The sequence below is a fragment of the Chiroxiphia lanceolata genome, chromosome Z (genome assembly GCF_009829145.1).
Source record: "Chiroxiphia lanceolata isolate bChiLan1 chromosome Z, bChiLan1.pri, whole genome shotgun sequence".
Lineage (NCBI taxonomy): Eukaryota > Metazoa > Chordata > Aves > Passeriformes > Pipridae > Chiroxiphia > Chiroxiphia lanceolata.
The window spans coordinates 48375040-48439179 of record NC_045671.1 but is presented as its reverse complement, the minus strand read 5'-3'; the positions used below and the strand labels follow the sequence as shown (position 1 = coordinate 48439179).

Here is a 64140-nt window from a genome sequence, read left to right as displayed (position 1 = left end):
AGTCAATGTGTTAGAATTTGCTTCTGCTTATTTTTTACAAATATTTTGTATTCTATTCAAAATTATCTTGAAAAACATAATTCATGTTCTTTGAAACACGAAGTATTTGAACTGCTAATACATCATTGGCGTGGTCTTGAAAATCAGTAGATTTATGTTGGGAAAAAATCAACTTATTGCAAGTGTTATTAGTCATAAGCATCTTTAGATGTTTATCAGAACATAAACCACATCATTGTGGAAAGAGCATGAATGAATTTTTTAGGCTACAAACCTACCTAGTATAATGAGGATGTCTAAATTTTGTCATGAGTATTAGGATAAAGCATTTTAAATAATTATGTTGACATTATAAGACTCATGTTACATGTCACTGTATGCAGTGATACATAGCTAGCCAAACAGCTGGGAAGTAATACTTTCAAGACACAGTCATTGACTTCTACTTCTGAAAAATTTTAATGTTTTGTGAGGCCAAATGACTGAATATGCCAGTGTTCTTATTCCTTCTCCTCTGTCTTTTTGGAAGACACTATAGGAAGACTGAGGCAGTCTTGTACTTATCTCACAGCAGACACTTCGGAATGTTTACATTGTCAGTTTTCAGGATGAAGCTATACCTCTATTTTTTCCAGGAGTCTTCAGTCAAAGCTTGGCAGACAGCCAAACCTGCCAGTTGAGCTCTGTTCTCACCGGGAAGAATGAGCTTAAAGTCAAATACAAGGCTTTAAAGGACACAGAGGCAAGAGCTGGGACTGATACTTATCTGTAGTTTTGGATATGAGGCAGTGCCTATCAGTTCCAGAAAAAAAATCAATATTTTCTTAAAGAGTTACATATGCAAGTATTCCAGGAGTATCAACCTTATATTTAGAGGTGCCATATGTAAGATCTGCAGATTGATGACATTAGGAACAACAGCCTAACACAGAACCGTAATGTGATTGTGATAGTTGAGGTTTCAGTTATAACTCATTAAGTTGCAACTGGGAAAATATTTTTACTTCTAGGAATTCTCTCAGTGTAACTTAAGGAACATGCTACACAACTCAATTCCTTCCCCTCCCCTTTCTCATTTCCCTTTTTGACCTTCATGGTTGTGTTTCCAAACTACTATAATTTGTTATACTACTTTTTGTCGTTCCCCAGGAATTCCATTTGCATGTTTTCCCCCCCCTATTCTAAGGTCATGAAATGGTTAATCTCAATATAGGAAACGTGATTTGTAATTGTTACTGTTAAAAATTGCTTGCAGATCAGCAACAGCTGCCTGTTTTACTTTAGTCTCTCTTTACATTTGATGGTTAATTGTACAGCTGTATGCACCACAGATTATTCTTTAAACAAATTCTGAATTTTACTGAATGTTGTATGCAACACAAGGCCAGGGATATATTTAGTACATGAAGTATTTAAGGCCTAATTTTTAGGGAAGAATAATAGGCATGTCTGTAATCAGTTAGCAATGGAGATAGAAAGCACTGTGGATCAGTTACAATAAAAATCATATTCATTTCAGTTTCTTCTCATAGATGAAATTTATGTTTTGCTGGGTTTCGTAATGGTAAAACATCACAGGACTTTCCAGAAGAAATTCTAGGTCTGAGATGATCAGTAGTTTTACTGCTACTCAAACAGCATTTAGTGGCATGGGATACTCTGGAAGTTCTGAAGGCAGATAGTGTTGGCTCTCTGCATGACAGGATTTCAGAAGTACCTTCTAAAATTTCAAAGTCTGAGCAAGCTGCCATGAAATCACCAGTAGAAATAGCCAAAGGTCAGAGCTGTTTATAGAGGTAGGATTATAGATTTTGCTATGTTGTCAAAGGTGAGACTTAAGGTATAGGTTAAGAGGATGATTAGGCTATTTTTTTATTTATTTTTCTTTAATAATTTCCATAATTGGTAGTAAGTAGATCAAAATTATAATGATTGTTTGCACTGTTCATTTGTGATTAGGTCTTACCAGCTCAGGTGCTAATTCTATTATTTATATATTATTAATTTTTATTCTACCTTCAGTGTGTTAAAAGTGCTGGTATCTTAAATTTCAAGTGAACATTGAAAAGATAACTTTTCCTGTCTATACTTCATTTCCATATGTTACTTTATCCTTTCTCCTGTAAAGTCTACCACAGTAGAAGAGGCACCAGTTCTTTGCTTTTCATTCATTTTATCCATGCATTGCCTTTGTCTATTCTTACTTTATTGGTCCTGCAGCTGAGCTGTGCTGACAGAATTAGGAATTTCATCACCTTCAATCCCATTCACGAGTAGACCTCTTGACCTGAGTAAGAATTAGTTGTGTGCATCAGGACTGCAGGTCAGACCCTGCATTAGGGACTATTTTGCCCACTGCTGGATGTGAGAGGAACACGAGTCCAATCAGCTTAGCTGGGAATACAGGCACTCAGCCGCTCACTGGGTGGAAGCCAATGTCCAGCAACATAGTTCTCTACGTGACAGGTTATTCTTACTACAAACAGCAGTGCTTGGGTGAGCTCAGAATAACATCATCTAATTTTGAGTAAACAATCACATTATAAATAAGGCTGCATTTATATCACACTATAAATATAGTTAAGCTCTGCCTAGAACGCGTTAATTTGCACTGTGAATGACATCTGTAATACTATTTCTTTCAGGATAATGCAAGTGATGACAAATTCTGTGATAATAAAGGCAAAAAAATACTTCTCTAACATACGCCTTTGAGTTCATCTTTCTAGGCAGAAGAGTTGCCTTAAAAAATTCTGGTAAAGTAAAATTGAAAATATGGAAGTTATTTTATGTTTATATATTTATATAATGGAGATTTAACGTGAAAACATGTTCTTAAGTTTTCTAAACAAGCATGTTCAGTGAACTTATACAGTACTGATGAGATAGGCAGAAAAGACAAAGTAAAAAAAGAAAGGAAAACATGGTGAATGTATTTACTAATGTTGAATAGGAATGGTGTGATGACACAATACTTTTGCAAAATATTTAAAGTTCTTTCAGGAAAATATCGATTTCCCTTCCTACAATTTCAGTATCTTATGTTACAGAAGGCATGGCTAAAATTATATTCAGTGGCAGCTCACCGAATACTTCCCCACTGAATCCTGTACTGTAGAAGAATGATGTCACAGCATCCCAAAACAAGCCTTTCCGAAACAAGAACCTTTTACTGCTCTTTCCTTCCGTTACGTAACCACGTCAAACCCTTCTGTTTCCTTCCTCTGGATACAGAATCCTACTTTTTGGCCCCATTGCCCAGATAATCCTAACAATACTGAATTTACTAATTTACTTCCATTGCATGTCTGTATTTCTCAGTATTCTTCTACTCCTTACTTGCCTCACTTCTGAACACTCATTTTTGCAGTACTGTTGCCAAAAAATGTATTTTATGTCAAACACATACAAGATGCGTTATCAAAAATGTCTGAAAATACAGGTCTTTAAAAAAGTTGTCTATAAAATTTCTATAAAAAAGAAAGCAGGTAGCCACTTACAGGGTGTGTAACAGTACCCTAAAGCATTTTACAAAACTAATAAAAATGTGAATTATATGACTGTTAAGAATCAGCTTCCATTTAAACGGAACTCAGTAGATATTTGGCAGTATCCATTTCGCCCTGAGGATGGAGTACCTAAATGGAACACTTAGAAGAGCATGGGTCAGTGAGATCAATCTGCAACAGGTACTGTACTATTTCGTGAAATGTGCTGCAGGACCTTTAATGAGCACACTGAATCAGGCTCTTCCTTTTTCAGATCATGAAGATATCAAACACCAGTCAATATTTCTGCAGTTCTGATTGTCAAGGAACGTTACTGTCTAAGCAACGAAGAACACATCACACAAGCCATAAACTAGCATATTTAGGAAATCCAAATCCCATGTAATCAGATTTTGCATTATTTTTGACTTGTCTATAAGCAGCAAGGGACACCAGACAAAGTGTTAAAAAGATTTCGACCAATCTTTTGAAAAGAAATACTAGGTATACTATTCTTGCCATTACGTAAAAGCTGTCTCCCTGAGGCAGGGTGCGCTCAGTAGCAGTCAGTCAAATGTCTTCAAGATTATTTTAAATGCATACTGAGAATACAAGTCCCAGTAAAGTTGTAGTAAAAAACAGTTCAGCCATCATGGGCTGTATATACACAAGTATTTCTGTCTTTTTAGGGAGAAGTCAAGTCATAGGTTTTGGCTCCTAAATTCTGCAAAATGGTATGTAAAACTAATTTCTTATAAAGCTTCTGCCCACTTACTAAGTAATCTTGCATTTAGTTAATTATTTTGAGCTTTTACAACAAAAAAGACAAAATAATGTACTAATAAGGACATGCATTTATTTAAGATTTTGGAGATATTTAATTTCTGCATCAACATTTCTCATTCTTCCCTTAATTTAAAAATATACCCTGCTTTACACTGCAGCAAACTAGTAGGAAGCCTCTGTGTTGTCCATACAGGATTCTGTGATGATTTTAACACAAGTACTGTATAAGGAATATTTCAACTTACTGATCAGATTTTTCCAGTAGTATCATTCATTGCAATCATTTTTCATATATTTATTATCACATAAGTAAAAGCATATTTGTAAATAAAGAACATAGTTTATTGTGCATTATATCTTTTTTATACTGCATAAAATAATTTTTTCTTCATCAAATGCTCTGAAAATATATATTAAGAAGTTTCTACATGCTAAAATGACAAGATACAGTCTCAGGAAGTAAATATCCGTCTTAAAAATCTATCATTTGAGAAAACATTCTTATTTTCTCACTGTGAAAAAATCTGAAGAATGCTCATATTTTATAATGGTTATGATTAGTTATAACAATTAATATCTACAGAATACAACCTAGTAGGGTCTAATTTAAAAAAGAAAAGACATTTATACTTACCATTACTATGAGCCAATATTCATGTTCCTCAGACAGTTGCTTCCTACTACGGACGCTTTGTGAATAGTTTGCTTTTCTAAGCTCATGAAGGATGGGCTGTCTGTCTTGCTAAGGCTTAATAGGATAACAAGTTCAAATTTTTTTTTGCCTTGGACTTACCCACTTCTGTATTGTCAACCACAGCCAGCAATGCTATGCTATATACACATATCCCTCAAATCACTTGGGCAACAAAGGACTACTCGTTATTTAACTCTTTACAGCTAAAGCAGATAACGAAAATAACAACCAAACTTACCCAGGCATTACAAAATGTCAGTTTTGTCAATGAAAATTAAAAATAAAAGAGGAAGCAATGTCTTGATCCACTTCTTTTTCTATTTTTGTCTCCTAAGCTCAGAATCTGATTAGTATATTTAATTCCATGGAAGCGTCATGACTAGTCTACCTTTAATCAGCCTGTTGACATTCACCCCTTTTTCCTTCACATGTAGAATGCAAGATAATCATTTACAAACTTGACAATATCACTATACAAAACATAATGTTCACGCTACACTATCAACACTGGAATGATTTTATTCTTCACATGGATTCACAAATCCAGTATAAAAAAAGTATTTTTATAGGGACCAATGCAAAGTTTGTAAAAAAATCACCAGTTACATACAATGTCATTACATTGCATGAGATTACAGCTTCACTAGAAGTAACAAATTTTTTTTGTGTTTAAACACCTAATTTAGCTTTCTCTACTTTATTGTTACTGTTTACATTTACTGCATTAACTTAGGGGCAAGAAGCAGCCTGCTTGCAAAGCTGCTGCTGTCCTTTGGATAAGACAAGCTACTGAGACCTTATGGAGGTGTTGCCCTTACCAGATTTCAGTTAGGACCACTAAACTCTCCGTTTATTAATATAAGTATTGATTATGGCTACTTTGTTTGGAGTTTCACAGTTACAAGCTCATCCTAATAGCAACTCACCATAATTTCCTGCATGAAAAACTAATATGCAGATGGGTCTTGGACATGTACATTTAGTTGCCTCTAAGTGATAAACTGTTTATTTTTACACTACCTATATTTGCTCTCTGCTTTATCCTCCCTTTTCCATCTGCTTCTCATTCCTTTCTTGTTCATCTTTGTTAATGTGCAATCACCATAGTACCAGTCAGAATTTCCTCTCATTGCTTAGCTTCTGCCATTTTCCAATGTTCTCCTTTATTTGTATGAGCAACCTGCAACCAGGCTTCCTTCTGTCCCACAATTTTTTAAAAAAGATTAATGCCACTGATAACATGCAGTCCTGCTGGTAACTGTAGCTCATGACAGCTTTTCACAATTCCCCTTCTCTGTAAAACCACTTTTTAAGGGAAGCAGTGCATTGCTTCCTTTTCCTTTTCAGACCACTCAAGAGATAACCTGGTTGTCTTCATTTGTACACAGAGTTGAAAGAAGGGAGCGAATGAAGCAGTGTAACATGTCAAATGTTCCAAGTCTGTAAGAAATGCTTCTTGCTTTTAAGTTTGATATGTACTGCCTTACAGTTCTCAGACAACCGCAAGAGAAGTGTAAGGAACAGAACAAAGGTCTTTATGTAACCTTTGTCGACCTCACCAAGGCTTTTGATATTGTGAGCAGAAAAGGTCTGTGGCAGATTTTGGAATGTTTAGGTTGTCCCCCCAAGTTCCTTAAAATGATCATCTCACTCCATGAGGATCAGCACGGCCAAGTCAGATACGGCAATGCACTTTCTGAGCCCTTTTTAATTAATAATGGTGTGAAACAAGGCTGCGTTCTCGCTCCTACCCTATTCACCGTCTTCTTTAGCATGATGCTCCAAAGGGCCACGGCAGACCTCGATGATCAGGACGGTATCTACATTCGATATCGTACTGATGGAAGCCTATTCTACCTAAGGCAACTGAAGGCCCACACCAAGACCTTAAACCATCTTGTCCGGGAGCTGCTTTATGCTGATGACGCCGCCCTTGTTGCCCACACAGAAGTAGCTCTGCAGTGTTTAACATCCTGCTTTGCAGATGCTGCTGAGCTCTCTGGGCTGGAAGTCAGCTGAAAGAAGACAGGGGTCCTCTATGAACCTCCACCTCAGGAAGTCCCCCATCATCCCCACATCACCATTGGCCAATCAGAACTCAAATCAGTCCAGCAGTTTAATTACCTAGGTAGCCTCATCTCCTTGGATGGTAAGATTGACGGAGAGATAGACAACAGGTTAGCAAAGGCATACAGTGCTTTTGGAAAACTCCACAAAAGAGTATGGCGTAATAAACATTTGAAGAAAAGCACCAAGATCAGTGTTTACAAAGCCATAGTGCTGTCTACTCTCTTATGTGGTTCCGAATCATGGGTCGTCTACCGCCACCACCTGCGTCTCCTAGAACGCTTCCATCAATGCTGTCTCTGTACAATCCTAAACATCCACTGGTCAGATTATGTGACCAATACATCTGTTCTAGAATGAGCAGCAGTCACAAGTATTGAGGCCATGTTGCTGAGAACACAGCTGTGTTGGGCAGGGCACATCTCAAGGATGAAGGACCACCGCCTCCCTAAGATCTTGCTTTATGGTGAACTTGCCATTGGCTGCCGCATGAGAGGAGCCACAAAGAAAAGATACAAGGACTCCCTGAAACAACATCTCAGCCTTGGCCACATTGATCAACATAACTGGTCTACTCTGGCCTCAAATCGGGAGGCCTGGAGACACACCATCTATAACACAGCTGTCTCCTTTGAGAACTCACACAGGATCACTCTCGAGGAGAAAAGACAACGCAGAAAGAACCGTGTCTTGCAGAGTGCGCCATCTGGGGAGTCTTTCTGTTGTGCCTTTTGCAATCGGATATGTCTGTCACGTATTGGTCTCATGAGCCACCAGCATGCCTGTAACAAGTGTGGATAGAGCCTTCCCAAATCTTCATTCGCGAAGCCTAGCCATGATGATGACTGCCTTACCAAAAAAATCCCCAAAACTGCTGAGTATAGTGTGGCAGTGGATAGGAAAAAGAGAACAAACAGGATTTGTAGAACAGTTTTTCGGATTCCCTTGTGGTAGGAATTCTGAAACAAATGTGACATCATTCGCTATTAAAAAAAATGCAAACTACTCTGAGTAAACAAATCACCATATAATAGTAAGTTTGTATTTATCACTGTATTTCCTTTGGATCATTTGCATTTCTTTTTATATCACTGTGATGACTGCAGAATGACAGACTACAAACCATTACATAATGCCATTAGTAATAAAAATAATATACTTTTATTTTGAAAATATTAAGTTAACATTCTTTTCAAAACCTTGATAAATTAAGGCACAAATCTGAACTATAGCATTAAGTACACATAAGTAAATATTTTAATTCATGTAACGCTTTCCCAATCTTATACCTGCAGTTAATATACTTATTTCAAGTGTAAATTTCTTAACAGCAGTAACAATCTTAGCATCTCCACTTTCATAAAGAATTTTGTGCATATTTTGAGATGATATGTCTTGTTTTTCCTCCTCCAGTTCCATTTTTAATCATCAGAGAATGACAGATCTCACTGCCTAGGGGCAGTAAGTAAATTATTATCTTATAAAATACTAATATTTAGGCTTTTGGGGATGGCTCTCCAACACCTTTGTGAAACCAGAGCATTGTGTTATACCTCTAAATTCAGGTTGACATGAAATTGGCTAAGTGCAGGCTAAATCAGAAGGGATGAATAAATGCTCTGCTTAGAGCATTAATGTAAATTAGGTTATTAATGTAAAAGATACCTAGTACCACATATTCACCATTTACATATGTTATTAGCTTAAAAATAACCATTGTTGGTGACACTTTCAGCACTGAATGCTGATTTTTGTGACAGGTGGAATTTAAAGAATGCAGAAAGGCAAACATGAGAAAGAAGCAATTAAGATAAAATAGTAGGATGTAAACACAGAATTCAAACAGCAGGCAAAGTCAGACATCCCTCTTTGTAATGCTGTGACTCTTTCCAGTGGAGGAAGGACCAAATCAAACATTAAAAGTATAACAGCAAGAAGCATAATAATTTGATTCTAGGACAAAAAACCAGCCTGTGAACAATAAGGCACCAGTTCTAACTATTTGTTGTTTGCTTGTTTGGGATAATTGTTGTCCATTTCTAATTTAGCTCTGAAAACACCTAAAGATGATCCTTTAGCTCAGGAACCTAAGGAAGGGCTCAAAAAATCATATGGCTGCACATTTACTAGATAAACAATTCTAGTTTATTCCTAATTTAACAATTCTAGTTTATTCCTAATTTAGTATTCAACAGGAGAAGTAACGTAAATCAATTATTTGATTATTTTATTATATTATTTGAACTAAAGATTAGCACTCATTCCAATCCAGTGTTTTATCAACTGGTGTGCAATAGCTCGACTCGGTGGTACAAAGAATGAACGCTGGTTTCCTTTGATGAGAACTTCCACGACCTGCAATAAAACCAGATTTTTTTATCTTTAGAAGAGAATATTATAAACCATATAGAATCTAACACTGTATTAATGCAGAAATTGCTTTCCTATGATGATTCATCAGTCTACATTACTGTAGCTATTAAAGAGGCACTAACAATCTGTTAGTGCAAGACAGATGCAGAGAAAAATACACACTGTGTGAATTCTGTCATTTTTGAGCCCCAAAGGATACCTTCCTAACAGAACTGAGGAGACGGACTGCTATTATACTATTTAAGGTTTTTGTGAGGTTTTGTTATGGTAAGGACCACAAGATGGTGCTCTACACTGTAACATAAATACTTTTTTTTTTTTATTTTTACATTTAGTACCAAAGGAGATGTGTTTTCTTGGTTTTCTCAAGCAGTTACAAGCAACATGGGATTACGCTTTTACTACAGTTCATTTCTGAAGTACATTTATTTCCAGCTCTACCTGCCTGTGACTAGGTGCATTCAGAACTGATATTCAATTAAAATAATGCTCCCAGTGTTGACAGAAATACGCTGAGATTGTAGAAGACTAACTCTGCCTTGAAGTTGACTTACAATCAAAACATTTGGAAATGCTAGGCAGAAGTCCATAGCTATTAGAGGTTTAGCTCCAAATTTGCCTGTGGGAAAACCTGCGAAGACTATGTTGTGTAAGCAATCTTTCCTTTTTCTACTCATGAACTGAGATCTTTCTGTGAAGGTCCTTTTTGCCTCTCTTTTATTTGACTGTATTTTAACTACTCAGGGAAGATAAGTGTAGCACTTCATATTAATGCATAGTAAACTGCATTCAATAGCAGAGTATTAAAATAGTACTGTGTGGAAAAAGATGTTCAGACTAACTAATTCTCAGAGTTCTCACCTTAACCTCCCACCTCCCAGCAAATCTGCTAGCATGCTCACTTGGATAAACTCTCATGATGAATGCTATTAAATGCTCCTTCTGCCAAAAGAAAAAGCACAGGCTTGCTAAGGAAGTGGGTTAAAATAAGAGTAACTTGGGTATCTCCCAAAAGGGAAAGGTGAACAGCTAACTGACAAAAATGTCATAAAATGGGCTTGCTAGTGACTCAGACATTCCTATGAATATTTGCCTTTCTCTGGTTGTATGTAATCTACAACCACAATATAATGCTGTAGTATGATAAAACGGATAGTAGACATGCTCATTCAACTTGCTGGAAAAAAAGAAGTATCTGTTGTATGCCAGAACCAATACAGTCACAGACTAATCAATAGAAGAAGGAAATTAAATTGAACTTTACCTGTTCTCTAGTGAACCAGCGGGCATCCTCTATTTCGTTCTTGTCAACTTTAATTTCTGTGGACACTGCCACAGCCAAGCAGCCAATCATTAAGGATGAGGGCATTGGCCATGGCTGACAAGAGACGTACTGAACATGGCCAACTTTGACTCCAGCCTCCTCTTCCACTTCTCTTCGAACGGCATCTTCTATTGTTTCGCCTAATCAGAAAGGGCAAAGAACAAGCAGCTGATGAAAATACTCCAAGCAACAATCACATCCTGTGCTTTGAACTGACTCCAAGGATTTGAAACTGCCCAAGGCAATTATCTATAAAGATCTAGTTCAGGGCACAGATCTCAAGCACAAGATACAGAAGTCTAGTAAGGCAAAACCAGATGCCAAAGCAAAATGGAATTTTGAAAATAAACTGTAATTAATTTCCACATCATAATATTTGTTTCCTGAATTGATAATTTATCCTACACACAAACAATTATTACCATAACAAAAATGTCAAAAATTGAGTAGGAAGTACATTATTCCTTTAATTACTCTTGAAATGCTGATCTGTTCATTTATAAATAGTGTTGTGTAAGTTTTTAGATTTTCAATATGATTGTGACAGCATGTACTGCAAGTTGAAACATCAACTAGTTGTAATGAATAGTAAGAAAGTACTGACTTAGAAGACTTGCTCACATTTCTGCATTGTATGCTTCACTTTGCCTGATTCATTCTTCACTGTCTTAATGTATGGACAATACCGCAAACTTAAAACTTCAATGGAAAGCTTTACTTGCATATTCACAGAAAACTGCTAGATGTGTATGTGGAATGTTGATGGTCACATCATATGCACATAGGTACTGTGTTGTAACCACTGATTACAGGTTCATTAAAGGAGACAGCCCACGCATCAGAGACAGAGGTCTTAGTTTAGTTATGTTCAGCTGATTAGAGTAGCTGATTTTATCATTGGTTACTCTTAAATTTCACTTTATATAGACTTGAATTCAGTATCAGAAAATAATCAGGCCAGCAGAGGAAGGAAAGGAGCGAAGAAATAAACATTTTATTTTTTCCAATGATACCTGAATCAACTTATTCATGCTGTCACAGTATGTCAATCTGTACACATTTATCGAATACAGTTATTCACTTCCCAATATAAGAATGTTTTACAAATTGTTCTGTAGATACTAATAATTGTAACTAATTCCAACTATTATGTTTAACACTCAAGCAAAATATTTCTTCACTTTTCTTTTAAAATTATGTAATTTCTACTTATCTTCCATATAATAAATCAGGGCCTAAATATGTAAGCATATCCTTAACTTTATGTTAACCTTAAGTTACACTTTAACTCTTATTTTTTCTATGCTAAAATCCTTTGCAAAGTGTCACCAAACAAAGGGCCGTATAAGTGTTTTTAATTTTTTTTTCCACCTAAATACGTGATTTAAGACTGCATGATAAGAAAAGAATTTGAAGTTTTTATTTACTCATGTTGCTTGTTGCTTTATAAATCAGCTGCTGCAAAGTACGGAATAAACATATTTATTATAACAACTCATCTAACAGGAAACAAAAACATTAATTTAACATAACATGAAATATATTTCTGTGTTATTGTAAACATACAATACTGTTACGTGACAAAAAATAATTGGTAAGGGAAAAGAAATTACTTACCAGGTTCTACAAATCCAGCAAGGCAGGTGAACATACCTGGAGGAAACCTCTTCTGCCTACCTAAAAGGCAGTGGTTCCCATCCGGATGGATGACTTGCATTATCACAACAGGATCTGTAAGGGACATGAAAGGAATATATTTCAACATCTGAGGGACTTAAAAGCAGGAATAAATTTCATCCTATTAAATACTAATGTAAAGATACATAAGATATCCTTAAGCGGTTGAAATCATAATTGTGCACATGCCCAGAGCAAGCTGTTATTTTATTTAACTTTGGAATTTTTCTCCCTGCAAGATATCTGTTTACTTTGTTTTGCAACATACATGCTTAGTAAAAGCAGTTTACTACCCAGTGTTTGAAATGCAGAACAGAAATTACCTGAAACGAAAGCCTGTTTGGTTACAAACAATCTGTTAAGAGTATCAAGCAATACTAACCTAGCTAAGCACAGAGCACACAGCAATAGTTTCTGCACAAACCCATTTATTGTCACCTCCTCTACACCCACAGAGGTCTGAAGAATGTACTTTTGACCGAATACTAAAGAAGAACCAGATACTCTAGCAACAGTGCAAACACTGACTAAACTTTCCACCTTTGACTTTGTTTACTCTTTGCTATCAGCCTCTTCTATGATGTTGCACTTTTACCTACTTTCTCACTTCTGGTCATTGTATCTATCTTTTTCTTTCTAGCTTAGTATTTTCTCCCATTGGTATTATGAACCCTGTTGATTTGTGATATTTTCCCCTTTTTTGTTGTTATCTAGCTTTTAAGTATTTCAGTGTTTTGGTTGTTTGTTTTGTTTTTTTCTCTTGCTGTTGTTTTTCACGTAGTTTTTTTTTTTTTGCCCAAAACACTAATATTTTCTCTGTATGAAAAGGCTTGCTTCAGCACAATAATTTTAAAGATTGTTGTCCTGCTCAAAGTTATCTGCCACATGGCACAATACAGAATATGAAGCGTTGCTGTCTGAATACTACCCTGAGAGAAAGGCCTCATTAGCAGATGCAGGTTCATCAGCCTTTCCCATATAATCCCATATAGCACACAAGTTTGTTGTGCTAGAGACTGTAAAGAAACAGCCACTAAATATTTTAGCAAGCTTCACTATAGTCTACAAGACAGAAGAATATGACAGAATTGACTGCTAAAAAGATACATCTAGGGCATGTAAGAGGATATGGAATTCAAAAATACAACATATGCACAATATCCAGAACTACAACTGCAGAAGAGAGGACAAGGTAGAGAACGAAAGGTGACCAAAGTGTCACCAAATAATCCATAAAAAAAAAAAAAGTGAGGGTTTTTTCCATCCTGTTTCCCCATCAATAATATAATACATGTCCTTTGCAACACATGAACAAAAGAAGATATGGCGTAGAAGGGAATAACAGAGACAGGAAGACTGTCTATAAAAGCTTATATTCTTAGTAGAAATAGGCCTGGCAATTTGTGACTGACAATGAATAGTGTAAGCCAGTGATGACGGCTAATAGCATCCAAGTGGCACTACAGAAAAATGAGCACTATGTCAGAACTCTGATACAGGGCCAAATTCGATGCTGAGCTACTTCAAGCTCAGAGGGCTTGCAGAAGGTGAGAAAAAAATACGCAGGTGGGGAAAAAAAAAGTAAAATGTGACCCTTTGTATTGTTAATATCTCATTTATGTTGTTGGAACTCCTAATTTATATTACTTTTTGCAGTAACGACTGGTATTTTCCCAGCAATTCTGTGTTACAGACTACTGCACCAAAGAGAAGTCTGAACTACTTAATCCTACATAAAGCTGAGACATACATACTCCGGGGAGAAACCAGTATGTAAGACCTGGGACAGAAGCGAGGAGCTGAAATAATTAGAAATAAATTGATTTACAGGTATATAATAATACAAACAAGCCACTTATGAGCAATTTTTCTAAAATATTCTCACCAACTCTTGGATATGATGTGTTGTGAACTCCTTGGAGACTGGGACAATCTTCTTTTAAGCAAGTTTTCTTGTAACCCCCTTCTTCAGTCTTGGTTGCACTCCCACATGTTGGACAGAATTGGTAACGGTCATGCCATGCTAGAACAGATCTAGCCTGGGCTACTACTCCTTTAAAAAGATACATTGAAAATTCAAAAAATCAAATACTAATTCATGTAATTCATGTGAGCTTTTAACAGTATGGAAGAAGCAAATAGTAAAGGTTTTAAGATAAAAATCAAAGTAAGACTGTGGCTTGAATCACAATCTGCTACAAGAAAAGTTGAGCAATATGAGTTATGCAGATCTTCTTCTTTGCAGCAGAGCTCATGCAATTGAACACATTACTCTACAGCTATGAACAATTTATACATTCAGAAACAAATTCATCTGGATCAATATACTCTGTATGTCACAAAAGTTACTCTGTCTGGGCAAAGTGTCAGAATTATGTATCATACCTTTTCCAGAGGACATTTTAGGGCTACTACAGGTATTGACATAATAATGCATTGTTCCATTTAAACTTGAGGTGCAAGTCAAGCTTGTCCTGTAGCAAAACTGCTACAACAGCAGTTGTTAGCTGCATGCCCATAATAACACTCATTCACTTTGGTATCCTCACTTTTCAACACTTCCTTCTCAGATGAGTATTCAACACATTCTTATTAAAGATGTAAATCTCATTTCTTGTAATGAAAACTCAGTAATTACAGATTTTTTCCTTCTTTTTAGAACATTAATGTGCATGCATGAACATTTAAATAGTCCTATTTAAAAACAAAGACGATCAATAGGCTTTACAGACTAATATTGCCACTGCAGAAGTAAGCCCTTCGCAACAGCACGTTTTTACATATAAAACTCTTAACAAAATCACTAACTGGCTTTTAAAATCAAAATATTTCTAAAGCCACTGAAAATACCCAATTCCTTTGCAGTGGTTTGTCCTTGCATTGTACCTCACTGAAACCTAAACCTTCAAATCACACATTTGGTACATGCTGCATTTCATGCATCTTACCAGCTTCTTTTTCAGGTAGCTGCAGCAGTGCTGGCATTGGTGGGTGAAGAAAGTAACAGTCCTCATGCTTCTGTTTAAATTTCTCGGCAGAAGCAGAATCTATGCTAAGAGCAAACCAAGCAACTAACCCATCCTCTTCATCTTCTTGCAGAACCCTCCCATTGCAAGCAGTTGCCAGGTTCTGAAGAAGTTCAACTCCAAGAAAAATCAAGGTACACTCTTCAGTTTTGTTCAGGCACTGCTCCACATCCTTGTGGTACAGCCTGCAAAGCTTTACTTCTGGCTGCTGGGAACTATCTATTCCCCCACCCAAAGTAACTAGGGGACTTAGATTTGAGAAGAGGATGTATACTGTAGTTGGATGGCTTTGTTTTTTACTCAGCCACTTGGAATCTGTTCTTTTATCACTCCTTCTGTCCAGAAGTGTCATGCCAAAATAATTTTCATATTCTTTCACATCATTTGACAAAAAACTAGGCTTCTGATCGCCCTTGACATTAGCCAACAAATTAGCTATGTGTTTGTACCCCCAAAATTTTGCGATGTCCAGAGCTGTCTGCCTTGATTTATTAATGATGGATCTGTCACACCTAAAAAAAACCAGAAAAGAACTGTGGTTACCAGGGTAAATATGTTTAGGAAGAGTCCTGGTGCTGTGTTATTCTTACTTACACCATATCTGATACTATTAAGGTACAAGAACTTCTAGACGCTGTCCATACTGGGACACTCTTTATTTTAGCACATAATGCTACATATTTAGCATTATGGTAATGAAAAGTAATTGTACTTCATTTTCTTTTGCTAAAGACAGATTTCTCATTTTTGTTGATCCACTCCAGATTACTATTCACTGAGCTTCATGCAGTACTACAACAGCAATGGATTAATTAAAATCCCACACACTGTATCATAGGGAAAAAAAAAAAGGTCAAGATAGAACTCTGAAAGTCAGGCTATGGGTCTGTTCCTCACAACCAGTAACAAAAATGAAAAATAAAACATTTATAAAAGTTTAACAAGGATTACTTTCTAGGAGCTACTCAAATTAGCATTAAACATTTACAATAAAATATTTTATTGAGGTCACTTTGTCTGTTCAGATGGAGAAGAGGAGACTGAGGGGAGATCTCACTGGAGTCTACAACTCCCTCGTGAGGGGAAGTGGAGGGGCAGGCACTGATCTGTTCTCTCTGGTGAACAGGACCTGAGAAAATGGCATGAAGCTGAGTCACGGGGGTTTAAGTTAGATGTTAGGAAACCCAGAGGGTGGTTGGACACTGAACAGAGTCACCAGCGAAGTCGTCACAGCACCAAGCCTGTCTGACTTCAAAATGTGTTTGGACAACACTCTCAGGCATATGGTATGGTTCTTGGAGTGTCCTATGCAGGGCCAGGAGTTGATCCTTGTGGGTCCCTTTCAACTCAGGATATTGTATGCTTCCATGATTTACCATAAAATTATAATCAAGAATACAGCCCCTACTTAATGACAAAAGTAGCACCATTACAACAGCGGTGCTGATCCCTGTAAGGATCTTTCTGTTACCTAAATGTCTGTAAAATGACACAGATGAGGAAACACTGCCTTGTGATATATATATATGAATATTAAATCCCAAAAGAAACCCAAACCTGAAACAGATTGGGTTTGATTGGGAAGTCAAAATAACACACTTTAATTTTTTACCAATCTTAACTCAAATGCGTAAATAAACCAGAAATGTCAAAATTATGCAGTAGATCAGGGCCAAATTCATCATTTTTTAAAAACAGAAAATGCCAGTATAATAATGTTGCTCATACACAAGTAACTGTCCCACAGGCAAGACCATTTTGAGATTTTAGTTTAACTTCAGTAGGTTTTGAGGGAATTTTGTATAGTTCAGTAAAGCATTCAAAATTTAATTTACAAAGTTTTTTGTGCTAAAGAAACTACTACTGCTCATCCATCTTTAAAGACAAGGTTTCCTTTAGGCAAAATAATGCTTATTTTCCTACTTAATTTCCTGTCTCTCAGTCAACTGAATTTTTTTCTGATTTGTCTTCCCCCTTATATCTGCTCAGGTATGTGCAGATCGTGATCAGGCTGTTCTTCAGTGTCCACAACAGTGACCTGAACTCTTTAGACTACCAAGATGTTTTTTTCCAGTCTGCAAACATTTCCTGTAGTTTTTCTCAAACATGGACAAACACAGGTGCATCAGGTAGCTCAAGGGAAGTGATTGTGCTTCTCTACTCTTTGTTGGTGTGGTCTCACATGAAGTACTGTGTGCAGTTTTGGGCACCACAACATAAGAAGGATCTAACGCTTATTAGAGTGTGTTCAAAGTAGGGCCATGAAGTTGATGAAGGGTCTAGAGGGGAAGCTTGTTCAATCTAGAAAAGAGGAGATCGAGGTGAGACCTCACTTTTGTCTGCAGCTTCCTCACGAGGGGAAGGGCAGGCAGTGATCTCTTGTCTCTGGTGAGCAGTGACAAAACCCGAGGGAATGGGCTCGAGTTGTGTCAGGAAAGGTTTAGGCTGGATACCAGGTAAAGATTCTTCACCCAGAGGGTAGCTGGACACTGGAAAAGGCTCCCCAGGGAAGTGGCTAAGCCTGACAGAGTTCAAGAAGCATTTGGACAATGTTCTCAGGCACACGGTGTGATTCCTGGGTTGTCCTATGCAGAGCCAGGAGTTGGACTTTGATGATCCTTGTGGGTCCCTTCCAACACAGCACATTCTATGATTCTACAATTCTATGATAAAATTCTATGATGAGCTTTCCAGGATTATTCTCTGTAATATTATGAAATATTACTCTCATAGACATTCATGCTTATCTAACCAGCAATTTTATTTGTTAAAATAATTATTATGACTAAGCATTAACTAAAACAAGACCAATGAGGCCACAGCACCATCTCAGGAACTATACTCAATTGCCTAAGAGAACAACCCTGAGAAGAGCATTTAAAAGTGACATTCACTTTTTTTACAGTAAGCATAACTTAAAAAACTGTTATCCTATTTACCAGGTGGTAAATTCTCCCAAATCCCAGAATATTCCTCAAAACACAAAATCTGTCACCAAGATATTCCTCTACACACTGGAATGTGCTGATTCCAGTATAAACTATTGGTTCATCTAATGCTTCATGCTGAGCTTCAACAGAGGCCACAGGATTTGGGTAAGACTGAAAAAAATATGAAAAAAGGGTGGAATGCTGACTGGAGGCTGTGGAATGCTATGCCTGAAGCTACTCATAACTACAGAATGAACTAAACTTGCTTGGCTGTGTAATTAGGAGTGTAGAAAGGAACCACATTAATCAAACAGGCTTGATTAATGTAGAGCTCAGCTGAATCACATTTGACTCTAACCCTTCATTTTGAGATGAATTTTCTTTGGAGTCTCAAGAAGAACACTGAAGCACTTTTTGCATCTTTGGGTGTCTCGAAACACAAGAACTACAACAGATGACTACAAAATAGCAAGTTTTTGACAAGCAATGAAAACACTTGGTGTCATACCAACTTAAGAAAGTAAAAATGACATGTCAAGCAAGAAGGACAATGTGTATTGTCCAAACGCTAAGCTACAACTAAAATTTATCAACTGGTAACTTTGTAAAGGTGTGTCTGTCATGTCTGACTTAAGAGCCAGTATGTCAACAAAAATTCTGCACTATAATATAGATGTGAGTGAATTACAAATAAAGTTTAGAGAAAAAATCTAAATGAAACAATCAAACACACCAAATTTATATTCAGTATAGTGGTTGGAATGGGATGCAAAGTTTGTTCTATTCTGTTGGCCTCTGAGAGGAGTGATATCTTAGAAGATCAAAAGAATAATTTTAGAGATGCTCATAACTTTTAGAGTTTCTTAGCAAATATGGAAAGAATCCAGTTACAGACTGACACAAAGTACGCTTTCCTGAGTTTTAACCATGAAAATTCTGCCACTATCCATCAGTAAACTTACTTTTCTGAAATAAAATTGAAATGGGCAAAAATGGATGCAAATTAGAGCTCTTGAATGGGATCTATTAAGCAGCTTACCCTTGTTCAAGAAGAACCCGCACAACCTCGAGGTGTCCATTCCTGGCACCAAACATCAGGGCTGTCCAGCCATTCCCTGCAGCTGCATTGACAAGTGACGGGGAACGCCTGAGCAGTGCTTTCAGTCTGGCTGCATCTCCCACGGCAGCAAAGTTGTGCAGCTGAGAAATCATGTCCTGGCTGAGGTTCTTCTCAAAGTCTGTCATTGTGTCAACTAAAAATGCCGGAGAATATACTCACTGTTATTAAAAGGATTTAAGTAAAACAATTAATGCTGTACAGACCACCCATATTATCACAAAAAAATACTGACACGACAGTCAAATTCTTGTCATTACTGTAAACAGTGTTATTCCAAAACAAATCTCCGAATACAGTGAAATTTACCTCAACAATCAAAATCAGTTCTAAAGAGGCTTAAAGGATAGGAAAATTTCTCCACGAAAATGAAGCTGCTTTGAAAGTGAAAAACATGTTGTTTCTCGACCGAACACGCACAAATACACACATAAACACACGCACCCACTGCTGCTGCGACAAGCAGCGACAGCTTCCATTTCCTCAGCGCCCGCTCCACGCCGTTCCCAAGGAAACGGACCTGCCACCGCCTGCGCCACCCGACCCTCAGCGACCCCGCGACCCCCCGGCCCCACAGCGGGGCCCGTTACCGTGAGGCCTCCACGGGCTCTGACAGCAGCTCCACCGCCCTGGGGCTGCGGCCGCCCCGCCCCGCCCCGCCGAGCCCGGCGGCGCTGCGGGGGAAGCACCGCCCTGTACGAGGCCGAGTCGTGGGCTGAGCCTGGCGCTGAGCTGGGCCTAACCTGGGACAGAGCCTGAGGCTGCAGCGCCTGGGTGTTGCGGCGGCCGCAGGGCTTGGCCGGCGCCGTGTTCTCGCGGGGGAATCGCCAGCCGCTCCCTCGGGGTTAAAGGGCAAACAGCCATTTTGTCTGCTGGACGGGGATGTCGTAGGGGAGCGGTCGGGCTGATTTTTTGGCATTGCTTCGTAGCAGAAGGAGAATGTAGGTGGCAGTAGGTTGCGCAGGTCCTTGTGAGAGCAGTGGAGCGAATGAGATATGGCACGGGAGAGGAGTTAGCAGGGAAATCGAAATGATGTAATGAGCCAGGAGGCAGTTTCATGATCAGTGTGTCCTGTCAGCCTTAAAAAAACATGGGAAAACGAAGGCTATACCAGTCCTGTAAAAATGAACATGGGACTGTTGTTCCAGTGCGTTTGCACCTGGAGAGTACTTACAAAAACCCAAAACCAACCAACCAAAGGGTAGTTTTTGAAAAGTCAAACTGTCACACTGAACAGCAAAATCCTGCAAAACAAGTTGAAGTTATTCCAGTCAGTTAAGGCTGGAATACAAAGGTTAACCTAAATCCAGTTCTTCCATCAGTATTACATTCTCAGGTTTGCCACTTGAGTTTGTATTAAACATGAATAACTATCTCATAAAAATCATTGTTTAATGTTTTATTTTAAAAATATTCACTATTGTTTTCAAATAATAACATGATTGCTCAATACCTTGTTTTTAAATGCAGCTCTCAAAAGGGTTGAGTCCATCAAGTTTGGAGCTGTAGCTTGATATATATATACACACATATATTGAAAAATATGTATCTATATATAATACCTATATAACCTATTACCCAACGGCAGTGTCATTTTTGAATCATGAGGAGTATTGCAAAAAGCTAGTAATGCATAGTCAGGAATATATAATAAAGCATTTCTTTTCTTGCTTATGGGAGGGTACATTCTCTGTGTCCTGACATCATGTTAGCAGTTCCCAACTTGCATGAATTTAAGTACCTTTGGTGGAATTTTCACTATCTCCCAGTGCATCCTTGCAAAACCAAATTAGTACCCCTTGTTTTAAATATCAGCAACTATAATAAATTAAATGGGAATTTTAAATGATTGTAACATACCAACTAGTGAGTTTAAAATGTTATTATTTTATTAGTTATTTTGCTGGATAAAATGTTAGAAATTCTTGTGAATATATGGAACTCTATTTAATCACTGAGCTGAATTTTCTAAGAGCAATTTAATGTCTCTTTAGAATTAAAATAGGCAATTGTAACTTGCTTTAAAAGCTGTTTTTTTCCTTTGGTGTATTCAAGATCTAAGTAAAGCTTACTCAGAAAGTCCGAGTGGTGCTGAACTTGGCTGTGCCATAGTTCTTGAATTTTGTAGTAAATAAAGCCTGTTACTAGCCAGTATTTATTTGACTTGACTGTGTTAGCACTTTAGTAGTGGGAAACATTGTTGAAAGTTGTATTTGTAAGGCTTCAGGAGTCTCAGTGAGGTTGCCAGTGTGAGAATGGAAATGGAAGATGCTCCACTAATTTACTCTGATCCTGAAAGAGGCTCTGGTGGCTCCATATTGATAGTGACTAATGACAGACTTTTCAAAATGCTTGCTGATTACTGCAGACAACAGTCAGGGAGTAATATCTGAATGCCCTGATGCCCTATTCATTTTGTGCTACAGCCTTTAGAAAAAAATTGCATGTGCTGTAAAGAATGTACCTAAGTGCCATTGGGAGCACTGCAGTTGTGGACATAACAAGAGTTGGAGTGCCTGCAAAAAGTGATACAACAGTGCTCCTGTCTGATTTGAGGTACCTTTTAAATCTTTTTATTTGAGTTAATAAACTGTGCTGAGGGAGCTATATGAAAAAGATCTCGGTAACTCTCAGTTACTTAGGTTAATAGATTTATTAAAAATAATGTAAAATTAATTACTTTATGTTTATATTATATAGATTTGTTAGAAAATCTGGATTGATCCCATTTTAGTGTTGGGTTTAGATTACACACAAGAATTATCCATTTTAATGCTTTTTAGATTCAGTAAACAGTAACAATATCATAGAAGGTTTGCTAGTTCTTCATTTGGGCTTGTACTTCATTCTTACCTCTTAATTTTACCAGGTTTTATAAAGGCTCTGTTTTTCAAAGAATTGACATGCTGGGTGAAGTTTAAAAGGCAGCTCTGATTTAAGTTGCTCGTGGGAAAGGAAATGAAGCAAGACACTGGATGTGTGAAAGGAATGTGTTGTCAAATAGTTAATGTACGATGCATTATAGTAGATTAGGCTTTTCACACAGCTTAGCTTAAAAAAAAATATGCATATATGGCTTGTCTTAGGTAGCCAAAGCTGTTAATAGGGCAAGCAGAAATCAATGTTATCTAACAAGGTTTCTTGAATTGGCACTGCAACATTCTATAATAATATTCTTTGGAGTTTTCAACCAGGATTTTGGGACAATCTAGCTTGTATTTTTCCCAAGCATTTCCCTGATTAATTTCCAAGCAGTTCCCCTGGAGAAATGACTGGGCAAATGCTGGCCTGATCTAGGGTCCATTGGTATAAATATGGTATAAATATGAGTCTCTTGGTACTGAAGAAGTGGAACCAATTGGTGGGAGTTTTGACTTTCTTGTTCGGAAAGAGCTGTAGTGAAGCTATATGATAGTAATTATTAAGAAAAAAAATCCATTGGCAGGTATCAGTGAATTTCAGTTAAAACCTCCAAATACTCTTAAATGGTTTTAACAGTAATTCTGGACCTCAGCTGTCCATCTAGAAAAGAGGGAAAATAGGAGTTCTTTCAACTCAAAAGGCTGTCAGTCAGCTGAACAGGAAATCTCTTTCAGCTGTGGATTGTACTGCAATATATGCTGCGCCTGATAAGAAAAAAGGAATGTAGCAACATCAGTCTGCTCAGAATGTGTTCCTGAAAAGTGGATGGTTTGTGATATGAAGGTTGGTTAGTGAAGTGTATTTTCTCCAAACAATTAATGTGAGGGTGGGAGGTGATGAGTGCAGAAACTTAATAAATGTGCATGAGTTAATTTTGCAGGGATAGTATGCACATCGTGGAGAAGTGGAAGGCAGAAGCAGGATCATCAAGACTCAGCTCCGGAGGTGTTAGCTTTTCAGCAAGTGGCTTATCAGAAGGGATCACTGCTCTGGAAGGCCCCAGGTGCTTCGCCTGTGAGATTGAATGCTTGACCAGTGCCCTATTTTCCTCTCCTTCACCTTGTTTAACTTCCTTAATCTTGATTCACTGGAGAAGGATGAAGGCAATAAAAATTTAACTGTTCAAGGATTTAACCCAAAGTGTAACCCAAAAAGCCAACATTTACAGTGTAGTAATCTGCTGGAGTCCTCCCAGCCTGATAGACTATATTAAGGTCACATAGATAAGAAGAGTGGGGATGAGTGATTGGGTAGGGGTAAGATTATAATATGTGCTTTGTGGCTGATGGAGATTTTTCTAGTTTTTTCTAAATTATTCTTGTGTTTTCAGTTTTCTCCATATTATAATTTGGTTCTGTTTTTTAAGCACTTGTATTTATTGGTTATGAATGTAACAGCATGGCTCCCTAAATTCTAGACAGGTTAATGTAGTTTCTCAAGTTTCTTAGGTGAGGGCTGAATTGGTGTTTGAATTGTTTAATAAGGTTTGATTAATAAAAGTGGTTTTAATATTTGTCAGTGTCTGGCCTACAAATAGTTCCTCATGATCAATGAAATCATATTTGCGGCAAATTTGAGTTGAAATAACTCTTACTCCCCCTATTCTGCAGACTGCTAGCTGAGGCCCAGAATTAATATTAAAAACATCTAATAATATATTTTTTTTTAAACAGAAATTAGGTGATACCTGCTAATGATTTTCTTTTAAAATTATAATTACCTTCATGCAGCTTGTTTTGAATTCAAAGGATGATTTCCCTTAAATTAAAGGTAAGTTTAAAACTAGGAAGCTAGTTTTACTGCTTTTGGAAAAAAAGAACTTTTTACGTATCCATGGGAAGTGGTAGATCCAATACAGGGATAAAAATTGAAATTTCTAAAGCAGGTTTCATAAGAGTGTTCCTTCTCTGGGTTAATTCTTTGCCTAGATGATATCTACTGTCTGTTTATGTAATACATCAGGCAGGAAACATGCAAATTTTTTTAACTTTAAAAAAAAAGACCTAATTTTGTTTCCAGAACACAGAGGATCTACCTGCACTGTAACAAAAATACTGTTGTGAGAAAATAGTATGTGATGATGTCATGGGACACCTGCTATAATCTATATGGGTTAAAATGGCATTAATTATGACACTTTCTAATTTTAGTGTTTTACTTTGCAGCATTCAAGATCTGTTTGTTTTTGTTTGGATTTTTGTGTCTATTTGTGAAACTTTTCAAGTTCAGCTTAATCTTTCTTTGGAGGAGTAGAAAAGAAGTTTGCATTTTCAGTGGTAGAAAGAGCCACCAGAAGGATTTTTACTGACTCTGCTAGTGATGTAGGTGGAGCTGATCCTTGAATGGAGTGATACCAGAAAGAAAAGAAACACGGTGTTGTCACTGAGTGCTCACTGTAGACGGGGAAGTAGGTTGGTTCATTTTTGGGAGAGCAGTCTGTAACAGCAGCTGGATTTGGGAATAAGGACTGTGACTGGAGGGGCCCCTTCTGCTCCAGTAGTTTATGCTGGGATCCCCCCAGTCACTCCAGTTCTTTGGCACTACAGCCCAGGAGCACCCACGTCTTTGGTCTGACTCCCATGGCTGGCACCGCATTCCATACACACACCCACATGCAACACCTCCCCAGTACCTGGCACTGAGTCCTTGCAGCACAGACATGCACAAGACAGTAAGATTGTGCAGAGCAGAAGGTGAGAGAAGTTTTAATAAGAAGATGTAAGAAGGTAAGACAGACTGTGGCCATCAGGAGCAGGGCTCAGCCAGACGAGTGTACTGACCTACCTGATTTTACAGGCAACTGGACCCCTTTTTACCCTTTCTATCTGCTTTGTGTCTGTTCCTTCCTGCTCTGCCTTTCCGTGCTTGTCCCTCCACAGCTTTTTAGATTCCCTCACCCCACACAATTCGGGCCCCTGAGTTTGCAGACTGACCAGTTGCAAACTGGTGAGTTTTCCTCAGAGTGGTGGCTGTAGATGCTCGATAGCCCAGCCGCTGTTGTGACTGGTGGGGTTTGTTTCTTGTCGTTGTCTCCATGTTTGCTTTGTCAGGTGTGTGTCTTAGTATATTTTGCTTCCTGGCTTACCACTGTTCCCTTGGTTTGCCAATCAAGCTCCAAATCAAGATAATCTTGCTGGAATAAACATGCCTGCACTTTCACATGCCCACATAAGTTAGTGTGGCTGATCAGGTTTGGTTCTCATCATCACCTCCCTTATCATTTGGTGGTCAGGTTTGTGGCCCTGTATGTTCCTGTGTGTGGTTTACCTCACAGAAAATGGTCCTTTACCAAATACCCTTAAAAATACTGACATTCATTTCCACATACCTTTACTGTAGCCGTCATGGAACATTTTGTATCTGCCAGCTTAAACTCTTTGTCCATCTCTTGGATCTGCTTATGTCTGCAGTGTTGATTCCCACCCCAAATTTCTTGCTCATTATACTGCTTTCCTCTTTCTCACTGTTGTTCATCTTACCCGGCTTCTTCCATAATTTTGTCCCACCCAATCACTGTTAAGCCTTCAATGTAGTTACTTAAATTACTACATCCTGCCTGTTGACATCCAGTTATCATTTTCTATTCTTTTATTTTTCTCAGGTAGTTTGGCTTGTTTTCAGGCTGGTACTTGCTCAGTTTGTTTAAACCAAGATGTCTGTCACTTCTTTGGTAGTGATTAAAACATATCTCATGGTGTTAATGAATGCAAGAACTCTTCTTCAGACCTGCTTTCAATAATGTGCAGAATATGTCAGTGGTAGCATTGGTAGTTATTAACAGTCAATGATTTTTCTAACAAAGGGTTTAAGAAAAAATACATTTTTTTCTTTCAACATTATTAACTTCTAGCATTTACAGCATTCTCTAGCAAGGACCTCCACAGCTTAACTTCAAATAGTTTGGAAAAAAGCACTTTTTTTTTGTAGTGGTGTTTTTGCTTTGGACCTGCCACCTAGTATTCTGTTCTGATTCTTACCGTATTTGAAGGGCATGAACAGTCATTTCTCATTTATCTGTTTCATGTCATTCATAGTACAACTCTGTCACATTCTCCTCTGTCTTTTCTCCAAAAGAAGCGGTTGAACCTAGGTGTTGCCATCATTGTATGACTGCTGATTCTACACGGATGTAATTTATATACCCATACTCTTTTAACATTGCCCATGTCCTTGTTCTGTCAGCCCACTCCCTTGCATAGTGGCTAGAAGAAAGAACTTCCCTAGAAAGTATGTGGTAGGTTGACTTTGGCTGGACACCAGGTGCCCACCGAAGTCACTCTGTCCCTCCCCTCCTCAACTGGACAGGGGAGAGAAAATATAATGAAATGCTTGTGGGGTGAGATAAAGATAGGGAGAGATCACTTTCCAGTTACTGTCATGGGTAAAACAGACTTGACTTGGGGAAATTGGTTTCATTCATTACCAATCAAACCAGAGTAGGATAATGAGGTAAAGCAAAATCTTAAAAATAACTCCCCCACCTTCTTCCTGGGCTTAACTTTATTCCTGATTTTTTACCTCCTCTTCCTAGCAGTGCAGTAGGACAGGAATGGGGGTTATGATCTCTGCTGATGCATCTTCCTCAGGGGAGGAACTCTTTCCCGTGCTTTAGTTTGGGGTCTCTCCCATAGGAGACCTCCTCGTACTTCTCCAGTATGGGTCTTTCCCACAGGCTGCAGTTCTTCATGAACTGCTCCAACATGGGTCCCTTCCATGGGCTGCAGTCCTTCAGGAATGTGCACTGCTCCTGCCTGGGTCCCCCAAGGGGTCAAAGTGCTGCCAACAAACCTGCTCCAGTATGGGCTTCTGTCTTCATGGGGCCACAGGTCCTGACAGGAGCCTGCTCCAGCACAGGCTTCCCACAAGGTCACAGCTTCCTTCAGGCATCCACCTGCTTAGCTGTAGGATCCTCCATGGTCTGCAGGTGGATCTCTGCTCCACTATGGACCTCCATGGGCTGCAGGGGCACAGCTGCCTCACTAGGAGCTGCAGGGGAATCTCTGCTCCGGAACCTGGAGCACCTCCTCTCCCTCCTTCTTCACTGACCTTGATGTCTACAGAACTGCTTCTCTCACATACTCCTCTCTCCGGCTGCAATTGCTGTTGTACAGTAACTTTTTTACCTTCCTGAATCTGTTGTTCCAGAGGCACCACTATCATTGCTGATGGCCTTGGCCTTGGCTGGTGGTGGGTCTGTCCTGGAGCCGGCTGGCACTGCCTCTCTTGGATAGTTTCTGGCAGCTTCTCACAGAAGCTGCACCTGTAGCCCCTGCCACTACTAGAACCTTGCCATGGAAATCAAATAGAGCAGAAACAAGTCCTCAATTTGATTCTTGAAATCTGCTGCAAAAGTTTATCAGTGCTTTTTATCACTGTCCTTTTTGTAACATCTTTTTTCGTTTCAAAAATTTTAGTGATGAACTTTTTTGCGGAATTCAGCTTTTAAGACCAGTCACTGGAAAGGAAGATTTTCCTTCCAACTCAGTATTCTGAGGAGCAGTATAAGCCAACCATGGGGATGGCATGGCTTGCCTCCTACTCCTGAAATTTAGTAGTAGATTTAGGGCTATATTATATGTTTAAATATATAAGCATATAATTAAATAAATTACCCCCCCCATATATATATATAAACTTACAAAACTAAAGTACATACATGTACCAAGTTTGAATTTCAGAAATAAAATTATTCTTCAATTTGTCTGCATTTTTGTCTATATAGAAACCTAGGCTAGTACCAAACACAGTTGCAAAGGAACTGTTTCATTGGATAATAGCCCTCTCAGATTGAATTCCTAGCATTCTGTTGCTACTGTAGAGCTGCAGACCTTACTTAAATAATAAAATCCCACGACATTTTACTAGATCTACTTTTTAAAGAGCAGTAGAACCTATTTCTTTAATATGTCATGAATTTCCGTGCTAGTTGTGTTGGCTTAAAAAATAAACATGATTTTAATAAATTTGTGATTAGTTGATTTACTCTTTAATTTTTATTCTGTGAAAACCTCTTAAGAAACACATACAGGATCTTAAGCAAACACTTCCAAAACAGCAGACAGAAAATCTTCATTCTTTATTGTTGTTATTCTGTGTGTTTAGAAAAGCATGAGAATAAGACAATTATACATCTACTACCAGCAGAAACTGAAACAGCGAGTGTGTTTAAAATAGTTAAAAAAATCACTGTTGATTATATCTCTTTCTTATAGGCTAAGTGAAATTAGCTGTACAAAATTGGTGTTTTAAAGCTATTGAGCAAGAAACAAAATTAACATCAACAGCAGGTGGCAGTGCTGGCAAGAGCAGTGGTTCTGATGTGAGTTGTCGGCTGGTGGTTTGTGTAGTTTCAGCTCTTCCGCAAAAGGTGAGTTAAAATCAGCGATGGCTTGTGATTGTGGGGTGAATAATAATCAGATATTGGCGAAATTGAAAGAAACCTCTTGTTTCAAGAGGTTTCTCCTGCTGAAAATGTGAAGTAGAAGGTTTTGTGACATTATTTTCATAAGGAGGATTGTATTTTGTTATATAAGATAGCAAGCTTATTCTGTGCTTCATTTTAGATGGAATTGTAAATGATTGTATAAAGTTTGTATAAGAATAAATACAGAAAAAGAACAAAAGTAAGAACTGATAAAGTAAACATGATTATAAAATTTCAGACATCACAGTCCATGGTAGTTCTGGTACCATTATCACAGAATTGTTATATCTTTGCTAATGCAAAGCGCTTTGTCAAAGATCGTGAATCTGTTGATGTTTTAGAGATGCATTTAAAAAAGCATTACTGAAGCAGTTTATGTTAAAGACCATATTTTGGCATCTTCTCATATTGTTGTGCTAAATTACATTTATACATTTCATTACAGAACAAATTGCTAAGCTTATTAATTTTTTTCTTAATTGACCTTAGTGCAATTTACTACTACTTATGACACATTAAACTTCTGCCAAGGTTTAGCATCTTGTAAGGAGATAATGTAGAGATGGCATTGCTGAGGTTCAGTGTGCTTGTGTTTCTTCTGTTGGTTAAGAAAAGGTTTTAAGCCTAAAAATCATTCCAGCAGTAGAGAGTGCCAGGATCCTGTGTGCAGAGAGAACAAGACCAGCTCCCACTGATGACTGACCCCTGGAACACCCCTCAAGCATTGTTGTGAGGTTCAAGTAGAAGCCTGCTGTATGTTGATGAAGTTCACCCACTGTGCTTCTTAGAAGAGAAAATTAGTGAAATTGGTAAAAAAAAATCAAAGGTAAGATGAAAGGAGCTTAAAATGTTATCTTCAGAAGTCACAGGACATTTTGTGGCACCGGTGAAGTCTGTGTATGTTAACAAGCCTTTTTGAGTGTAGTATTGTAAGGAGAATTAAGCCATGTTGTTTCTGGTATGTCTAATCATGACTTCCCAACACTCTCAACTCTGTGGACCACTGTCTGCCTTAATTACACCTTATCTAGTAAGATGAAGAGGGTTGAAGAAGTTCAGAAGAAAGATGTAATACAAGAGCATCGTGTCTAAAAGTGGTCTTCCAACTTTATCGTAAGGTGTCGACTGATCCTTAATATTCTGCTTTCAATTCATATTGTCGAACTTTTCAGTAGATGGCAGATTAATATGGTTAACTAGAAGTTTAAGGGGCTATAATGGTTGCATAATTTAGAAAAGAATTAAAAGACGTTAATGAAGTGTCTTACAGATGGTCAGGTTTTCACTAAAACTTTACCCACAGAAATCTAGGACTTTATCAACTCTGGCCTTTAGTTATCTATGTATTAAAGCACAGTTCTTTTCAAATCAGTGTAATGAATTATTTGTGCTCATTTAAAGCAGGCTGCTTTCTTTGGATTTTTTGTATTGAATTTGCATTGCAAGTAGAGCATCTTTTGCATATAATTAAATCTATATTTGTTGGTTGCTTCACTGAGTTGAAACTGAGTTTAAAAGGCAGAAATACAAGTTAAAAGTATACAAATCTGTTACCTTTTTTTTTTTAAAGAGATAAAGATTTAACTCTTTTCACACATGGAATATAGCAAGTGAGAAAGCAGGGTATGCTGTGTTTTGATTCAGGCTATTTCAGTTGTTTTAACTAAATATCTGAAAAAAATTATTCTGGCTTTAAGGAATTTCAGAGTTTCCACAGAAATACTAAACTTGCTTTTACCCATTTCTTTAGTGGTGTTTTTGACCAGGCAAATAGTGTGCCTGTATGGCCTGCTAGGTATCCTCAAGCTTTCAAAATAGCTGTCTCTTTAGTAAACTTTTAATTGCAGCATCAAAACCCACTTGAGAGCTAGATTAAACTGCCTGGTTATAAGCATGGCTGCAGTTAGACTGCTGGTGCCTGAACTAGTTTATGTACAACTGGCAGTGTAACCTACCAGTGAGATACCACTATGCTATTCATGTTGCACTGTGCATTTGAAGTGATGTTTGGGATCTATGAAAGATTTGAACGTTAGTACTTATTTATGTCAAAGGAATCCAAGCAACAAATAGTATATATAAATCACTGATGAAAAAAAAAGGTTAATCATGTGATTTTGTCTGAGTGCAGACAAATTAGGGGAGGTTTTACAAGCATGAATAAGGCAAGTCAGGGAAGGTGTTACAAACATGAGTAATTGTTCACCATTGCAAACCAGCAGCACGGACTGAGAGCCTCGGTCACTAGATGGTTCTCATGAGACACGAGAGAGTACAAGCCAGCAAATCACTCAGATTTCTGAAAAGCTTAAAGCAAACAAAAATACCGTCTCCCAGAGAAAAAGATTTCGTGTTTAAACAAATAAACTTTTCACTGTATGTGCTAGTTCAATTTTATGACGCAACATGATTGTTTGCAATACAGAAGCTAGGAAATGTGTATTTGTCTGGTTTTATTTATGTGTAAGGTAGTGACACCAAGAGCACTTGTGTATGCACAATACGGAAAACCTAGTGCTTTTCTCATGCTACAAAGCAAACAAAATATGCTGAAAGAGAGCAAAGCAATTTGTGTGGTTTTTGCCTCTCTATATACACATATGTATGATGTGCATTTGCTCTGGGTACATGTATTAGTTCTAAATAGTTCTAAATTTGTCATCTGAATTTTAAAATCACTGTCTCAAACATGTACAGAATCTGTGCAGTACCTGATCTTGAGTGTGATCTTTCTTTGCAAATACAAAATTATGTTGTTTTTGAAATGTTAGTTCAGATGATTTGTTTAATTGAAATTTGACACAAAACAGCACTTGCCAGGGACAGCTCTTCCTTATCAATACTATGGAGAGCCAAAAGATGGAGAAGAAAATTGTAAGGATAAACCCAAGTTAAAGTACCCTGTGAATATTCACATAATCTCATGTTAGGCTTAAAAACCATGAAAATATTTAAGTTAGGTATTTGCATTGATTACAAAAAAACTGTGAAAGAAGTTCTAAAGGAGGTGAGGTGTTTGGTAAAAAAAACAAACCCAAACAACCCCCGAAACCCCACCATAAACATTCATTACTAAATGTTTACAAAACATGCTTATTTTACAGCAGAGAAGGCGCTTAGATGGATAATAGTCATTGGAACTAGAAAGCTAGATATGAAAGGATAAAAATTTTGCTCATCAACCTGAGAACTTTTACACTAAATTTTTCTAAGTTTAGAAATGATATAACACCCATAAGAGAGGAGATACTGTAGCTTATCTTTAGGACCATAATATGTAAAATTGAAAATGATAATTTTCAGGAGCATAAAGTGATTATGCTGTAATATTGAAGCAATAGCTGTAACAGTATTAGTACATGTGATGTTTGCTAAAACATTTTTTGAACCATATGCTATGAGGCCAGTTAATTCTGTCCTTGTTACCAAAATCTTGCTCATTTTTGTTTAACAGTAGTCAGTGTAGCATATCTGTTTAACAGTGACCTATCTGTAAATTAGCAAGGACCTGTAAGAAAAAATGTTACTTGTAGAAGCCCAGGATCAGACCCCTTTCAGTAAACTCTGTGCTGCTTGAGTCAGTATACATTAGTTTTACTAGTTATCCATTTGAACTATAAAGACAATGTTGTAATCAATTATTGTGGGAAAACAGATTTATTAAAAACAAAGAGTGGAGTTCATTCTATTTTTGGAAACAGTTCAAGTGCTGCATGCTACTGAATGAAGTACATTCACAGAAACAACTGCATGCAATTCTGTCTGAAAAACTGGTAATAGCATAAAGAAGACACCTTGGTTTTGTCAGAGTCAGCAAAATCTTTATTTACTGGAGAAGTGCCATGTGTACGTCTATCTGTCAACCGATTTTAAGTACACAGACCTCTTAAACGAGGCCTTTATATCCTGTTAGTATAATTTAAAAGCATAACATGGCCACTTACAGCCTTTAGTAGGGGTTAGTCAGATACTAACTTCTCTTTGGCTGGTGTGATGGTTTACAGAAATTACAAGAGCTCTGCCATCTCAGAGAATATCGGTCTGACACAGGCACAGTGCAGAGCAGCTGCAAGCTTTTCCATGTATATCCCATGTAGGTATCCCTTAACCTTCTGTGAGACATCTACCAGTCTCTGTCTTAGGGTAAGGATATGTTTGCTCTGAATACTTTCATCTAATTAGGATCATTAATTTGAATTTTGTTTTCATTGCTTCTATCTCATCCAGAATCTTGAATTTGCTTACAAATCCTTTTTAAGGTATACTCATGTTTTTCTTGGGTTTTTTGGGGGTTTTTGTTTGGTTTTGGTTTTGAATTTTTGTTTGGTTTTTATGTTGCTTTGTTTTGTTTGTTTTTATCCTTCATATGGTTAAGAGTAGTCCTTGGCTGGTGAGTCTTGATCCTTTTTTGCTTCTCTTTTGTAATTTCCAGACTTCCTCATTGTCATTACTTTGTATTCTAGTTACATCAGGAAATCTAGACAAAATCATGTTCAGTATTGTGCAAACTACGTTAAAATTGTGCTAGGCTAAGGGATATTGCAGTGTGACTGCAGAAGATGGATAGGGCTTCGAGATTCCAAGTGTCTAAGAGAGGTGTTTATTGATTATGGGTATCTTTTTAATTTAGAGATGACACGAGTGACCTTGATTACAACAGAATTCTCTTGAAACCACATACTACTTGCACAATAATAGCCTTGTGACAATCTATTTAAAATTCATATCAATGTGTTGAGCTGCTGTGTGGCATGAAATAAAAGATAGATGAAATCCCTGAGAAAATAGGGTAGAATGCATTTAATAAAAGGTTTCTCTTGCATTGACAGTAAAGCCAAGAAAGGGTTTGAATAGTGAAAAATATGTTTTTGTTTGTTTGGTTGGTTTGATTTGGTTTTTTTGTCTTTTTTGTTTGGTTGATTGGTTGGTTGGTTGGTTTTTTGTTTGGTTTTGGTTTTTTTTTTTTTTCTTTTGCCACTAGAGGGTGCACAATGCACAGGAACAGGAAAAAGCTGAGCAAAATCCTTTGCTGCTTACACCAGAGCCCAGAAAAACATGTCTGAGGAACCTTCTGTGTTTAGAATTTCAGGAAGCATTCAGAAGTTCCCAGACCATTTCTCTGAGTGTCTGACTCTGCAGGTGCCTGTGCTCAGGATGGATTTAATGATACCTTTCTTTACCCAACTTATCTAAAAAACAAATCATCGCTGTTTATTTTTGTAAAACAGTGCTGAAGAGTTTTAAGATATGGTTAAAACTCTTCTTTAAGAGCACTAGAAGAAAAGAAGAATTTAATTTACTATTATAGTTTTAAGTATTATCACCTTTTGTACTCTGAACTCTACTTACATGAAATATAGCTAATCCCTGAATGGAGTTTACCTGTAAAGCTTCCATAAGAATCTCACTTTTACCTACTTATTGGAGCTCAGGTGTTGCATATCTGTAGGGAGCATTGGTAGAGTGAAAAATTTAAGTGCAATAGCAGCTGATACATTGGTTTATGGACCATAAAATGCTCATTTCTTTTTTTTTTAGTTACTGAGTAATTTGAATTATTGAATGTAGTTGTTTTGATCTCTTGGGTTTGATCCTAATTCCTGTATTGTGTTGAAGTACATGTCATGTGGTTTTGCTCTTTCAATGGTGTTGCTTTTCTGAATTTAATTTGGGTTCCAGAAACACATTAAATAAGACATTAGGACCAAAGTCATCTAAAATATTAACAGATTATTTTTTTTTGTCTTTACACTGGTTGATGTAAGGCAGTTCAGGCACCGTTTAATACTTGATTTTCCACTTTTCAACTAGTTAAAGAGTCTCTGGTGGCAGCAAGAGATATGCTGAGAACCAGCTGGAAGATATGTGAAATGTATGGCTACATGGAGCGCTCATTTTCTTCTGGTATTCTTCAGAGACCAATATCTTTGGTCTGGGGACGTCAGCTGTAGAGGATCTCCTACATCATAGCAATAGTATCAGGGCTGGTAGCAATAACTAGCTGGGGACTGAGATAGTCTCTCGCTATGCACTGTTCTTCAGTGTTGTCAGGAAGGATAATTGTGAGGGAACTGTGGTCAGATGGGTTGTGCACACACAAGTTATATTTGTATCTTCCGCTTTGCTGTCTCAGTCCAAGGGCAGGTCTACTTTCTCCATGTCTTGGCACCTTTGTTTTCCTGGAACCAGCTATCAGGGCTGCCTTATGGCAGTGCCTTTTATAAAAAGAAGGAAGCACAATTAAAACAAAAGTAAAAAAAAGAGTACTCTGACTAAACTGTGTTATACAGTTTGATTATTTCAGTAAAGGTAAAGGTTATTCCTTTCCCTCCCACTCCATCTTCTGTGTAGTCAAATTGCAAACCATCTGGTACTCTGAATATCTCTACTGTTAAACTTCACAGAGATCCCTGAGCAGCAGAGAAGAGTTAAGTGGTCATGGAATTGGTCCACATCCTTACCACTTTGCTTAAAGGCTTACTGTACCTAACACATCTTTATGCAGTGTGTAAATTCTGAGCTAAAGCACCTCTTCCAGGGCTAAAAGAGCAATTAATTTTCATAAAGCACTGGTTCTGCAACCATTCTTTGGAGACTGCCAGCTCCTGTTAACCAATGCCACATGTAGCGGGTTTCTTGATATGGAATAGATCTCCGAGCACACCACATTTGTTTCATATAAAACTTTAGGACATAATTGCATGTGGCTTTCATCACTATCATCTTATGATGCATTTTAATTTGTCTTATGAAGTTGAAAGGCTCTGTTTGCCCTTACCAATAATCTTGAATCATTCAGGCCACTTGTTTTAGGTTGTTTGAAATACTTTATAAGCAGCTGCAGGTACCAACCACATCTCTGGAATCAAAAAAAATCAAAACAATATTAAGTCCATTAAAGACTGTTAATGATACGCACCATTTTATCATGAGAATAAAGCAAAGGGAAGGAATAGAGACAGAAGATGAAAGCAGGAGACACATTTTCAGCATGTTAGAAAAAAATGATTGAAGAAGGTTCAAGAAAATTCTTCACTGATGTGGTTCCCATCCTGTTCGGAGGATGGAGGGAGAAAGTATTTCTTGTGCCCTTCTGAAAAGAAGCAGACGTTGTCCTTTTGCAGATTTTCTGCCTTTTTTTTCTAATGTCAAGATTTGTATTAAAGTGTTTTAGGAGTCACAAAGTAGCAGGAAAATAGAGAAAAAGCTGCCAAAAATATTATTTAGGAGAAAGAAGAGGGGGAAGCAAATGTAGTAATACCCTTTTCGCCTATATACATGTACCCTTATCTTTTCCCCATTCCATCTTTCTTCTGCGCGCACCTGCTTCACACTGTTTGTCTTTTGCTTAGTTCTGCCATGATGATTCATGATCACCCTGCATGCTGTTTTTCAGCATCTTAGTACGTGGCTCACACTGGCAGCACTTTGGAAAACTGTTCCTGGAACTGAGTCAGACATCAGAGTTAGAGAGGTCATTCTTCTGATCATAGTGTTGTGTGGCTGTGGAGCTGAAAGGGTACAGGGGAGAGTCCTTTCAGGGAATGAACTGTGCTGTGATTATGGAACTGATTAAGCTTCAGTGACCTCTCAACTGTCTTTCTAGGGAGCCATGGTCTGGCATTCCTAAATAATGTGAGATCTAAATGGCATACAATTCTCAAAACCTGAAAGGCCACAATAACTACAATATCTAAATTAAATGTGGTAAGCCATACAAATGTGTACCATCTATTCTATGCAGTTTCTCCATACACTTCCAAATCAGAGAGTTAAGAAAAGAAAGCATCTGCAGACAATGAAAGGAGGGGTTCATGTGGCTTCATGTGGTCCATCAACACCAAGAGGCTGTTCTTTGTTAGAGTAGTTCAAAATGCAGCATGAGTAAAGGTGTCGTACACTTTTTTCCCGTGTGCTTTGCCTCTCGGTAAGCATAGCACATAGTTTAGCCAGAGGGTTCAGTTTGTACCAAATGTATAACCTGTACTTTCCCCCCCCCCCTTTGTAAGAAAAGATTAAATGTTTCAGGTTTGTGTCCAGTCTAGGCATGGAACAAAATTGAAAGAAGTTTTAAACTAGGCTTGAGTCCTTCAGGATAGTTGTAATTTAAAATGACTAATGCCTGCTTTGCAACTACAGTGGTGCTGCAAAGTGTTTGCAGGATGACCGAGAATTATAAACTGTGATTCTGGATTTATAAGAAATGTCATATTTTTGATATGTAGTTTGGCAGGCAGTTCTTTCCCTGGATGGGATAGCTTTTTGACCATATTTCTTGAGATGTGTTGGGATTTTACCTCATGCAGATCAGGATGTTTCAAGAATGTCATCTGTTGCACTCCTGTATTTTTTGTAGTTGATTCTATAATTAGCTGTGCCAAACGTATGCTTAGTGAACCTGTTTTTTTGAAGTGCTTGCTAGAAGGATGTGGCTTATCATGTCTTTTATAAGCATAGAGATACTGCCATGTGCTTCAATTTAAGTGAACATTTGCAAGTTGATGGTGTAACAGTTAAATTACTAGTGCGATAATTGCACTAAAGGGTCTCAAAATGTAATACTAACAAATGCTATGGCTAAGTCATTTTGCTAACATGAAAAGGACATCTGGCCAAGCAGGCACAGTCTATATTAATTCCAGATTTTCATTTTTTTAAGTCTATGCCTTCTGCAGAGAACCACATGTGTTTCTTGACCCCTTCTACGTAAACATATGTGTTCTCTGAAGTCATTTAATATCTGATTCTGTAAGATTCCAGATAATCTACAACTAGATAATAGAAACTGCAGAGCATATGGTAGAAAAAGACCCAAAATATTATTTTATTGAGACCTTTTAGTCAGCTCTTGCATTTCACATCGGAGGATAAGGTATTTTGCTGGTGACTGAAATGAAATCTATATAACCTTTGTCAAATTATTGCAATGTTGTTAGAATTAATTAGCTGACAATTTTTAACTTTTTGAGATCCTTAGGTTAGATGCTGTAGCAGTGAAATAAATGCTTTATGCTTGTAAGAAATTCTGGTCATGGCAAATTAATAAAAGATTGTGGTGAATCATTATATAGAAAATCTATAAAAATCATGATTAAAATAGAGGAATCAACAGGTATAATATAACATAATAACCTAAGATTACTATGAAGATGTAGTATTTTAGGTCCTTGACATGTCAACACAGTTTAAAAGTTTACATGGGGGGAAGAAAATGTATCCTTTTTTTTGCTGAACACAGATGTTATCCATCTTATTTGAAAATGTGAATATTGCAAAATTTATTAAAACTGGATCATTCTTATGACTGCTGATATTATTTTTATTAAGAATGCATATGGCCAGAGCATGTAAATTGCCTTATGATTAATGAGAAGAGGCAGATTAATATTTTTGACTTGCAGCTGCCTTCACTAAACATGATTTTGCATTAAAATACCCATTGCCAACTTGTTACAGGACAACTTAATGTAATACTATTATAAACGAGCTAAATGAGCACTGTGTTAGAAGTGGAACCTGTAACAGAGCCAATCTTTCCTCCTGCCTACTCTATCATGCTTTTCAGAGGGAGACTGCCTGTTGCAGGCAGAGTCTTCATAGCCTCACTGAAAATATTAGTTACAGTCTCGTCTCTAGTGTGAGATTGGAGTTAGACTTATGAGAACAGGCTTTATTGTTCAGACTTGTCTCCAGAAAGAAAAGGTGCTCATAATCATTCATCTTTTCTCTTTCCAGAAGAAAACCTGTAAAGTTCCCATGCTGTGACTGTGACACTCACTCTTTACACCTCACCTCCTAATTCTCAGACATAGAGATTGACTGGAACACATTCCCAGCACCGCTCTACGATATGTCTCTGGCTTTCGACTCTCTCTGAAGAGAATGGTACCAGGTTACTGCACTGGCAGCCAGGTCTGTATGTCTTAGAGAGAAGGTATGTTTCCAAGGCACCAGGCTGGCAGGATGGTTGTATCCATCAGTTGCCCTGTCTAACCTGAAGGCATACCCATCATATGAGTACACATATATACACATATGTCTTGTGGCTGTGAAAAACCACATGCCTTTCCTGCAGCTTTGCAGATTGCATTCTTGTACATCAGAACTCAGGTAAGTTGGAAAGCTTTCGCAAGCAGGAAGTGGAACTCAAAAAGAGAGTAAGTCAATCTCTTGAAAAGGGCTTTAAAGCATACTTTGTTTTTTAGGAGTTTTTTATTCTTTGGAACAAAAAGTGTGCTGAATTGTTGTCAGGCATATATGGGTATAATTTGTGAGTACGAAGAAATGCAAGCAAGTTTGTTGACTTATTGTCAGTGAGACAAGTAATAATTTTAATTAGATTGTAATGAAAATTGTTGTGTCGTGTTCCTCCCCCCCTCCCCTAGCGAATTCATTATCTGATTAGTCAAAAGGGATAAATTATTCCTTTACATTTACATTCCTTTTTGTCAAGCAGTATGGATTTTTCCTTCATATATACAAAGAAATGAAACTGGCTAATAATGAAATCATTGAGCATCCTTAACTATAAAAAGAACCTTTTAAATCCAGAACTAGAGGAGGGTTCTGCACACAAAGCAATCTGCACACAAAACAATCTGAATTTCCTATCAGAGTAACAGAAATGAGGTGGTCCCAATACACCTCCTTGGTTCCTTCCCATTTTTGGTGGCCTTGAAGCAGGCTTATGCTCTTTGATACTGGCTTTCCTATGCTTTTTTTGTCTATAGAGGCCTTTTTCTATCCAGGAGAAGGAAGTGGTGTGTATTTGCTTCTATATACACACCCATTCCATCCTGCAGGGTGGGCAGTGTGGCAGTATCCCATGGGAGGAGAGGCGGGATTCAGAAGATCTGTACAAGAACGTTTTTTATACATTGTAGAATGCATTTGACCTGATACTTTATATTTAAGTATTTAATCTACAGAGAATTTTATGTCTGTAAGCTTTGTCTCCTCCCTTTCTGAAGAGAGTTCTAGAAGAAAAAACTGGAAATTGAAAAGGAAATCAGTTGCCCCATACTCACTGGTCCTTTCATAAGCCCTACTTACGCTTTTTTATTATTTTTTATTATTATGTATTGACCAGGTATTTAAGCACATCTTTAGTCCAAGCCAATTCGGAGGGTGTTGGTACAAGGCCACCCCAAAGCAAGTAATCTCTGATTTGCAGTAAAGCCAGGTTGTGACTGACAGTTTTAAATACAGTGAAGATCTTGGAGGAGGCAAAACACTTGACTTGGTGTTCAGCTTGAGAAGACTTGCTTATGGCTTGAACTAAGATCAAGAAAAAGCAGCAGATGTTAGAGGGGCAATTACCATTATAATAGAATCATTCAGGCAATCCTATTTAATTTGATTTATTTTGTTTTCTGTTATACTCTCAGACACCTTTCAGACATATGATTCTTTTTGTTTGGAGTCTAATCCGTACTTCATTAAATCTAATCCACTTGTATTTGAATAGTTCTGGACATTTTTTTGCATTGATATATGTCATTGGGATGTAAGAAACTTCAAAAAACTCTTATCATCAAGCACAGACCTTTGTTATTACAGCTGAGCACATCTTAGAATCCTGTTCATCAGCTTATCCAACTGTAATTTAAAAACAAACTTACTTGTTCTCCTGCATCTGTAGGGTCTAAATTTGACTCTTCTGAAGGTCAGAGGGTATGAACTGGAGAATCTGTCCTTTAACCTGATATGAAACTAGTGCTAAACATAACATCACTCTTAGAATATATATATTTCCACAGATAGATAAGTAAGATTTGATTAAGAATTTTTAAAATTAATTTGGAAAATTTGCTGTTTTTCTGAACCTCTGGGATTCTGTATATGACACCTTTTTCTAAGATGGAGGCAACATCTTAGTGGCTTTCTTTCCCTTTACTGACTTCTGGTTCACTGATACACCTTCCCTGAAAGCAATTTAAAGCACTGCCAACAAAAGATGCTTTACCATGTGTTGAATCTGTCAAGCTTTTAACTAGTTTCTCCTCAGGTGTCCACTGAAGATGAAGCAGGTTTTGAGCAAATGTGTCTTGGGGACTGTTGGTTAGCTAATTTTTCATCTGAGTTTCCAGCTGCACCAGCGACCTAAGTAAGGAAAAAAAGAAGGATATTTTCAAGACAAATTCTCACTGAAGTAGAATAAGCAATGCAGCGTTTGCTATTTGTCTTTTGAGATAAATTTAACCACTTACCTTTGCCTGTTGCTTTGTTTTCTCTGTGTAAGTCACCAGCAGTGCAAAATTTGACTGAAAATACAGGAAGAGATCTTTTGAGCACATTTTCCTTATACTTCCTAGAAATTTATGCTGACTGCTATTTCTGCCATAAGGAATTTCTAATTTTGAAACAGTCTTGGGGCAAAAGTGATTCATAATGAGTTGGCAGTGTCTAATAAACTTATAAGTAGTTATGTATCATTATGAGATAATAAACTAATCAAATAATGTGTTTTCAATGCTGCCAGTAAGAAGCTGCACTAGAAGCCAGGAGGGAGCAGGTGATCTGAACTGGCCCAAGTGGTATGCCATTCCATAGAACATCATGCTCAGTACATAAAGTAGAATTCCTGATTGCTGCGCAGGGACAGGCTGAGAATCAGTTGACAGGTGGTGAGCATTGTGCATAAATTTGGTTTCTTGGATTTTAATCCCATTATTATTATTATTACTATTATTATTGTTGTTAATTATCATTATATTATGGTCTTAATTTTTTCTTTTATTTCAGTTATTAATCTGTTCTTATGTCAATCCACCAGTTTTACCTTTTTCTAATTCTCCTTGCTATCCAGAGTTGGTTGGTGGTGGGAAGGGAAATGGGCAAGCGATTACATGGTAATTAGTTGTCCACTGGGGTTTAACCACTGCACGTACTAGTGCCTCCAGGTGAGGCTCTTTTTCAGTATTATTAAATCAACATTTTCTTACAGTGCCCATTAAACTGGCTAAAGAATTCCAGCAAATAACACACATCAAAGTCCAGGGAACACTTGACATGAAGATTTTAAGTGAGAGATGTTAAAACATTGACCGTTCTGCCTTGCAATATGGTATCTATGGGTTTTCCTACATGCATCCTGAGATGTGAGTTTTTTGTTTTACTCTGAAAGCCTTTAGAGGTTTCTTGCTTTGCCATTTATTTTAATGTGTGCTTCTTCCAATAGGGTAGTCAATTAATTTGGCTTTTCAGTTCTTTCATCTCAAAATTCTGACAGGTCTTTCACAGAAGAAGGTATTTGGGTTTTTTTCCTTTTTTTTTTTTTTTTCACTTAAAGATTTGACTTTTTATGTGAATATTAGCAATGTATTGTTGAGTAACCATCCTGAATCAAAAAGTCCTAATCGCCTGTATTCCATGAGGTTATTGACCATGTTGTTTTCTTCATGTTGATGTACTTTCATCAAAATCTCGAGTCTTGAAATAACAAGATCTCACTCTGTCTAGAACAGATATGGTTACATAGAAAATTTTTCACTGCTGCTTCTCAAGCAGCATAATCTGGACAGTTTGGGTGATTCATCTCCAGGGCTTCCTACAGCATATTCCACAAAGGCTGAAGTTCAGATTTGAAAAGAAGCACTTCTCCGACAAGCTAGCAGTATCTTCTCCTAATGTAACTTTAATAAACTGTGTGCGTTATGTTCCCATGAGTTTTGCTTTCTTTTTCTGACAAAATACATGTGACATTTCTTGTACATCTGAAAATAAGTTAGAAAAGGAGAAATAAACCAGTTTCAAGGATGCTGTATCACAAAGCTGTTAGGAAATATTTTTTCAGTTGGAGATATGCTGTTGTGAACCAGCAGTTTCTTCCTTTGAGGTTAAGAAACTTGAAAGAAAAGATCAAATCAACCTAGTTGTTAGAGAAGTGGGAAACAGTATCAGATTGAATTAATGTATATGCAGATAATATAGCACACTTCATTCTAGATAAATAATGAAAATTAATGGAAATAAGTATGAATCTGATGAATTGTTCAGAAATAAATGAACTATTTAAAACTAAATATGTGTATAAGTGCTTTTGTTAGGCAGGGAAATATGTTCTTTTTCAAGTTATCTAACCATTGCTTTTCTAATTCTTCATTGCCTTCTAAATGACTCAGATTATGGTTCAGAACATCCTAAATTAATAATGATAGCAAACGATGTGTCTTACAGAACACTTACAGATCTAAAGGTAATGGTTGCAGTGTGCTGTTTCTAGCTTTAAAATATTTAGAATGCAAATTCCATATAAAGATAATAAAGGATGTGTATAATTTTGAAGAGTGATGTAAACTGTATAATCAATAAGAAGATATTTGTAATAAATTTGTTTAACAACTGACTGAAAAATAGGTTGAGTTCACCTGTGTGTTACATTTGTACTTTTTTTGGATTTGTAGATGTTGGGAGTAAAATTCATTTATATGCAGGTGACAGGTTATATATTCCTGTTATTGATTTCATATTTATATCTTGTTGTAGAGTTGCTGATTCTTGTCTCTTTAATGGCTTTGATGGAAACAAGTCTCTTTACTGCTGTTACTGTGTGTAACATACCTCAGAACACAGGATTAGGAGAAACTGGTGATTTTACAGTTCCAGTCCTCTTTGATAAAGTGTCCGAGATGAAATGAATACACTTCTGAGACTGTTGCCTGGAGGCCAGGGAAACTGCTACAGTAAGTGTGGTTAAGGATTGTCTGGGAAGCAAAAACCGTGTATGCAACTAATGTTTCTTGAACAGCAGTAGTATTCATTTTTACAGCTTAATGGACAAGACACTTGGCTAATTGTAACTATTTTTCTTCACAACTTTTAGTATTGGAGTTATCTGTCCAGAAATGAGGTAGTGCTCATGCTTTATGGATTGCAAAGATGGAGTAGAAGATATGGAAGGAGTAAAATTAAGATGGAATAAATACCTGAAAGCAAAGCAAGCTGGGAAAAATGTAAAAAACTTCCGGGTTTAGGCTAAGAGCTACCTCTTAGCCTAAAGCTAAGAGCTACCTCTTCCAAATAGGCTTAAAGTCCTTTTTTGTTTTGAATCCTTACTACATGTTGAAATATTGTACAGACAGTGTGCTTGTTGATAGAAGGGTTGTGAGAAAGGGGGTTGAATACTCTGGGGTTTTTTAATTTTCTTTTGTTATTTATAGTGAGATCAAAGGAAATGTTATCGTTTTAGCTTTTTCGCTTCAGTTTAGGATGTATGTGTGTAAGTTTTGGTAGTGGCACTGTAGGGCTGCAGAGTGGCCTCTCTGAGGAGAAGCTGAGTCTCTCATGTGCCCTACAGAGCAAATTCTGGCCAATTCCATCCAACTTCAGCAGACTTGCCACAGGGCACAAACCTTACACTGAAGACATACTTTTACCTCTATGTCAGGGTCCAGCTGAATGCCTTATAGTTCCCAGCAAATGTATGCAACACATTTTTTTACTTCTTTTCTTAGTCTTATAATCTTGAAATATCAAAACCTCTCACTGATATGTCAACAAATGTATAAGTAGGAGTTTTGTAACTAGTATTTTAGTAGGCTTAATGACATATTTGAGAAGTTTTCAAAACTATTTGAATTCCTATATCACATCCTAATATAAAAACATTTACTCTGTTTTCTTTTTTAATAGAGCTACCATCCAATACATATAATGGAATAAGTCTCTTCTACATTGCAAAAATCAATATTCACAGAAAACATGGCAACAATAATTAAGGGGAATAAATGTGTATCTGCACTTAATCTCATTTCTCCTACTTTGGGGCCTTGACAAATTCTGGTAGCCTGGTAGCATTCTCAGTCCTTTCTGATTATATTCTTGTCATAAAAAGCATATCAATAATTAAACCATTAATTAAAAAAATCTCTGAAATCTGGAGACATAGCCCTTCGTAATAGATTCCAATATCTGCCCATGTGTAGCCACTAAAGTACAGACAGTCATTTAAAACTGGTAAAGCCCATAAAGGAAGTTTTGGTGGGATGACCTTGGCTGGCAGTGACACCCAGTCACTCTTGCAGCCCTCCTTCTTAGCAGACTTTGGGAGAACTTAAGATGGAAAAGCTCATGACTAAAGATAAGAACAGGGAGATCACTCACCAATTATCGTCATGGACAAACCAGACTCAACTTAGGAGAAAAGATTTTATTGCCGCTTTAGATAGAGTTGAATTGTGAGAAACAAAACCAGAAAGATAAAAGAACTTCTCCTCAACCCCTTTTTCTCATTCTTATGATTGTGACACTTCAGTAATAATGGCAAATATGAAAAGTTTTCAAAACTGTTTTAAGTCTATCTGTGTCCTGTCAAGAACATGCTAATAGGAAAACTCCTTCACTGCTTCATTTCCAACTTCTCAAGGGACAGGGGTAGTGGTCAGCCCACAACCTGTCCTCTCTGCTGCTTCTTCCTTCTCAGACTTGTTCGCTACAGGTCACTACATTTACTCTATTGGTATTGATTAACCACAAACACTCAGTACTGATTCACTTTGCTACTGTACTTTAGAGTAATGGGTGACTGAGATTTGGTACCTCATCTATTGCCCGTGGTGGCATCCAGTATTTCATCATACAAGTATTGGCTACTAATACCTCTTTAATACCCTCTGCTTTGTTTTGAAGCAAGTGGACTTAAAGTCATAGTTTGTGTTTCAGTGATACTGTTCACACTAATATAACAGTAAGTATTTTGATGGCGATATTATTTTGATGGCGAATACTTTATTTTCAAAGGTTTATAAGTTAGTCATTAACATAGCATCTAAGGAAATTTAGTATTCATATCTTGAATGTTGCAATAGAATATTATTCCCAAGAAAAAGGGCAACATGTTCATTAAAGATTTTGAAACCTGCTAAATCATTATTAAAATTTTATATCTCAAGATGCAAGACTCTACCATATTATGAAGATAACATAAAAAAAAGGCTAGACATGTTTAACTTGCATTTCAAGAAATAATATCAACATGCAGTTACAAAATGAGCATCTGGGATTCATTCTTTTCTTCCAACTTGCTCTATAGTTTGCTTGCTACTATAGGGACAGATCCTCAGCAGGTGTAAACTGTCATAGCTCTGACATCAGCAAGTCTGTGAAAGCTTATTGTAGTGAAGATATGCTGCTGATTTGTTTTTATGTATTTACTGTGCTTTTCCTGTCTCACAGACAATAGAGAGGAGCTGCTAAGCCTTCCATCTCACTTCAGGATAGGCCTCCTGGCAGTATTCCTTTTTGGTGATGCTTTCTTGTTAAATACCCATTATATATGTTAAGCTTCTAGCACTTCACACTTCTTTTATAAACTATCACTGAGAAATAATCGGGAACATTTTATAATTCACATGTTGAGTAAACAGCACTGGTACACCAATTATTCCTTAGGATGAGTCAGTTGTAAGCACAAACTGAAAGTCTGCATTGGGAATTTTATATGTAGAACTGATAGATACCATATAGTTGTAGGAAAAAAACCCCTGCTTTTGTATGCCTTAATTTCAGGTTTCTTTTTTTTTCTGTGTTTTTGTGAGTAACCTTGTTTTTACTGCTTTGCTCTGTCCAGATGCTGAAAAACAATTTCGTATTTACTGACTCATGACAATGCCTATTAACTTCTGCATAATCTAGATCTGATGATAAAACTGGCTTAGCAAACAAGTGAAGATGACCTTTGGGATATCTCTTTAGTCCTTAGTGGCTATCTGCTCGAATCATAGAGCCATAATACCAGATAACTCCTGTCAGACCCTGCACAGGAGAGGTCCAGATCAAGAATAGCAGGGGTATTATAGATCAGGACTGAAATGCATTCACAGAGCTCTGCAGGGAAGTTTGTGTAGCATCTGCTAGTACCACGTTGGGCATTTTTAACCATGGCTATCAATCCCTTACTTGAACAAATACAGTAGAAATTCACTCCAAGCTTCAGAACACCTGTCAGTCCATCAAAGAAACTTAAATCCAACAGCAGAGTCAACGACCTAGATTTCAGGAACAGAAGCAGAGGTGCTTAGGGAAAGGAGGTAAACAAAAGTAAACCTATGGGTTGAACATGCTATCTATAGCTGTTGTAGTTGCAGTTTTTCCTCCCAGTAGTGGGTGGGGTTTAATTTAAAAAGCGAGATAAGGAGTGTAGGTGTAAAAAAATGCAGATATGTTTTGCGTCTTTATTGGCATTTGCTGGAATAACACTTGCAAATAGATTTTTAGATAGTTTGTCTAATATGTTATGTTTCTTAGGATCTTTTTTTTTTTCAAATGTAGTCCTTATTTTAAAATTCATTGAAAGATGAAATATCCAAGAGGATTATACAATACTATGTAAAGGACTAAGAAGTTTAGAAAAGAGATTGAAGTCACAGATGAGGAGAGCTACAGTATTGTTACAGTGTTGTATGCACCTTAGTTGCTAGAAAACACTTTGGAAAAGAAAGAGATGAAGATAAAAGTGTCGCTGTCTTTCTTTCCTCTCTCCTTGTAAACTGCACCAGAAGCATTGTGAGCTCTATTTTGTTTTTTTTGAACAGTGACCAATATCTAGAATATGAAAGGAACGTTGAAGATTGCAGTAGACAATTTATTTTACATGACTTTCATGCTTGTATGCTTTTATATGTTAGTTATTGAAAACTGAAGTTCATTTTGTCTAGCTTCTTTATGAAGGGTTATGTCTTCTCACGTTCATATGAATGGGGACACACATTTATCTTCCATCATGGTTAAAGACAGTATTGCATCTTAGAGGATTTTTGTTCCTTTTAGACAAAGCGAAGACAGAAGTAACAGACATACTAACATGTGCAGAACTGAGAACATGGAGTAGAATGTGCCCAGACAGAATTATTCTGAGAGAGACACTGCAATGTATATAAAATTTTGCACTCATGCGTCTAAACTAGTACAGTAACTAATTTTGAAATGCTATTGACAGGTAAGTACAACTGACTAAAACTTGATGTAAAATATTCCAGTCCTATGGAATTACAAACCCAGATGATTAAAGAGAATATAGTTCTTGTTAACTTGCAATTTCCTAGACAGAAAAAGAAGGAATATGTTTTTATTGGTGTTTACTTTCATTATTTATAAATATGTACCTTTGATTGGAATGATCAGTTCTTTACTCTTAATGGGGAAGAGGAGGCTTAATATTAATTCCAGACCTCCAAGAATGTAATTTCCACTTTTAGGTGCATTCTCAGATTGCTACTTTGTGATAGTGGTATGAAAGTAACAGTTGTAAATGCTGGGCCTGTGAGAGGCTTGTGCATTTATGAAAACCATTTACAATGGGCCTTGTGTCCTGGGATAAAAAGTGTTTTCCCCTGGAGTTAGAAAAGTGGTTAACCCTGGGGGGTGGTGTTCCTGATGTGCCAGGGCCAATCAGAAGCTACATTTCGCTACTGTAAAAGTCAACATATGGCACAGGCAGGAAGAGAAGGAAGCTGAGGTAGTTGAAAAGTTGTAGCCATGTTGTGAAGCCATGAGGAGGGAGGGCCAGCAGCCCCTCCCCTCCAGCCCCTGGCTGGGGGGCCTGGAGCAGCGCAGTAGCTGAGTGGAGCCCCCCCTGAGGCTGGTGATCGAGGGGGACTCCAAAAGAATTGGAAAGACCCCTGGATTGCACCTTCTGTCCCCTCTTCTGTGAGGGGGAAAGAAGACGTCTGCGTGCAGAGCTGAACAGAGACAGCGGTGGCTGAAAGCCAGAAAGATAGCCAGCAGAAGCGAGATGGCATGGAGCCAGGCTCAAAGATGCAGAGAGATGTCCTGCAAGGAGGGAGAATTGGCAACAGAACAGAGAAAACTCAATGAAAACCGTTTTGGGGGTAAGACTGAATTAAATCTCCCCAAAACCCCTTTTAGACCCCCTCTTTTGGAAAGAGAGGTGGACTTCCATTTGAAGGGAGTTCTGAAATAGAGCAGCACTGGAGAGAAGGAGTGAAAGTCTCTAAGGAAGTCCCCCAAAGGCTCGGGTTTGAGGGATTGGGATTTTCACAAAGTAAGAAGAGAAAGATTCTGACTGCAATACTCAAATCTGCTGCCTTAAAAATGAAAGACACTAACTAATACCACAGAAACTAATTTGAAGGAACTGTGACCTGAAAAGTGACAAAACGACTTTTCTCTTTTCTTCCTGGACTCTTGTTGAAGAAAAATGCTTTAAACTTAATCTAATGTAAATATATTATTTCACTGTAAAAAAGATAGTCAAGTTGTTACCTATATATATATCTGTATGTAAATAAACCTTATAAGTATTTTCGCCTTCCCCCAATGCTGAGTAGTTGTGTTTTGTCTGAAAACCCTCTCACACTGAAGCAAATTTTGGGAGGGGGGCTTGGACTTGGAAATTGGATTTTTGAGGGTGTCAAACTGCAACACCTTGTTAGCTTCTCAGTGTAACAAACCTTTCCCTCAGAAAGAAATTCCAATGTTATGAATTATTGCAGCCCAGGTGGAATAGGGAGTGAATATTGAGGCTGTAGCTGTATAGGCTATGAAAAGACTGGTGTGAAGAGGAAGATCATTAACCAGGGGATTAAGAAAGCGGTCCAGGTAAACAGTAAGATATAGATGGTCTAATGATTAACATAAGATTCCTGTATGGGAATATCTGTGGAAAAGGAAGGGCTACTTCAGTGTTCCCTTACAGAAAGTGGACTGGTGGACCTGAAGATGGTGGAGCAAAAGCTGAGAAATTACTCAGAGGTGCAAGATGAAGTGTGAAGTTCTGTGAACCTTGAGACTGCTTTGAACTGTTACCAGTAGTTTCTGAAATTTACAGACAGGGACATATTGTAGGGATTGTTTTTGCAACTCCTTGCGTTTTTCATGATGTCATTGTGAATGATTCTGGGACATTTCAAGTTGGTTTGTGTTAAAAAAAAGAAGGAGAAAATACTACAGTGGAAGACTACAGTTACTGAAAAAACATGAGTTACTGAGGTTTTTAACACATGATTGCGAAGTATGTAAGTAGAAGAATAATCAGTTTGGTTCTCACACTTAACTTGCAACTGGTAGATTTTTCTCTGGAGATATTTTTCCACATATCATAAGACATATTTTTCTAAATGTTTGCCTTTCTTTCTATACCATTTATGTCTGCAAACAATTAGGAGCAAAGCATGGTACTAGATACCTGCACTAACTCAGTATAGTCCAAGATAACACTGTAGGTCCCCATCTTTATGAGTGTAAATAAGTTAAGAAGTTTATGCAGTTTAAAGGAAATAACAGATAGAACTGTGGATAAGAAAGGAGAAAGAAAAAATACAGACTCTAGGTTTGTGGTGTAAAGGTTAAATGAGAGGAAGACCTGAGAATGATAGTAGAATTTCATCAAATACCAGGAAAAATTCTAGGTGGCTTTGGTAGCTATATAAATCACAACATTGGAATTTTGTATGTAATTCTGAATGTGAAAGGGTTAAAAAAGTAAAAAGAGTAAACACATGACATAGGAGTGACATTCTTACATCACACTTCAGCCTAAGAACTGAAAAAAACAAAAACAAACCCTGTACATAAGAGAACGGGTTTTTTCCTGTCTTACATACTCTAGACATGATTTCTTTTGAGTTTTCTTTCATTTGGGAAGCATTGTACTAATGGTCAGCTGGAAAAGGCAGAGCAAAAACCTTGAACTGATATGACACTTATCTGTAAATTTGCGGTCAGCTGGGTAAATAAGGATTAGGTCCTATTTTGAAAATATGTATTTACTCTGTAAAATGTAATGGTTTGAGGGGGGAAAAAGTCTCACTATGCTCTATAAGCTATATATGCATTTTGGGCACTTTTAGAAGTGAGTGAAATGGCTCTTTTTTTACTAATAAAAAGGTCTCAAATCGAATGAGTGCATACAAAACATTATTTTCTGTCACTTAGAATAAGACCTTTAGTATTTTAATTTACCATTGATTTATCCACAGTCACTAATCTGAAAAGTCCAGCTGTTATTTACAGTTTTAGAGCTATGTCACTATTCACTTTGAACTTTTTGGTAACCTCTGTGTTGCTATATGAATCTATAAAGTTAATTAACATATAGGCACTAAGATTTTCAGTTTGTTTTGTTCAAGAATATCACTAAGCCATGCTTTAATTAGATTAGTTTTAGATGCAGAGTTGGTAGGGATTCAGGTACCATTCATGGGAATAGGGTCAAAATCCTTCCCTCAAATAAACAGATTTTGCAACTTTGTTGACTTTAGTGTTATATAATCAGTGTGGAAACAGATTATGCTGGTTCATTTGGAGTTTTTTCAGGAGGAATATAATAAACAAGAAGTTATTAAGGAGTACTGACTTTTCATAATTTAAACCTTGGAATTGTGTTTCTAAGAATGCAAATTATAAACTCGCCATTAAATTTATCTGAGACAACTTTTTATAACCATTGGAGATAGGATTGACAAGGCTTCAGATTCTGAGGAATATAGGTAAAGCAAACCTCTAGTCAGCTTTCTGGTGAAACCTGAGCACTTTATGAATTACATATCATGCAGTTGTTTGGAATTTTAAAGCATTGATTTTCATGGCTTGGGTTTTCTTCTACTTCTAAGCAAGTAAATTTGCACTGCAGGGACAAACTGTAGACCATTATTCTAATTTGCAGAGATGATCAATTACCTAGTCCTTCCATGTGCACCTTTGACTTCTCTTTCAAATAAAATGAAAAAAGATATATTTGCATCTTCAATTTTTTAAAAATCCATTTCTACATGGGGAGAAAAAATATAAATGTTATCTCTCAAATCAGAATACATCATTAGATCAGAATAAGACTTGCAAACTCAGAACTTCTACCAGCAGAAATCAATGTACAAAAACCTTGAACAAGAGAAATCCTAGGTAAGTAGTGTAATTAGATAAATGTCACCTGTAAAAATTCTGGAATCTGTATGAAATGAAACAAAGCAATAAGAGCCTGGAGAGGAAATTTGGAACATGAGGACTGTGAGTTTATATGAGGATACAAGAGAAGACTGATGGATCTAGATGGAAATTTTTTGTGTGTCATGATTGTGTCTGTGCAAGTGGTTCTGAGTCTGCCATTAATGTTTTCTGGCACTGGCTCACATTCATCTGGACTGCTACACAATCAGAATGCTTCTTGGCATGAATTTGGCCTGTGCCATCCAAAGCTCTGCCCACCTCCCTCCCTGGATATGGTTTGGCATTTAAAATGCTCTCACAATTCCTGGAATAGATAAGGCTGTGCTGCTTTGGCACGATCCTTCTGGCATGGCTCTACAATCATCCCAGCAGGCCATCTGCCATTCCCCAGGGCATGCCAGATGCACTTTTGGCATTGTACTATACAAACACCATTCTTATGAGGATCTGTGATATAATTTGCTAATTTTCCACAGCTGGAAAGCAAGAAACAGTGTCTTGGTATTGAGGAGGTTGGAGGTGACCATCCTCCTTACAGTCTGCGAGAAACCGAGTGAGAAATGAAGTCAAAGTCTGGTTAGACATCTCTTCATCCATCACTAGCTATGCCAAGATTGGCTTGCCCCTTTGCCCAAGACTGATGATCAGATACTTCCACACACCAGGGCAGGCTACATGTGTCTGCACCTTTATGAGAGGCTTGGAATCTTCAACTGGGAGACCTTCCCAAGACCCGCCCATAGGGTATGATTTTAAGATGTTTCCTCCCTCTAAGGACCATGCAGGGCCAGGATGTAGAACCTGAGAGAGGTCCTTGTCCTTTCTTCTGCTTCTGTCATTAATGTAATGTATCCCGGTGGCCGTCTGGCCTTTTCACCTAACTTGAGTGAAAATTACATTCTTTACTAATAAGGAGCTGTATTTTGGGATCTGAACAATGGAGACACTATCTAAGTGTCTGGAACAGCCAGCACTATGAATTGTGACTTATGACAGTGAGAGGCTATTAAGAAGTCTCAAATAAGTCTCCCTTGGGCACTTTTGCATGGCTGACAGCATCAGCTAAGGAGAATTTCTGCTAGAAATGATCCACAGTAGGGCCTCCTCTCCTACTGGGTGTGGAGGTTTTCTTCCTATTATTAAAGAAGAGGGTAGCCAGCGGGGCTTGAGAACACAAGCTGTCTAGTCAAAATCGAGACAAACAAAGCATTGGGAAAGTTAGATTTTTTCATGCACAGAAGCGGTATTTGATGTTTTGTACCCAACAGAGGTGACAAACTTTGATAGGGCTTGGCATGGAGTACATTATTAAATGCATGTATGGTATACTGATGAGTGGCATTTATGAAAAGTAAAGGGGAGTTTGACACATACGTGATGCTAGGAGATACGTGACTGAGTAAATAGACTGAGGTGTGTTTATGGTAGGTCCATTTCCAACTGTGTTGTTTTGAGAGAGAGAAAGTTCAGTAGTGTAGATGAGTAGGTCTTAGCGACCAGTAACCATTCCTTGCTATGTTTAAGTTGTATCTGTAAAGCCTGGGTTCTTTGCTCTTCTTCTGTCTTAGAAGACAGGCACTCTGCTGGACTGCATTGTAAAGATCTCTGTGGTGCTGCATAGAAGAGCCCACACAAGGTCTCTGTGTGCTGTGCAGGATGGAGCGGAATGTGATGCCCTTAATGGCAGTGGGATACTAGTGTTAAGTCTGTCCCTTGGTATCTTCCACTTGAAGTTCTTCTGTGAATCTTAATAGTTTAAATTGGTTGTACATTGCCCTGTCATGTAGTGGGCAGAGATGGCAAGGAGGGTGGGAACTGAGGCCCAGTGTTTGCCACTAATGCAACACAGACAAATGTGCTGCTGGGAGTTTAGAGCAGAGACTAAGAACTTTATTTGACGTAGTTTCTTTAAACAGTTTATTGGAAGGGGTTACAGTAGTATGTCTGAGACAGGAAAGTCAGATGTGGATTGTATGCTGAAGAGTGTGTGATGGTGAGGCATAGAATCATAGTTCGCTGTTGTACTAAAGAAAACTCCTGATGAAATGAAGTATAAATCCAACTCAAAAGAGCGATGAGGCGTTCTGTTTCAGTGTTTCTACAATGAAAAAGCAGGACTTCCATCCTGTATACTTGTTTGTTGTCTTCAGAGTAGACTTGGATCATGAGACAAACAGCCTGCCGTATTTTTCTGATTCATAATAAAATTGACTGGACTGCCAAGCTACCTTTTTTTCTTTTTAAAGAAATACACACTCTTCCTTTAATTTCTTCAAATGAAAAAAAAAATGACTAAGAAAACTTTTTAGTAGATCAAATCAATGTTGTTTTCTTTTATCTTGCTTGGGCAAGATAAAAATTGTCATATAGAGAATTTAACAGCATTGTTGATCAGAGTCTTTAAGCAGTACATATTTACAAAATGTCAATGAATATCAAAAATGGAAATGAAACACTAATATATTGATATTAATGTCATTAAGGGATACTAAGAAGTTTGCTGGTGATACTAAATTGGGAGGAGCTGTTGACATCCTGGAGGGCATAGAGGCCCTGAAGAGAGACCTTAACAAATCAGAGAGATAGCAGATCATCAACCATATGAAGTTCAATGAAGACAAGTTCCAAATTCTGCACTTTGGATGGTGCAACCCTGGATGTATGGACAGACTGGGGAATGAGATACTGGGAAACAGTGCTGTGGAAAGGGACCTGGGGGTCTTGGTTGATGGCAAGTTGAACATGAGTCAGCAGTGCCCTGGCAGCCAGGAGGGCCAACCATGTCTTGGGGGGCATCAGGCAAAGCATTGCCAGCCAGTCAAGGGAGGGGATTGTTCCGCTCTGCTCTGCGCTGATGCGACCTCACCTTGAATATTGTGGCCATTTTGGGCACCACAATATAAAAAGACATTAATCTATTAGAGAGTGTCCAAAGGAGAGCTATGTAGATGGTGAAGGGACTGGAGGAGAAGTTGTATGAGGAGTGGCTGAGAGCACTTGGTCTGTTCAGCCTGGAGAAGAGGAGACCAAGGGGAGACCATTGCAGCTCGCATCTTCCTCATGAGGGGAAGTGGAGAGGCAGGTACTGATCACTTCTCTCTGATGACCAGTGACGGGACTTCAGGAAATGGTCCGAAGCTCTGTCAGGGGAGATTTAGGTTAGATACCAGGAGAAGGTTTTTCACCCAGAAGGTGTTTGGGCAGTGGAACAGGCGCCCCAGGGAAGCAGCGACAGCACAAAACCTGATAGAGTTCAAGAAACCTTTGGACAATACTCCTAGGCACATGGTGGGATTCTTGGTGGTGTCCTGTACAATGCCACGAGGACTTAGATGATCCTTGTGGGTCCTTTTCAACTCAGGATATTCCATATTTCTATAAGTTTAAAGAAATGTTATAAGGTAATGTTATAAAGAGAACATATTTATGTTTTGAGTTTTATATTTATGAGTTGAATATTTAAACTCTAAACATAAACGTCAGTACTAGCTGCAGTGTGCATATCTTTTCTATTGTTAATTCTTCACTGTGATAATAATTTTTTGAACTAAATACAGAAAGATGGTACAATTAAACTTGTTTCTCTGTTTGCAGTAAAATATCTTTCTCTGACCTTATATTCAGAGGAAAAATAGAATATAACAAAGGCCACATAGACATGTTGTCAGTTGACTTTTAAGTGGTAGAAAAATAGAAATAATGCATGATTTAATATTTAAAAACACAATAATTAAAAACTAATTTTGATGCTGGTCCTCCCTGTCATGAGTTTACTTGCTCTAAAAAAAACTAAATGGGAATTTTCTTTCCCCTGCTGCAATGTGAGGGAGGGATGTTGAATGGGGAGGATAGTTTTCTGCGTTGGGCAGTTGACCTACAAAAAGGAGCCGACTGGCAGGACTACATTCCAGGCTCATAGCCCTCTCTAAGGCTGGGGGAGGGGGGTGGCAGTGAGGAGTTTTTCTCCCCTCCTCTCTTTGGAAAGTGGCACTTCACTTTTTGCCTTAACGGGGGCAAGGTGTGTGCTGGAAAAGCTCTGAGGCCATTTTGCTCTCGACGTGGTCATCTGGCTGTTCTCCGGCCTCGTCTTGCCTACGGTCTGCTCTGTCGCCAGCTGGACCTGCTCAGATTTCATCAGAGAGTTTGTGCTTGATGAGGAAAGGGGGGAGTCACGACCACAGCCAGCTGCAGACATCATGAGTTTCGTGGGAAAGAAACCACCCTCCTTTCCCCTTTTCCCCTTCCCCTCCTTTGTGGGGGAGTGATCTCCATTTCGGCTTCTCCCGTGATCCGAGACCCCCACACGGTGACCGCCAGAGCCCAACAGCGCCCCCTGCCGACCAACACCGAGCACTGCAGGCTCTGCTCCTCCAGTGACCCAACAGCGCCCCCTGCCGACCGTGATTAGAACCGCGCTAGAGGACAGAGAAGGATCAAACTGTTTCCTTTTGGAAGGGACTTCTGGGTACAGGATTATTGCTTAGTTGTTTTTGTGTTCTTTTGCTGTTTTTGCCAACATACATATATTTTTTAATAAAGGGTTGTCATTTCTTCCTTTTTCCATACTTCCTTGATTGGAGCCTCTTAATTTCGGATTTACAATTGGTGAGAGAGAGGAGTTTGGTTTACTTCATAACTCATCCTCCTTAGCAAAACACTTCAGTCTCCTTAAACTGAGACACTCCCATAGATTTGGAATGTTACTACATATCCAGAACTTGCAATGCAGCATCATTACAGAAATTCCTAGCTCAACACCAAGCAGACTCCTCAGCAAAATCACATGCTGATATACTAGTTTAGCCCCTGTACTGCAGTATTATGATACTATTTCTGCCTCTCAGCAGGTTAATTAGCTTGGGAATGGCAGAGTGCTTTTGATTTTCATCTCTAAAATTACTTTGTTCAAAGTTGGTTTGGCTATTTCTGTGCACTGCTTTCATGTCTCCTTAATACTGTTGTTTTCATGTTTTCTCATCTGTAATTTGAGCTCAATTCCAATGATCTTATCAGGAAAACATTTAGGTGTAGAAATTTTTAAAGGATTCTACAGATTATATACAGTCTGTCTCCATGCTTTGGACATTTTTGGGAACATCAAGTGTCAGTTGGGCAATGTTTCTACCAAACTGTGGAGACTCTTTAAAAAAATCTCATTAGAAATATTTTCCTTCATAAACCCTGTTGAAAGTTTAGTATCCATAAATTTCTGGGTTCTGTTGACTTTGTTACGTAGCCTCATGAATGCATTTAATGATTTGTTTTCATTTTTCCTGAATGAGGGCCCTGATTTATAAGATATTTTATCATTAAATGTGAAGTATAAAATTAATTATTAACATTTAAATGATATTCTAGCTGAGAGTAGACAGGGCTTTACATTTCTCTGTGAATTTAATTTTGTTCTCAGTAGGTAATCAAACCTAGTGTCTAGTGAAGCTTTCCACATGCATATTTGTAGTAACCTGCTTTCTTTGGTTCTCCAGTAACTAAGAAAACAGTAATTTTTCCATCAACAACCCAAACTGTATAAATCTATAAATCAGTGATTTTTAAACTTGTGACCATATTTAGATGAAATAATAGATGAACTAAGGCAGGTGTATTACTAGACTTCTTTAGTGATAAAGACATTAATTTCATAGGTAATACAATTGATAATGAGGATGAGTGCTTAGACTAGCAAATAGCCATATAATTAATTGAAATAATAGAGGCATAATAAGGTTTAACATGGAATAGAAGTATTGAAGTTAAGGTGATTAAGGATGGTAAGGCACTGGAACAAGTTGCCCAGAGAAGCTGTGGATTCCCCATCCCTAGAAGTGTTCCAGGCAAGGTTGGGGGGGGCTTTGAGCATCCTGCTCTAGATGCTGAGTGATTGGAACTAGATGATCTTTAAGGTCCCTTCCAAACCATTCTATGATTCTGTGATTAAGTGCTGATACTTTTAATGTATTAGAAGTTGGGAAAGGACTAAATATCCTGGGCAGATTTCTTTAAATAGTTAATAGATGGTAATATTGATTTATATTTTTCCCAAGAAGACAATTCAGGAAGCTTAACATGTAAATATACACTTATAAACCTAGCAGATGAGTTTATTGTGGCACCTATTTATTGTTTAGGTAACATCTGTGTTCATTCCAAGTAAAATTACAGTTTCTAGGAGGCTAGTCAATGCTACTTAGCTGTTTCTCACAAATATTTCTCTTTTTTTCATCTTTGTAGCCCAAATTGCATTCTCAAAGACAAAAGGTCTTATTTATTTCAGGATTATACAAACAGAAATGAATCCCAACACAGGTGTTAGGAGATAAATCTGCAAACTATTCTAAAAGATGGTGAATTTCCCAATGTCACTAATTTAGGAATGGCTACAAGTGTACTGGGATATCAGGTGGAATTCAAAACCATTTTGACAGACTGGGGGAATGGCTCTTCCCTCAACGGATCTCAAGGAAGCCTTAACTACCAGCTTGAAGCCAGACAGCAGCTTGAAGATGTTTAGCTTAGAGATAAGTAGACCGGAATGTAAGTTGTCAAATACTGCAAAGGATCCTGCCAAAGTGTAATACTGTGTTCTTGTTTTTCATAAGATTGAACAGCAAGAATGAAGACTTTAATCAAAGAATTAAACATTAATATTTATTTTCCTAACAATAAAAAAATCTGTAAAGATAAATCTGTAAGGATCAGATAGAAAGATGTCACAGTGATGACAATATAGGATATGCTGTACTGGAGTAGTCTTAATGTTGTGATTCTGAGCAAAGTGGTCTCTGATGCAAATGAAGATTATTTATTTTCCTCTATCATGGTACGTGAAGAAGTGAACACTGAGTAGTGAAATCTGGTTCTACTTGCATTCTCCATACCTCTTACAGCTTATCTGACAGCTATATTGTTTGTTCACTTGGAATTCTTCTGTGCAGATGAAGTGTAAGGAAACATTCCTTTTAGCTGATATCATCAGTTATATGTGGTATACTTGAAAGCATACCCAGAGACACAATGACGAACTAATTTTGAGAATTGTATTGTCACCTACAGGTACTTGGTTTTGGCAGTGAAAATTTTTCTCTTTCAAAAATGGTGAGGCTTCAGAGCCATTAATTCCTGAAACAGTTCTACAGACCTTGGTGAGCTTTAGGAATTAGAACTTGTTTTTGTTAAAGTAGCAGGGAAGGTAATGGTAAGTTAATTCAGTATTTCAGGTAAGAATGTGGTTTGATTGCTTTGAAAATGTCTGGCATGATGCATCTATGTATTTAGTTTTCTTGTCATCTTGTGTTTATTGAATGTGCTGAGGGTGGGTTTCTCTAGGGTATAACACCAGATGTCTTGAATTTCTGTTACTTGCAACTCACCATCATGAAAATGGATATCCTTTTGTTCAGTATGTGAAAATTTTCACCTCAACTTGACATGCTGGTTTTTTCACTACAGTCATTTTGTTACCTGTCACAAGTGAGATTTTTCCCACTTCTGGGCTCTTCAGCATCCATGTTTATATCATAGGGAAGAGGATGGTGTTCTTTCTAATATTCACCAGGATGCCTACTCTGAACGTCTTGGACTTCACAGGAACAGTCCAAACAGGGAATTAAACAAAAGAAAAGAGAAATTCCTGAAATTCCAGTGAACCATTAACAAGTTTTATAAATTGATTTGTGATGCAAAAATTCTCATATTGTGTTGAATCCTAGACATGTTAGTGTATCCTGGTCATGTACCTTTCTGAAACAACACATTTTGGGTGTCAGTGTACTTGGAATTGGAGAGATTTAAGTAATCTCTAACATGGTAAGATACTGTTCTAGCTGTGAAGGTAGTTTGAAAAGCATGTAGAAATTGCCAGCTACTGTTGGTAAAGGGAAGCCATTACAGCAAGAAATTAATTAAAAGAATGCTTCTCCTGAGTATGCCAGAAGAATCTTCTCTTAACTCTCAGTAATTCTCCACCTGTGTTGGATTGGTTCCCTCAATCCTTAATATTGTAAATGTATTCTTATTAATACCTTGATTTTTAGTAGTGCATAATTCTCCTCCTCTGCCTATCATTTTTTCCGTGTTTTAAATACCCTTTCACAGAGGTGCCACATCTTTGCTCTGTGCTGGATCTATTGAAGCCAGCTGGAATTGGCTGTGTCCAGCACAGTGTGGCCCCAGCTTCTTCTCACAGAGCTATACCCCACTAGCGTGAAAACCTTGTTGTTTGTACCTAATACAGGATGCAACTGCTTTCACCATTTAGAGAAATCCAGCTACCAGCTCATGGTATTTACTTGAGTACTGTTATTTCTGGAAATTATGATCTCACCAAGGGGTAAGGACGTGGACTATTCAGGCAAACAAGAAATTCAAGTACATTTCTATATGCTGTCACTAATGTCTGTTTTGTTTGTGTATGTGGGTAGCTGTACACATGTAATGAAAGTTGAACTTTTCCTTATGACAGTAATTTCAGCCTTTAGTATTGAATATAACTCAGAATTTTAGAGTAACACACCTATCAGACCAGAATGAGTCTTCACCTTACTGTTCTGCTTATTCTCATTTGTGCAGCTGGCCAAATGCAAGCTGTTCTTCTGGAGAGTGCAAGTCTCCCAAGGGTTTTCTGACCTGCTTCTAGGAAAACCACCACTACAACACTGCTTTCTAGAGGTACGTGGGTGAGCAGTAGGATGCTATTCTCCCTGTTGAGATGTACCACTGCTGCATTATGCCCAGATTCTTTCAATGGTGGGAACCTTCCTCACTGGCATACAGCTGCAGCAAATGTACCAGAACTCCAGGTTAGTGGAGCACTACATGTCCGTATGTTAACCGAATGTTGTTGCCCTTGTATGGTGTAGCACAACTGAACCTCAGCATACTGTACACATAGCACACTGCATCAGTCTAGGTCAGGTCGTTCTCTGATCAGTTCAAATAAAAGTAGTCAAAGCCTCTGACACAAGATTTTCTTTTTTGTGTGTTCCATTCTTGGTGGAAAATGGTGTGATGCAGAGTCCAGGGGCTGTCTAACTACTGAGTTTTATGCCATATTTTTTCCCTCTTATAAAAGAAAAGGTTTCTTTTCTGCTAGTAGGTTGCAGTAGTCCTGTAAATTGCATTCCTGTAATTATGTCTGAAAATATACCTCTGAAGAAGAAATGTAAAATATTTCCGTGACAGAAGACCTTGTTCTTTATATGTCCTGAGTGAAGAAAGCTGAGTAGTATCTAACAACTTGCAGTATTTTTTAAACCTGCTTAGTTTCTTTTTTTTTTTTTTTTTTTTTCTCCAGAGGGACTACAATAAAGCACATATATTTGAACTGTGTAGAAATAGTGCAGAATTTGACCTGAGGTAAATTGATCTAGCTCTGTGGCCATACACAATGGAGATGTATTTGAGTGGCATTTCTTTCAGGAATGACTACTCAGAAAGACATTCAACTTACAAGGGTCTTGAAAAAGAATATATGATACCACAGCCAATAAAAACTTAGTTTCAAAGATACAGAGTGGTAAGTAAGGTTGGACTGGGAATTCTGGATTCAGCCTCTCTGTGCTGCTCCAAGATGGAAAGACAACTGTATCACAGCTGGGTTGTTATTGTTACCACTCAGTCAGTGTTTGGAAGCAATGGAATGATAGTCACATGTACAGGTGATGAAGGCTCACTTTGTTTACAGGTGTGGTAGATGGGAAGGAGAGAGAGAGTGTGAGACTAAAACAGTAAACATTACTTCATTCTTGACTGAAGGGCTTGGGCTGTCTCTGTCTTGCTATTACCTTGCTATTACCTGGATCATCGCTGGTTTTCTGTAAATATTAGCTGCTGGAATTAATTGTTAAACTCAACAGTGGTACCTGTGCTAAGTAAGGAGCCTAGACATATGGGAATTTAATTTTGTCAGCTGAAGTGAACTGAAACTGTGTTGTAGAGAAGAGTGATTATTCTTAATAATATGTTGCATCACAAATACCCACAGAATGGGTAATTTATTAGATGCACAGCCCTCTGTAAAAAATTATTATCTAATGGCACAAAATACTACAGTAGCTATGTTTTGCCACCACTTATCTAGCTGATAGTAATTTGGGGATTTAAAACTGTACTAATGTATGCTGCCATGTTAATTGGGTGCTGCTGATAAGGCCAAGAAACTATCAATATATATTGAACAGTGACTGTAAGTAAACTAATAACGGTAACTGGATTTCTCACTAAGCAAGGAAAACAAGTAAATTCTTTTGACTGATTTAAAGGTATGATCAACCTGTTGCTGAATGTTTCTTGAACTGAGCTAATTGATGCAAAATAAACCAGTCACAAATGCAGCAAATGTGGGAGATGGAATGATTAGTGCATGATTACAATGTGTGGTCTTTGAAGAATGTTATTTCCTGAAAAATTTGTTGAACTATGCAATAAACCCATAAAGCATGGAAAATAGACTAATCCCTATTAACACTGTAAATAAAAGAGATTATAAATATTTTATCATTTTTTCTTCCTGGCAAAATGCTATAAGAAAACAACAGGAAGGGGCTAAAAGGAGAAGGTAACTTCTAAAAAGTTACAGTGGAAATAAATAGCTGTATTAGTGTAAGTACAGGACATTAACCCCAGTATGTAGACCCTCCCAGTGGAGTTTAATATACAGAATGTACAGGTTCTTTTTCCTCTTCTTTTTCTTGTAAACATGAAAATTCATCCATTTTTTAGATAACCACTAGCCCTACTATAATCCCTTCAAAAAAGGATAGTATTTTCACTAGTCATTACAGTATCTTTACAGAGCCACTAATACCATTAAATATATGCGGTGATTCAACATTAAGTTACTGTGCCACAGAAGTGAAAAAAAAACAGTTACAGGTATTATGTTTACTCCATTTTTCCAAAATGCTGTATGTTTGCACGCCCATTCAGGAAAAATGTCCCGAATAGTTAGATATGAAAATGGTAAAGGGAAAAAAAGCAGAAAAAAGGCTTATCCTTTCAGTCTCTAGCGTCCTCATCCTTTGAGTCCTTATCAGCTTTCACCTTATCTGAGCTGCTTAGCTTTAAAGCAGAAGCCTGGTCACCTAAAGACATGACATACTTCTTACTGTGAAACAGTCTATGCAGTTTAGCCAGGCACAGTACATCTTCTGTCAGAACTGCTTGAAAAACAAAGAGGCTCTACCAATCTTTTAGTACGTTCCTGAATATAATGAGTATCACATCATGTAGATTGAGGAATTGCAGGACTATGAAGGACATTGGGGGAAATAATTTATTAATAGCACATTCCTCTCTGGACCCAGAGGAGATAAACACTTTGATTGCATGTTTACATATATTCTCTTTAATTATTTTGGAAACACACAGTTGGGGTTTTTTTTGTGTAGAAATAAGTGTTCTGCTACGAATTTCAAAGGAAGCCTTACCTTGTACAACTATCTTTGAACATTTAACTGGGAACTTTGCATTTGTTAAGCATTAGATTCTATCTATGAACTAAAAAGCAGTGGATTGGTAGGGGTAGATATTTTTTCTTGGCTGTATTTTCTGTGAATATGTTTCTTATTTGGCTGTTGGAGTTCCAGAGAAATGGAATGGAATTGTTTTAGCTGAGAGAACCTCCACCTAGTTTTACAGGAAAATTTCTGTTACCACAGCTTTGCATCAAGATGTTTTCCAGTACTGTAAGACAGCAGTGACCCTAACTAAGAGACATTATAAATGTATCATATTCAGGATTTCTGGAAATCTTACTTCTTATTTCATAGCTGTTTTGAGTGGCTTTCAGCAGCTTTTGGCAGTATTAGAGGATTTGTCCAAGGATATTTAGAATGATTTGCAGTGTGGTTTATGGTGAAGTGGTAGCCATTTCTTTATTAATAGGAAAGTATAGAAAGTGTGTGATTTATATCTTCTTGATTCCATTTATGCTGTTAAACATTCACATTTTCACTAGTTTGACTGGTGAGCAAATTGTGTTACATAGCTGTTAGGTGGTGCATAGCTGTAGCTCTACGGCTAACATGGAGCTGACATGAAAAGGAAATACCAGTCTCAGTACTAGTAAAGTTAAAAGTAAATAAAAACCATTTAAGTGAATTTCATTACTACTGATGTTACCAATTGCAGATCAAGACTGAAGGTACTTCGTCCTGAGAATGATGGCTTTCACTCTGTCAGAGACCAGCAGTATACTGATGAACCTGTAACTGTGCTGTGCATGTGTGGTTTCTGTGGTTTCTGTGTTAAATGCATTTGAAGTAGAATAAACTTTGAAGAATGATACATTTTTATCTGATCATATGTTTTTGCTCCCTCAAAGTTTTGTGTTGTGTAAAATCTGAACACACTGCACATGTAATGTCACCTGACTGAAACAAAACCACAAGTTTTACTTCTGGAACATA

At 37.6% G+C, this 64140-nt stretch overlaps 1 protein-coding gene and 1 long non-coding RNA gene across 9 annotated transcripts; one reads left to right on the top strand and one right to left on the bottom strand.

Moving 5' to 3' along the window:
* Positions 1 to 8177: 8177 nt before the first annotated feature.
* Positions 8178 to 20139, bottom strand: NUDT12 (nudix hydrolase 12). 7 transcript variants are annotated; one of them, XM_032675094.1, is made up of 7 exons: positions 19927 to 20139; positions 19405 to 19618; positions 15358 to 15947; positions 14295 to 14462; positions 12350 to 12463; positions 10673 to 10872; positions 8178 to 9390 (listed from the first exon to the last, which is right to left on the bottom strand). In XM_032675094.1, exons 2-7 carry the CDS (start codon positions 19608 to 19610, stop codon positions 9280 to 9282), a joined length of 1389 nt encoding a protein of 462 aa, XP_032530985.1. In that variant the 5' UTR covers positions 19611 to 19618; positions 19927 to 20139; the 3' UTR covers positions 8178 to 9279. The 7 variants fall into 7 exon arrangements, with proteins under 7 accessions (XP_032530985.1, XP_032530979.1, XP_032530982.1 ...); XM_032675088.1 differs by having other exon boundaries at positions 20073 to 20137; XM_032675091.1 differs by having other exon boundaries at positions 19405 to 19629; positions 20075 to 20112.
* LOC116780311 lies at positions 20134 to 54439 on the top strand. 2 transcript variants are annotated; one of them, XR_004354414.1, is made up of 8 exons: positions 20134 to 20423; positions 28617 to 28771; positions 29472 to 29654; positions 38564 to 38740; positions 43316 to 43512; positions 47597 to 47765; positions 49282 to 51688; positions 54217 to 54439. It is a non-coding gene; the product is annotated as an uncharacterized LOC116780311 (long non-coding RNA). The 2 variants fall into 2 exon arrangements; XR_004354415.1 differs by having other exon boundaries at positions 29469 to 29654.
* Positions 54440 to 64140: the final 9701 nt, after the last annotated feature.

Excerpts from the sequence above, each read along its gene's own strand:
- NUDT12 (XM_032675094.1), bottom strand. The coding sequence starts at position 19,610 with ATGACAGACTTTGAGAAGAACCTCAGCCAGGACATGATTTCTCAGCTG. Across the intron at positions 14,463-15,357 it reads GCTACCTGAAAAAGAAGCTG|GAGTAGTAGCCCAGGCTAGA; the intron begins GTAAGATGCATG and ends ATCTTTTTAAAG. Across the intron at positions 10,873-12,349 it reads TGCTGGATTTGTAGAACCTG|GCGAAACAATAGAAGATGCC; the intron begins GTAAGTAATTTC and ends CTTTCTGATTAG.